Consider the following 65,714-nt stretch of genomic DNA (forward strand, 5'->3'; position numbering starts at 1 on the left):
AGAAGGCATAACACAGCAAGTTTAGTTGGGCCCAGCAGGAGGGGAGGCCAGGCCTCACAACAGTAACACAATGGAGGGACAGTGTGCCAGCGGCCTGACTGATGTGGTTTCACCTCAGAGGGAGGGAGTTTTCCAGAACTCTCATTCCCGGATTCCTAATCAGTCACAGGAGGGCCCAAAGCAGCTTCCCAGAATGAGTAGAGGGATTGTGGGAGTGCTGGTGGTGTGTGTAGAGGATTCTTTCCTTCTGTAGATAATTTCCTGGCATTGGTCACTGCTGTCTGATTGGTGGAAGTTGGAAGGGGAGGAACTTTCCAGCTGTGGGCTCCTGGGTTCCTGGAGGCCATCTGGCTCTGGGATTGATTTATTGAAAAGTCTGGGATTTAGGGTCTAAAAGACTTGAGCCAGCTACTTGAGCCTAGGCTAGGCAAGAATCACAGTTCAAAGCCACCCCGGGCAGGAAAGTCCGTGAGACTCTTTTTTTTTTGGCCAGTCCTGGGGCTTGGACTCAGGGGGCCTGAGCACTGTCCCTGGCTTCTTTTTTGCTCAAGGCTAGCACTCTGCCACTTGAGCCACAGCGCCACTTCTGGCCATTTTCTGTATTTGTGGTGCTGGGGAATCGAACCCAGAGCCTCATGTATATGAGGCAGGCACTGTTGCCACTAGGCCATATCCCCAGCCCCTTCCGTGAGACTCTTATCTCCAATTAACCACCAGAAAACCAGAAGTGATGCTGTGGCTCAAGTGGTAGAGCCCTACCCTTGAGCTGAAGAGCTCAGGGACAGTACCCAGGCCCAGAGTTCCAGCCCCACGCACCGACAAAATATAAAATAAAGTAAAAGACTTGAGCCTGTGGGGCTGGTACTAAATGGTGGCTTGTTCCCCCTCCCCAAGGGATGTGGAGAACTTGGGTACACACTCATTAAAGCTGAAGGTTGAAGGTGAGGAGGCTGTCGCAGCTTCACAAGTCAGCTTTGGCTTGGAGGTAGTAGGCCCTGAGAGAAGGCAGAATCGGAAGGAGGCTGAGAGTCGAGCAGTGGGGAGCTGAGGGGCTGGGGCTGGGGTGAGAGGCCGCCCTCCAACTCACTCCACCAGAAGGCTCAGCCCACCCAGAAGCAGGGCAGCTCCGAAGATCGAGGAGAGCACAATCCTGGCTTCCCACAGATCATGACTTCCTGTAGGGTACAGGGGAGGCCGTGGCTGATCCCGGGAGCCACACCCGTGGCTGCTCAGGAACCGTGAGGACTCGGGGATCCGGGCAGGGCCGGCCGAGGTGGGGGTAAGGACCTGGCAGGCAGCGCTTTCGGGGCCAGCAGGACGCCTGGAAGCTCTCGCAGGTGGAGCAGTTGTACACGATGGTGCTGCCGCCTGCCGGAGACAGCAAGAAGTGCGCGGGCTTCCCCTCCTGCTCCCTGACTCCCTCCCCCAGCTCGCCAGTCCAGGCTGCCCTGGAAGCCTCTTGCCCGTCCAGGCCACCCCTTCCGATTTCTACTCACGGCAGGCAGGGGCGCAGAGAGCTGAAATAAGAGACAGAAGCAGCCAGGGGTAGATGAGCCGCTCGGCCACCCACCACTTTGCCACATGCCCCTAGGCCTCCTCAACTCCATGCCCTGCCCCAACAGTACCTTCCCTGGTGTACTGGGGGATCTTGGTCTTTCGAAGCCATTGCCAATAGGGAGGAAGTGAGGAGATGGATGCTTTGATTTCTGGGGGGGTTGAAAGGGCAACTATAGTGCCTTGTGCCCCAGCAGTGACAGCTCACACACTTCTATACCCAGTCCTGTTCCTGAGCAGCCCTCCTCCTTGCTCCCCTTGCCCTCCACCTTGCCCCCCTTGCCTTCCACCTTTCCCTGCTGCCCATTCCCCTCCTTGGTGTCCTCCCAAGCTCCAGGCTTTCCCTTTGCCCTCACCTATGACTCTCAGGACTCTGTGAGTCTTCTCTGTGATTTTGTTCATAGTTATCTCATCTGTGGAGATGATAAAGGACCAGTGATTCTCTATCACTGATGATTTTGAGGGCTCTCCTGCTTTTGTAAGATCCAGAGTTTCCCAGAGGGAGAAGCCAGAGAGGGCTATGAACTAAGGCTATGACTTGGGGGACACAACTTGGAAGTCACATACTATTCTATCCCCTGGCATGGGGGTGACAGTTTCAGGGTTACCTAAAGCAAAGGCTGAGAAATCTGGGGGAACCCAATCCTTCCACTGGGCATCCAATGGGCTGGTTAGCCGAGCCAGGCGGCCTCGCAAGTCATGGGTTGGCAGGCGACAAAAGATACAGGCCTTGGCAACTGCCAGGAAAATCCCACCCAAAGCCAGCACCCACATGAAGCCTGCTGGGGGGGATGGGGTGGGAGCTTGGCCCCTCTGAGCTATAAAGGCCTCAGAATACACTGTGATCCTGGTTCTAGCCTCTGGCCTGGGAAGTTCTAGAATGTTCTGAAACAATGCCACTGGAACAGGGCTTCTGTTGTAAGAGGAACAATAACTTACACAAGACTGTGGTTCCAAAAGAAATTTTATTTTTCTTGTAAGTCATCAGTGATAAATAATAAGCAATTCTTCAAAGTGAAGAAGTCATACATGTTTACCCCTTCCACTCAGGGTCCCAGAAATCCCATCCCTTTCCATATCCTCCCCCATTTTCCTAAACTCTTCATCTCTACTCTCAGCCTAGGGCAGCCTTGGGCCTTCCCTGACTATCTCCTAGCAACAGGCCAATGGTTGCCTCAGCAACCAAGAGTTCCCTGCAGGTCTCAGAGGCCCAGCTAAGCCCAGTTACTTCTATTACCTCTCACAGGAAGATCCTAGTGACTCAAACCCAGACAGGCCCCTCCTGCCTACATGGTCATGTGGGCACATAAATTCATACACACACACACACACATACACACACACACCCTGTGATTAAACTAAATCACCATCTAGTCACATCCATACCGCAGATATGCCTATGCCAGAACAGTTGCTGGGCAACCCCACACAGGCCTGGACTTGTAGAAACCACAGAAGGACCATCACGTAGACACAGGAGTCAGCAACACAGATGGGATCCAGGATGCCAGGGACCCACGCATCAGTCACACACATTGGCTGACAGGATAACATACATACAAAGGAAATGAGACTAGGACACAGAAAGATACTGTCTTCCTTCTTGTGGCCAGCCCTACCTACAAGAGAGGATCCTTTGGGTCCCTTGGAATTTTTCTCCTAATTCCTGATGTCTATCTAGGGTGGAGTGTGGTCTGTCCATAAGTAGCCTGGAACAGCAAGGAACTCCACCTTCTTAGGTTCCAGCGTGTTCTGATCTCTCTTTGGCCAACCCACCCAGCTCTGGAAAGGAAGCCATAGTCAAGGAGACCAAATAGGACAATGCAGTTTCTCCTCTCCCTCAGACCTCAGTACCTCTCCAAGATTCTGCTGGGTTTAGCTTGGGGAAAGAGGTGTACCTCACTTTTCCAGATCCTCTGAATACTGATCTTCAACCAAGGAGGTTACCAGAGGTCCCAGCTTTGGCCATGAACAAGCCAGAGAAGCTTTGCTACCCTCTCCCCCCAAGAAAAGCACCAGTCTAGACCACTGGACCACCACCGTGAGCTTTCATAGGCTTAGGCTTGGGAATCCTCGCCGCATATGCGCTTCTGTCAGGTGCAGAGGACCTCCTGACTTTCATAGCTCCCACACCAGAGCTAGAAAGAGGCTGCATTCCTTCTCCCATCCCCTCCCTTCCCCACCATCAAACGGAGGGCCACTCCCTCAGTGGCGAACAAAGCGTAAAGATCTAGAGTTGAGGAGATCTTCAGGGTCTGGAAAGACCGAGTCCAGTCGGAAGCCATGCTCCAAAGCCACCCGCAGCACCTCCTCCAGGAAGCCCGGCGTGCCTATCACTTCCCGACGATCGCCCGGTCCCCCAGTCCACAGGGGCTGCAGCCCCAGTCTCCCGTACTCTCCTTCTGGGAGTTGTGCTGGACGGGGGGCCCACTCTAGATGAAAATGTGGGCCTCCTTCTGCCCTGTCTCCATTGGCCACACCAAATCGGGTCCGCAGGGCGCTCAGACACTCGGGGTCAGTGCAGAAGAGGTTGGCACGGAAGATGTCCAGCTGGACCGAGCTCAGCTCGTAGTGGTGCGGGCCCTGGCGAGCGGAGAAGTGCACCTGGCGTGGGCTGACGTCCACATCCGCGTGGAGCAGGGCGGCCGTGGGCGCGGGCGATCCTTGCGAGGCCTCCAGCTCCCGGAGGGCATCCAGGAGGGGCTGGATCTGGTAGAAGTCAGCCTCCGCCCTGAGAAGCGCGGTCTCTCCATACCCACGGGGCAGGTCTAGTCGGCCCAACCGCAGGAAATTGAGGATGTGCCGGAAGGCCTTGCCATCCCGGTCGATGAAGTAGTGGCCACCTCCTTGGGGGTTGACATTGGGAGGCACGGGGGTGTCAGCCCTAAACATTGCCCCCAGCATGGAGTCTGGGAAGCGGGTCAGGGTCTCCAGAGTGGTGGAATATAGCGTGCCCCCCACATTCAGGGTCACGGGGCCCCCAAAGGAAGGGGGCGAAGAGGACACAGGAGGGGGGGAAATTTTGGGAGGTACAGAAGACAGGGCAGAAGGAAAGGCAGAGTGTCCTGGGTGTGTGTCGAATTGAGTGATCACAGTTCAGACTCGAGTCGGAGGCACAGTAACAAGTACAGGTAACAGGTTGGTAGCTTCACCTCCAGCTACCTGGGTGGTAATTGGGGTGTTCTGGGCACAGAAATCCCCGCAAAAATAAGAGAACAAGTGGAAAGAGCGCAGGACAGGTAGAGAAAAGGGAGTTTTGATTCAGACGTATCTGGTTCTGCGAAGTCAGCGATTCCTTCCGTGGTCTTTCAACAGTGGGTTTCCGGAATCCAACCAGCAGGTGACGGTGGCGAGCACTGAACAGACCCGGGAGGGCTCAACGACAGTTTCTGGGCAGTTTCGTCTTCGCCGTGGGCGAGGCCACACTGGGCTCCCGAGACCAAGGCCAAGCCAGGCTCCGGGCACGGGTTCCAGGAGATGCAAGAGGTGTTGACCGGAGCGGATGGCCAAACGCCCCGTATCGGCTGGGCGCCTAGGATGCACGCTCAGTCCGGGCAGCGAGGGTCCGAGGGCTCTGGTGGAAGCAGCTGAGAGTCTCTGCAACTCGGGTGCCTCCGCCTTTCCTAGTTATGGCCTGCTGCCTAGGTCCTCTCCGCCCCCAGGAAGTGGCCTAAGGGCAGTGGCCACTGGCCCTTTAAGAGAGCCCCGCCCCTTCCCTCCCCGGCCCCGCCCCTTCCCTCCCCGGCCCCGCCCCTTCCCTCCCTACGCCTTGGGGCTCCGGGCCTGGCGGTGGTGGGAGCTGAGCTGGGAGCCGCGAGCTGCCGACGGGAGGGACGTCGCAGACGGGGCGGGCGGGCTGGACCCGCGCGGGGGTGGGGTGACTCACGCGCGTCGCCCCGGATGTGGCTGCGACGGCCCGCGGCTCGCCAGGTGCCTCCACCCACGTCTTCACCCGGGCAGTGTCGGGAGCGCCGGGTGCCCACAGCCCCAGTGGGAGGGCCAAACCCCGGCGGCGGCTCTCGGGCTTCCCCGAGGGGGCGAGTGCTGAGCCACCGCATTCCGGGGATGCCTCCGGGCCGACAGGGATGACCGCGGGGAGATCCTCGGTCCTGGGCACAATGCCCTGAGGGAGGGCAGCTCATTTGGAGGGGGGGGGGGCAGGCCTGTCCTGGCCGGGAGCCTTGCCCTCGGGCCGCTGGGGTCCAGGCCATTTCGTATCCTCCCTCCCAGTTGTCTTCCCCCCCCCCTCCCAACTGCTCCCCGACCCCGGGGCGGGGAGTCACAGTGTACATGCCCTGCCCAAGGTGGTGCCCAATAAATGAGTTACAAAGAGAAAAGCAAAGCATAGAGGCTTTAATGGCCAAAAAGGCAGGGATGGGGGGGGGGGGTGACCCGCTTGGGATCAAAGCGTGTGGAGGTCGTGACTCCTACGGCTCAGCTTTTCTGGGTCGTCTGATGCCATGAGGGAGAAGTCTCGGAAGATATCAAGATAAGTTTCATCTCCTAAAACGAAGGAAGTTTGGGAAGCTGGGCCCCAGTCAGGAAAGGCAGTGGGCAGCCCAGCGTGGGTGCAGCGCAACTCTGGCGTCCATTCTGTGTTCTGAGGGCTTAGTTGTGTCTGATGGGGCCAATACATATTTTTGTTGTTCTCTGAGGGGCTTGAACTCAGGGCCTGGGTACTGTTTCTGAGCTCTTTCAAGCAGGGCTACATTCTACCACTTTGAGCTACAGCTCCACTTCCGGCTTTTTGGTGGTTAATTAGAGATAAGTCTCAGGGACTTTCCTGACCCCATTGGCTTTGAATTGTGATCCTTACATCTCAGCCTCCTGAGTGGCTAGGATTACAGGTATGAGCCACCAGTGCCCGGCCCAATACACATTTGTTGAATAAACAATGGCATTAATTAAGGTGGACACGAGGGGGACAGGTAGACAAGCGCCAAAATACCAGAATTCCTGTTGGGCCTGGGCTGTGGGTGTAGGTGAATACTTTACCTCCCTGGCCCTGGTCAGCTTCAGCCTCCCTCATCTTTGCCAATCGTAGCCTAAAAGGATGGGGGTTACAAAATAAATGTTAGTTTCACTCCTTCCCAACTCCCCATCCTTTCACCGGAATTGTGTTTCATTCATCTGTCTCATCAGTGTCTTAAGATTCCAATCAGCAAAGTCAGTGCCCGAGCAAACCTCCCGGCCCCACGCCCCCTACCCACACAGGAGGGGTTGGGGGAGAGAAGGGGCTCCTTTCTTTTGCCCAGCCATGCCCCTCCCTGGATCTTAAAGCTAAGCTGTAGCCCCAGCCTTCAGGCTTTCTCACAGGGTAACAATGTCAGCGTTGGCTGTTTCCATGGCGATGGTCAGAGGGTCCCTGCCCTCAGAGTCCCGAGCCCCCAAATCGGCACCCCGTTTCAGGAATAGGCAGGCAAGCCTGGAGAAAACAGCCAAATTCAGCAGTCCGGCACCCACTCCAACTACTCTCCCCACAGCTGTCAACCGGCTAGCTGCTCCTACCCAGTGTGGCCCATAATAGTTGCGTGATGGAGTGGTCCCCGGCCCGCACTGTCTACTTGGTTCACGTTTGCTCCATTCTGGAGGAGGAACTCACAGGCCAGAAGAGAATTCTGTGTGGAGGAGTCAACAGAGCATCTTTACAAGTGGATTTCCAGATGTTTTAGGGGTATGGTAACTAGGCTTGGCTCTGGCTTTTTTGGGGGTGGGGATGGGGGTGCTGGCCTTGGGACTTGAACTCAGGACCTGGATACGATCCCTGAGCTCTTTTGCTCAAGACTAGTGCTCTACATCTTGAGCCACTCCATTTCCACTTTTTTTTTTTTTCCAGGTAGTACCTGGGTTGAACTCAGCTTTTTTCCCTCAAGGATGGCACTCTACCACTTGAGCCATAGCTCCACGTCCAGCATTTTGCTGGTTAACTGGAGATAAGAATTTCATAGGCCTTCCTGCCCAGGGTGGCTTCAAACTGTGATCCTCAGATCTCAGCCTCCTGAGTAGTGAGGATTACAAGCAGTACCTGGCAGGCCCTGGCTCTTATATATTAAATACATATATTTATAGTACATAGCCATAGGCTCATATATTGAACTCATAGCACAATGCTATCAGTCTAGACTTCTTACCAGTTACACTATCTGTAGTTTACAGATTTGGAGACTGAAGCAAAAAGAGATTAACTTGTTCAAAGTTGGCTATAAGTGGCCTAAATTCAAACTTAGGTTCTCTGCCTCTAAACCAACTCTTAGCAATCAGTCTGCATTGTTTCTCTCTTCCTATGGGTAGGGATCCCAGGAGCCTTCAGGAAGGGTGGGGTAGAGAGGCCCACTGGGCTCACAGCAGCTGTGGCTCGGATCAGTGGTGTGGCATTCTCCTGACCCCCATGGACCCAGTTGACATCAGCTCCATGGGCAAGGGCATCAGCCATGGTGGGAAGGGATGGAGGGTGCCCAGCAGATCGGAACAGCAAGGCCCCAGGGTGCAGGCTTCCCAGGTCATCAGAGGGAGTCTCTGTGAGGGGAGGGAGTTTTGTTAGGGGGAACCAGTGCTGAGTCTGCAGAGAGAAACTTCAGCAGTCCCCGATACTGCAACTAGACAGGTCACTTCTAAATTGTGGGAAGCCTTTGTGACTCAAGATGGTGGTGATGAGGGTGTGATTACATGTGTGTGTCGGTATATGGGGCGGGAGGAGTGGGGGTTAGCCAGCATCACTAACCTCATCCTGTCCAACCACCCCAACGGGCTAGATGTCATAAGTGAGCTGACTGACAGACTCAGCTCACACCCTTCTTCCCAACATCTTTGGAGATCCCAAAGTCTCCTGCCTCTTCTCATGCTGTATATGTCTCTTATGTAGCCTTCCCTGCCCCATATTCCTCCCTGTATTTAGTGCTACACCCCATTCTTAGTCTCTAGTGGCTCCCTATAGGGTCTGGCACAATGCTGGCATATAGATGATGTTCAGCAAATGTCCAACTAACTCTATACCTGGCTTAGATACATTCCCTGGCCGGGGCCTGATGCAAGGCTTTGGGGGCACAAGAGGATGCCCTCTTAGGGGTCCCCTGCCACCCCTTCGCCCTCGGATCTCAGGAAGTTTGGTCAGGAACTTCTTCTCTACATATTTAGCATGAATCCAGGCCTCCTTCTCCTGCCTGTTGGGGAAGAAAAAGGGGGCATTCTTTCTTCCCATCCCCCTCCACATGGAGAGGAGCCCTTGTCCCTGCACCCCAGCCTCACCGGGAGCAGGTGGGTCCTGGCTTCTTCACTGCCATGGCCTCCACCCGGGCCTCGTAGATCTGGTTGATGACAACATTTCCCAGCTCACACATTAGCTTCAGGAGGCCCAGGCAGAGAGAAGGGCGAGGAGACAGACACAGAGGGAGGAAGATGCTACGTGGTTAGATGTCTGGGCCTATAAGGGCTCCTCAATCCTTGTTCACAGTCTTTATAGTACCCGGGTTACCCTCACTAGCTCTGGCTCCCAGGAGTCAAGGGTCAGAGAGCGGACTTTGGAGAAGTGAACACCGAGGCTCCTAGAGGGCCAGAGAGGAAAGCATGGCCATTGTGGCGTGGGAGACTGCTGCCACTAGGGAATGACTTGAGGCAGAGCTCCGCTAGTTCCTTCTGCTTATCTGTGTTTCATCCTCTCCAGCTGCCTCTCTTCTCCCATAGCACTTTGGCCTGAATAATTCTTCCCATGCCATTCTCCTCCCTGCTTGCCTCAGACCAGCTGGGAGTGAGAGCCTTATATCCATGCTAAGACCTCACCACCCCTTCTTCTGAGACAACTCCACCCTCAGCAAGCCAATACATCCCTCTGGGAGGCCCCCCAAACCTGGCCAGACAAGGTCACTATAATGGGCTATGCCTGCCTGGTTGCATCTTGTGCCCCTGCAGGCATGGCCAAGCACTGGGCATAGGTGACAGAACCATGGAGTAGGAGGAAGACAGGGCAGAGCAGAGGACAAGAGCCTGTGGGATGGGCAGGGGCCACACAGGAGTGAGGAGAAGCAGAACTGTAGGGAAATGACCTGTGGATTCCAGAGCACTCAATGCAGAGGGTGACCCCAAGATTGATGCTGGCCCACTCTGGGGCTGGCTCCCTGCAGTCACAGCACTGGGCGTTGCCATCCACACTCTGCACCTGGGCTGCCACGTGCCCAGCTCCCCCAGATTCCCTTCCCCTGGCTGTCCCGCCACAGCCCAGGGTGGCAGCATAGCCAAGGGCCAGGTGTCCTGCGCTCTGAGGAAAATCAGAGAAGAAACCATGACCAGGGGGCTCCCCCATCTCTCAGGGCTTCCTGGCTTTGCACCCACAGATCAAGGTACCTGGCCTGGCCCTCTGGGGCTGTCATCAGGGCGAGCCTGGCTGAAGGCCAAGGCGATGCTGCTCTGCACAGCACTGGTCCACAGCTGCAGGAGGCGCTCAGAGTCAGCTTGGAGTAGGCAGCACCTAGTGTTGGGAGTGAGGGGAACAGGGTGCCATCTGAGGTCTGGAACACCAAGTGGTAGGATGGACAGGCCAAGAATCAGCTGATATTCAATTATGTCCAGTTGTACTGGTTTAACATGCTATTTATCATAATGAATTCCAGAAAATGAAAACATGGGTTATTCATATTGTTATGCGTGGTGGTGGTGTTTGTGTGCTTTTTCTTCTTTTTTATGCCTTTTAGGGGGAGCAAAAGGGAGGTGCAGAAAGGGAGGCAGGAAGAATGAACAAATGCAATCATGGTATTCAATATAAAGAAGGTGGAAAATGGACTACGCAGCTTGTGGGAAAGGATCCGAGGGAAAAACTGGGGGAAACTGAAGGAAGGGTTGACATCATCCAAAAAAGAAATGTACACATCACCTGAATTATGAAATGGTAACTCCTCTGTACAACACCTTAATAATAACAATAAAATTGTATCTTGAAAAACTGTATATGTGGGGCTGAGAATGTGGCTTAGTAGTAGAGTGCTTGCCTAGCATGCATGAAGCCCTGGGTTTGATTCCTCAGTACTACATAAACAGAAAAGCCAGAAGTGGTGCTGTGGCTCAAGTGGTAGGTTGCTAGCCTTGAGCAAAAGGTTGCTCAGGGACAGGGCCTAAGCACTGGCGCTCTACCATGTGAGCCACAGCTCCACTTCTAGCCTTTTGGTGAATAACTGAGGTAACAGTGTCATGGACTTTCCTGCCTGGTTTGACTTCTGAATCATGATCCTCAGATCTCAGCTTCCTGAGTAGCTAGGATTATAGGAGTGAGCCACCAGCTCCTAGCTAGTGCTTCTGTATCAATAATAATACTCTGTCACTTCCCCCAAATGCCCCTCAATCCAGACTCAAGGCCTGGTACTACATTGGGGATGAAGGTTCTGTTTTGATTGCCACATCTTTCTGGTTGCTAAACAGACATTAGAGTGTCACTCTTGGGAACTGTACTCACTTGCTGGTAGAAACCACCTCAAAGCAGAAGCGCCTTTCTGAGTCTGGGCAGTGTTTCACTGTACAGAGTCGAAGGTCATCCACCACCACAGTCACAGGGTCCTGGTAGAAGAAGGTGATAGAGAGGCTGATGTCCAGCCACAGGGAAAGGCTGAGTTTCCCTGGAACCCAGGCATCCAGGACCTACCCACCTTATACTTCTTCTGGTAAACCAGTTGGTTGTTCTGAATGGTGAACCAGCGTCTACAGGAGGTAGGAGGTGAACATAGTTATGGATAAGGACAGCCTTGGATGAGGCTCAGGAAGGGATGGAAGACCAGCTGTGACCTTTCCCCCATAAGGACTTTGCTGAGAGGAGACTTGCGCTGACCACCCCATGAGACATTCCACAGAAGGGTGGACAGTTGTACAGACAGAGACACCTAAAGAATCGTCTTCACATATTGGGTAACTCACATTGAATATATTTATAAGATAGCATTCCAGAAGATGGCAGTAAAATTCTTTAAAAAAAATAAGTTTAGGGGGCTGGGAATATGGCCTAGTGGTAGACTGCTTGCCTCGCATACATGAAGCCCTGGGTTTGATTCCTCAGCACCACATAAACAGAAAAAGCCAGAAATGGCGCTGTGGCTCAAGTGGTAGAGTGCTAGCCTTGAGCAAAAAGAAGCCAGGGACAGTGCTCAGGCCCTGAGTTCAAGCCCCAGGACTGGCAAAAAATAAAAATAAAAATAAATAAGTTTAGGGGGCTGGGAATGTGGCCTAGTGGTAAAGTGCTACCCTTGAGCAAAAGAACTCAGGGACAGTGCCCAAGCCCTGAGTTCAAGCCCCTCAACTGACAAAAAAAGTCTCATGGACTTTTACCGCCCTGGCTAGCTTGGAAACTGGATCCTCAGATCTCAGCCTCCTGAGTAGCTAGAATTAAGGATAACAAGCATGAGCCACCAATGCTCAGCACTACCATTTTTGCCTTGGTGGTCAGTGCTATTAGAAGCTTTTATATTTCTGGCAGGGGAAATAATGGTCTCCCACTTGCTAGTCTGGTCTTCTACTACTTGAGCAACACATCTCCAGCTCTGTTTCCTGGTAGTAAATTTTTTTGCCAGTTCTGGGGCTTGAACTCAGGGCCTGGGCACTGTCCCTGGCTTCTTTTTGCTCAAGGCTAGTGCTCTACTTGAGCCACAGCACCACTTCTGGCTTTTTCTGTATATGTGGTGCTGAAGAATCGAACCCAGAGCTTCATGCATGCTAGGCAAGCACTCTACCACTAGGCCACATTCCTGGCCCCTTCCTGCTGGTAATTTTTTTTTTTGCCAGTCCTGGGCCTTGAACTCAGGGCCTGAGCACTGTCCCTGGCTTCTTTTTGCTCAAGGCTACCACTCTGCCACTTGAGCCACAGCACCACTTCTGGCCGTTTTCTATATATGTGGTGCTGAGGAATCGAACCCAGGGCTTCATGTATATAAGGCAAGCTTTCTTGCCACTAGGCCATATTCCCAGCCCCCTGCTGGTAATTTTTGAGGTAGGGTCTTACTTCCTATCCAGCTGTGTGCCAAAGCCCTAATATGCCTCCTCTAGGTTTGCTATCTTTGCTAGGAGCACAGTTTTGTCATTGCCTCCAGCTGCCCTTGCTGGCCTGGGGGTGGAATCAAAGTAGCCCTCATACCTCCACTTCTAGTTCTGCTGTTTAACTGAAGATAAGAGTCTCAGGGACTTTTCTCCTGGGGCTGGCTTCAAATTGTGATCCTCAGATGTCAGCTTCTTGATTATATAAGCATGAACCATTAGCACCTGGCTCAGAATACTTGAGACAGGGCCCATGTAGCTCAAGCTGGCCTTAAACTTACTATATAGCCCAAGGTGGCACTGAATTCATGACCCTCCTACCTCCATCTCCTGAGTGCCGAATTACAAGCATGTACAAGTGTACCCAGCAACTGCTACAATTTTGACAAATGATTGTATCTTAGGGAAAGGTCTCCCCTTTCTTCTTTGCTCCCGGGCACAGCATGGGCTGGTAGTGCCCTCTGGGAGAGGAAGAAGCCTTGTCAGGACACATCACTATCTTGCTCCAAACCCTGAACCTACGCCCCTAGGGTCTCTAGACTCCAAAGCTTGGCAAAAAGTCAAGAAGGCTCTAGAATAATTCATACCTACATTTGCCTCTACTTCCTCCTCCTTCAACTCTGTCCAGACCCAGGGCTTGCCTCCTCACTGTTCTTCAAATACCAAGGTCTCAAGGCCTTGGCTCTGGCTTCCTTCTACCTAGAACATTCTTCCCACAGATAGCCTTAACAACTTGACTCAAAAGTCATCTTGTGGGAATGGGAATATGGCCTAGTGGCAAGAGAGCTTGCCTCGTATACATGAAGCCCTGGGTTCAATTCCCCAGTACCACATATATGGAAAACGGCCAGAAGTGGCGCTGTGGCTCAAGTGGTAGAGTGCTAGCCTTGAGCAAAAGGAAGCCAGGGACAGTGCTCAGGCCCTGAGTCCAAGGCCCAGGACTGGCAAAAAACAAACAAACAAACAAAAAAGTCATCTTGTGGGCTGGGAATGTGGCTTAGTGGTAGAGTGCTTGCCTAGCATACATAAAGCCCTGGGTCCGATTCCTCAGTACCACATAAACAGAAAAAGCCAGGATCAAGTGGTAGAATACTAGCTTTGAGCAAATGAAGCTCAGGGGCAATGTCCAGGCCCTGAATTCAAGCCTCAGGACTGCCCCCCCCCAAGTCATTTTGCTAGGGATTGGTGGTTCACAACTATAATTCTAACTACTCAGGGGGCTGAGATATCAGGATCATAGTTCCAAGCCAGATCAAACAAGAAAGTCCATGAGACTCATCTCAAACTAACCCACAAAAAAGCCAAACGATGGGCTGGGAATATGGCCTAGTGGTAAAGTGCTTGTCTCGTATACGTGAAATCCTGGGTTCGGTTCCTCAGCACCACATATATAGAAAAAGCCATAAGTAGAGCTGTGGCTCAAGTGGCAGAGTGCTAGCCTTGAGCAAAAGGAAGCCAGGGACAGTGCTCAGGCCCTGAGTTCAAGCCCTAGGACTGGCCAAAAAAACCAAAACCAAAACCAAACAAAAAGCCAAACGAGGAGCAATGGCTCAAGAGGTAGAGCAGCAGCCTTGAGTGAAAAAGCTAAGGAACAGGACCTAGGCTCTGAGTTCCTAATACAAGCACAAAAAATATCACCTCACAAGTCCTACTGTGACCATAGGTAGAGAAATGGCCCAGTGGTAGAGCTTTTGTTAGCAATGCTTGAGACCCTAGGTTTGATCCTTAGCACTGAAAAAAAAAAGAAAGAAAAGACAAGCCAGGCGCCAGTGGCTCACACCTGTAATCTTAGCTACTTAGAAGGCTGAGATCTAAGGATTGTGGTTCAAAGCCAGCCCAAGCAGGAAAGTCTGTGAGACTCTTATCTCCAATTAACTGTCAGAAAACTAGAAGTGGTCCTGTAGCTCAAGTGGTAGAACAAGTGCTAGCCTTGAGCTGATGGAGCTCAGGGACAGTGTGGAGGCCCAGAGTTCAAGCCCCACAACCAACCAAAAAAAAAAGACAATGCACTGCCTGCCCAGTTTGCCATGTTCTTTACTGTATTCTTTTTTTTTTTTTTTTTGGCCAGTCCTGGGCCTTGGACTCAGGGCCTGAGCACTGTCCCTGGCTTCTCTTTGCTCAAGGCTAGCACTCTGCCACTTGAGCCACAGCGCTACTTCTGTATATGTGGTGCAGGGGAATTGAACCCAGGGCCTCATGTATACGAGGCAAGCTCTCTTGCCACTAGGCTATATCCCCAGCCCTCTTTACTGTATTCTTTTCCTTCTATGGCAGTTTTTTTTTTTTTTTTTAACTAGTCCTGGGCCTGGCCTTGGTGCTGTCCCTAAGCATCTTTTGTTCAAGGCTACCACTTGAGATACAGCAAACTTAAAGCTTCTTCTGTGATTAATTTGAGATAACAGTCTCATGGAGGGCTGGGAATATGGCCTAGTGGCAAGAGTGCTTGCCTCCTATACATGAAGCCCTGGGTTCGATTCCTCAGCACCACATATATAGAAAATGGCCAGAAGTAGAGCTGTGGCTCAAGTGGCAGAGTGCTAGCCTTGAGCAAAAAGAAGCCAGGGACAGTGCTCAGGCCCTGAGTCCAAGGCCCAAGACTGGGGAAAAAAAAAAAAAGTCTCATGGGCTTTCCTGCCCAGGTTGGCTTCAAACTATGATCTTCAATCTCAACTTCCTGAGTACCTAGGATTACAGGTGTAAGCCACCAGCGCTCAGATAGAATTAGAAATATTAGAAATATAACAAATAACCTACTTACTTCTTATGCTTATTGTCTGTTTTTTGCTGATGGAATGCATGTTCTATGAAAAGGGTTTTTGTCTATTTTTTTCTCCTTCTGTACTTAGCATACCAAAACCACTACTCAGAAAATTAATGCCAGACATGGTGGGACATGCCTATAGCCCCACCTACTAAGGAGTCAGAGGATCTTGAGTTCAAGACCAGCCTGGAACATTTAAGAGGCTTAAGGAGATCTGAGAATCATGGTTTGGAGCCAGCCTGTACAAATTCTAAATTAACCAGCATAAACCAGAACTGCAGGTGTGGCTCAAGTGGTAGAGCACCAGCATGAGCAAAAGGTACAAGCAAAAGCATAAGGTCTTAAAAGTCCCTGAGTTCAAGCCCTAGTACTAGCAAAGGGGGAGAGGGGGCAGCTAGCCAGCCAGCCAGCCAAGTACCAATGGTTCACATTTGTAATCCTAGCTACTCAGGAGGCTGAGATCTGAGGATCCCATTCTCAAGTCAGCCCAGGCAGGAAAATCCATGAGACTCTTATCTCCAACTGGCCACCAAAAAGCCAGCAAAAGGAGTCATGGTTCAAGTGGTAGAGCACCAGCCTTGTGGGAACAAGCTGAGAGACAGTAGTTGGGCTCTGATTTCAAGCCCCAGTACATATCACACTCACACACACACACACACACACACACACACACACACACACACACACACGCACAGCTTACAAACAAAGGTATGGCCCAAGTAGAGAACATGCTAGGCGAGCATGATGCCATGGGTTCAATCCTTTAGAACCAGAAAACAAAATTAATTTGGTGGGTTTACTTGAGTGTCCTCTCCTTACCTGCTCCAGGTCTTAAATGCATTGCTGGCCCGTTTGAAGAGATGTCCTTCCATAACTAGGCCATTAGGCCCCTCCTTTAGACTTGGCTCTGGCTCTTCCCCACCTAGCTTCTGGGGGCACAAGAGGGTCAAAGGGCAACTGAGATGGGCAAACGGCAAGGCCATAGGCCTGTTACAGTCCCAGACCTTACCTTCTGTTTCAGCAACACATGTCTTTGTTCCATATCTCTTTTCTCTCGTGCTGAGTTCAAGACCAGCTGGTGCAACTGGGCATAGAAGAGACATCTGAGAAGTTCAAGCCTCCCTCATTCGAGCCTAACGATCTGCTTATTCCATGGGGTCCTACCTGGGCACCTAACTCCTTGCGATACTGGGCCAGCTGGTTCAGCTCCTCATGGCCTTGCTGGAAATAGGTAGCCTGAGCTTCCACCAAACGCAGCACCTGGAGGACAAGGTGGGCAGGCACAGAGCAGAGGAAGGACTGCTTTCTGTTTCCCCTCCTGCTCATCAGCAGGCTCCCTTCCACCTTACCTCCCACCCCCCATCACCAGAACTTACAAACTCCATGATGTCAAACTTCCTCTTGTCCTCAATCACATTGATCTGAAGGCCCCAAAAGACCTCAAATGAGTCTTGAAATCATAGCACTCCCTACCACGGCATACCAGGGGACTCACCAGCCTCGAGCTGGAGACACCTGAGGCCCCCCTGAGAGGACAGGCTGGGGCAAGCACCTGAAGGGCATAATCCAATGCCCGTCCCTGGTACCCAGCTCGAGCAGTCCTCAAGGCAGCTCCAGCTTCTTCTGCCTCCTGGGCACGGCGCCTGGGGACCTCTGCATGATGGGCCAGGGCAGCCTCCAGGCTTTCAGCCCCCCGCCAGAAATCCCGACGAGCCTCTCGGAAACCCCGGAGGCCTCTGGGAAGGGGAAGACAACAGAGAATCACAGATGGACCCGCCTGCTCCCAGCAAAGCATTCCCACAGCATGCATCAGCATGCATAGCCAGAAACCCAAGGGAGTCCTTGGAATGGAGGGACAGAAATCAAGCCACTAGAAACCCCCAACCTCACAGCTCCTTCCATCAGGAGGGCCCCTGTGATAAAGGGGATAGAGGGCTGGTTTCTGGGAGACAAGGCCCCATTCCCTCCCATCTCACTCCTTGACCAGGGTCTGGATTTGCTGCTGCAGTGTGTGTTGAGTAGCATCAAGAAGTTCCTAAAGGAAGCAGAAGTTGGCAGGTGGGGCTCAGGACCACAGACATCCCATCTCTGCCCCCCACCCCCAACCTTTCCCCACTCACTGAGTGGCTGTCTAGCTTGTGGTTCAGGCTCACAGTGAATTTGTTGAGACACTCCTGGGGGAAGAAGAGGCACAGAGAGAGCACTAGGTGTGGGACAACAGGGCCTCCCAATTCTAGATTCCTCCTGCTATGGGATGAGTCCTCTTCTGCTACAGCATCTCCTTATCCATCTCTCCCCAGCTCCCTCAGGTTCACACCCCACATACCGCCATCATGGGCTCTGGGGGACCCAAGTGAGCTAGATCACAAATGCCAACAATGAAAGCACGGCTTGCAGCAAGGTAATGACGCCCACTTTCCAGGAGGCCTGTGCCCAGCTTGAGCAGCTGAGAAAGAATGGGGGCAACAGAGAAATGTGCCATCAGCCCCCAGAACAGCTGACACTCTCCATCCATGCCCCAGTTCTTCTCCCCTTGCCCAAGGGTAGGTTTCCCCTTTCCAGCTTCACCTACTTTCCCTCTAGCCAGGCTTAGCTTTCTTTCAGCCCTAATACACCTGTGAGCTCTGCTCGTGGGCTGCTGTTGCTCTGATACAAAATTCCTGCCCATTCCTCTCAGCTAGCCAGTCTCCAAAGCCACTGGCAGCCTTATGAGAGAAAGAAGGAAAGACAGGAAGGAAGAAAGGAAGGAAGGAAGGAGAGAAAGAGAGAGGGAAGGAGAAGGGGAAGGAGAGAGGGAGGAAGGGAGAGTAGAAGGATCAAGTCCAAAACTTCAAGTAATAAAGTCTATGGACTTTATTATTAAGTGTATTCTGCCAATGTGAATTTCCTGATTTCGGCAATGCAGCAAAGTTGTGTAAGATCCGCCATTGAGGGGAGCTGGGGTGATAAGTAAATGGGCTGGCTCCCTCTTGGCTATTCCTGTAGTTTATGATTAACCCAAAATAAAAGTTTTGTTTTGTTTCTTTAGTTTCTATGTGCTGGTCCTGCAGCTTGAACTTAGGGCCTGGATGCTGTCTCTAAACTTTTTTTGCTCAAGGCTAGCACTTTACCATTTGAGCCACAGCGCCACTTCTGGCTTTTCTCTGGCAAATTGGGAGATAAAAGTCTCATGGACTTTCGTGCCAGGATTGGCTTTGAAACGCTATCCTCAGATCTCAGCCTCTTGAGCTAGAATGACAGGTGTGAGCCACCAGTGTCCAGCTGTTTGTTTTTATGCTTATTTGACAATACTGACTGGGGCTTGAACTCAGGCCTCAAGCTATCACTTGGCGCTTTCTGCTCATAGCTGGCACTCTACCACTTGAGCCATGCCTCCAGTTCTGGCTTTTTACTGATTAACTGGAAATAAGAGTCTCACAGATTTGTCTGGTTAGGCTGGCTCTAAACTGATAATCTGAGATCGTAGCCTCTTGAGTAGCTATGATTATGATTGTGATCCACCTGTGCCCGGTGAAAATAAAAGGCTTAATTAAAAAAAATTTGAGGGGCCGGGAATGTGGCCTAGTGGTAGAGTGCTTGCCTAGCATACATGAAGCTCTGGGTTCGATTCCTCAGCACCACATAAACAGAAAAAGCTGGAAGTGGTGCTGTGGCTCAAGTGGTAGAGTGCTATAGCCTTGAGCAAAAGAAGCTCAGGGACAGTGCCCAGGCCCTGAGTTCAAGCCCCAGGACTGGCAAAAAAAAAACAAAACAACCCTCAAAGCCAAACAAACAAAACCTAATAGAAAAGCCAGTCCCAGGTGGCTCATACCTGTAATCCTAGCTACTCAGGAAGCTGATATCTGAGGATTGTGATTCAAAGCCAGCCTGGGCAGGAAAGTCTATGAGACTCTTTTTTTTGTTGTTGTTTTGGTTTGGTTTTTTGCCAGTTGTGGAGCTTGAACTCAAGGCCTGAGCACTCTTCCTGAGTGTCTTTTGCTGAAGGCTAGCACTCTATCACTTGAGCCACAGCGTCACTTCCAGCTTTTTCTGTTCTGTTTACTTCTGGCTTTTTCCATATATGTGGTACTAAGGAATTGAACCTAGGGCAAGCACTCTACCACTAGGCCATATTCCCAGCCCCTCTATAAGACTCTTATCTCTAATTAACCACCAGAAATCTGGAAGCATCTACAACTGACCAGCAAAATGCTGAACTAGAGGTGTGGCTCAAGTGGTAGAGCCATCTGTGAGTGAAAAAGTTGAATGAAAATTAGAGGCCCTGGGTTCAAGCCTCAGAACTTGAAAAGAAAGGAGAAAGAAGCCGGGTGCCAGTCTGTAATCCTAGCTACTCAGGAGGCCGAGATCTGTCCACTGCGGTTTGAAGCCAGCCTGGGAAGGAAAAATCTGTAAAATTCATATCTCCAATTACCCATCTAAAAGCTGTAAGTGGAGCTGTCGCTCAAGTGGTAGAGCACTAGCCTTGAGAAAAAAAAGTTAAGGGATAGTGCCCAGGCCCTGAGTTTAAGGCCTAGGACCAGCACAAAAAAAAAAAAAAAAAAAAAAGGAAAAGCAAGCAAGCGAGAAAGAGAGAGAGAAAAAAAAACCTAGTAGAGAAAATAAAGGTATATCCTTTAGAGAAAAATAATGCAGAGTAAGGAGAACAAGAGTGTGTATACACACTCATGTGTGCTGTATACTGTTTTATCAAGAGTGGTCATGTTTAAATGTTTCAATCCACAGTAGAGAAGAAATGGTCATGTTCATCCCAAACATTCAGGGCCTGGCACAACTAAGAGGCTCAAACGCTGAATATATGTCAACAAATGAGTCTTGATTTTAAGCTTTGAACACCTCAAGGACATAGAACTACTGCTTTTGTTTTTCTGTAGTCTTCCATGTACCTACTTTACAGTTAGCACCCAGTAATCCTAGAACTCATTCCCAATCTCCTTGGCCTTCCCCTCTTATCCTAATCTGGTCTGGGTAAATCCTCTGTCAGGATCACCTTTTCTAGACGAGTCTCCAGTTCTGACACTTCAGCTTCCACCAGCTCTATAGAGGCTCTGGAAAAGAAGGGATGGGGTTATGGGAAAGAGAATGGGTGCACTGGGTGGTCTGTCTTATCAGGGCATATACTGGGGTCTTTGGGTGGTGGGTACAGATAAAAGCTTCTAGGTTAAGAAGGGCTTCCCACCCGCCTGCTCTTACACACTGCACAGTTTAAGCTACTAGAACCCAGGCCACAGCCGGAAGTGTGAGAAGGAGGGTGGATGTGGCTAGGACAGGAAGTTGCTAACCACCCTGCAGCAGGTGCTGGGGGAGGGGCAGGATCCCAGTGAGGAGGAGGAGGAGGAAAGAATGCCAGCATGGGGTGGGGAGAGGACAGAGAAAGGCCAGAGACAGGGGCAGAGGGTGGGGAGGATTGGAGAAGTCTGGTTTAACAGCAAAGGTACCACTTTGAGCTGCTATCTCCCTCCTGCCTCTGAGGCCTTCTGCCACAAGGGCAGTCTGGCCTGGAGAAAGCTGTGCGTGTGTTGGACCTTCCTCAGATCCCCAGACCCGCACACACTTACCGGAAGCGGGGTGAGTCCTTGAGACACTCTTCAAAATCCAGCTTCACTGTCATCTTAGCTTGGCTGCTGTGGGCTGAGGGCCCTAGAGATTCGGGCAGGGGAGGATGCAGACGGAGGCACTCCCTGCCCCAGGAGTAGTGATGAGGAAGGAGAGGATCCTCTGCTGGCCCAGACCTGGGGTGCAATTCTCTCCTCCAAGGGCAAGGGGTATCCTAGAAGGAGCTCTCACCCCACACTTTCAGACAGTGCTGGAAGCTGGTGGGGGTAAGGGTGGAGCCTGGGCGGAGGAGGGGGCCTGAGATCAGACAAGCCATAGCCCCGCCCCCAGACACTATCCTGCTGTCACCTTCCTCTTGGGGGCCCTGGTCTCTCTAGTTCTCCTTTAGTGATGTGAGTTTGGGCCCCATCTAGGTTCAAATCCTGGCTTTGTCACTTAGCGGCTGTATGATCCTTGGGCAAGTTCTCCAGTTACTCAGTTTCCTCATCTGGAAGATGGAAAGTAAAATCCCTCCCTCCAGGGTTATCATAAAAATTAAAATATTTTATTGGCAAATTTGTGGCAAAGTAAACATTAACTATATTAGTCATTCATTGTTGTCTTGCTGTAGCTTGGACCCGTTAGGAATCCTAGATTCTTTTCTTTTGTTGTTTTGGGTTTGTGTTTTTGAGACAGGGTCTCACTATGTAGCCCAGGCAGCCTCACTTGAGATCCTTCAGCAGTCTCCTGATCCTGTTTCTTGTTGAGTCCAGTCTCTGGACTATTCCCAGCTTTCTTCTCTCTCTGATCTGCTTTTTTTATTTCCTGTGTGTGAACACCCTTGAAAAAGCTCCACTCCTTAACCAAGCAGGTTCAGCCTGGGTATTCAATTCACAACACCCAGATTCCTGATCTTCTTCTCTTTATTGTCTATCCCTAGGGTGTGTGGACAGGGGATGATTACCCTTTCCCTTACCCCCACCCCAATCAAGCTACATCTTCCATGGTCTGGTTTCCTTTTCCAGAGTCCATTGGGGCCGCAGGGTTTCATCTGGAGAGAAGAGGTTGGATTAGGTAGGGGCTTTCTTGCAGCAGGCATGAGATCTTACCCATGTGACCCCTACACTTCTTAGGTCCTACTCACTTAGCCCCTTTGCCTCCCTGGCCAGTGAAAGCACCCCTTATTTCTGCCCGAGCTCACGTGTGCGCCCATTCCGACTTGGAGGATTCTGGCTACTTTCACATTTACTTTCTGAGCTCCCTGGGCTTCGGCAGTTTAGTCCTTTGGCCCTCAGCCACTGACACCAGTTGGATGACACCTGAGACCTATGGTTTTTGTAGGACATGGTAGTACCTAGAGTGGGGTGGGATGGCAAAGAAGAGTCAAGAAGCCAAAGAGCTAGTGGTAGTGCCAGGCTTGATGGGAGTTTAAGCAGAAACAAGGGAGGCTCAGAACCCCTTCTGTCTACAATGTCAGCTTCAGACTCTGGGATGTTAGGGTCTCTCTTAATCACTACCTGCTACTGATGTACTAGCTTAACAGGACTGGGAGGCTAGGAGGTGGGAGCTTGCTAAGAGCCTAGGCCCAGGGACATGGGGACCTGGTGCCCTCACCTGGCTGCACTGCTGTCACTGCCATACCCAGGGAGTCTTTGGTGGCCTTATGCTCTCTACAGGTGCCTCCTGTATGGTCCAATAGACGTACCTCAGTGCTTATGGGCAAGCCTGTGGAGTCTGGAATGAGGATGAGAAGAGCACGCAAGCTGGCTGTTAGTTCTCAGCCATTCCCCCACCACACCCCCAGGCTGTCTGCCCTGGCTCTCACTGTCCTGCTCATCTTCTGTGTCCTCTTTAATCTCCGGGTGAGAGCCGGACCTCAGGTATCTTCCTTTGCTGTAATATTCCTTACGCTGCTGATTGATATTCTGCTCTATAAGGATGGGGGCTGAAGCTGTGGGGAAGTAACTTCCATAGGCAGAGGAATCTGGGGAAATCACCAAAACAATTGGGAGTCTATGGCTACCAGCTGTGTCCACTCATCTCATGTTCTCATCTCAGTTACTTCTCTTGCTTCATCCTCCATTTTAGAAAACCTTCAGTGACCTTTCCATTCTCAGTGATCCTCTTGGATATGTGTATGTGTGTGTGTGTGCTGGTACTGGTGTTTGAACTTGGGGCCTCACTCTCTCACTTTGCTCCCCCTACCCCCTAAAGCTGGTGCTTTACCACTTGAGTCACACCTTCACTTACAGCTTTTTATTTTTATTTTTTGGCCAGTCCTGGGGCTTGGACTCAGGGCCTGAGCACTGTCCCTGGCTTCTTTTTGCTCAAGGCTAGCACTCTGCCACTTGAGCCACAGCGCCACTTCTGGCCATTTTCTGTGTATGTGGTGCTGGGAAATTGAACCCAGGGCCTCATGTATACGAAGCAAGCACTCTTTCCACTAGGCCATATCCCCAGCCCCACTTACAGCTTTTTGTTGGTTCCTTCGAAAAATAAGTCTTGGCTAGTTTCCATCTGTGATCCTCAGATCTCAGCCTTCCAAGCAGCTAGGATTACAGGCATGAGCTACCAACTCCTGGCCCTCTTGGGTTTTCTATTCTTCACCTGCTAGTCATTTCTGATGGCCACCCTGAGTGGGGACTCCACTCCAGCTGTCCTCTTTCTTTCCTGGGTGACTTTTCCACCACTGCCTGTGCCAGGCAGGACTGTAGGCCCGCTACAGAGGACAGACTATGGTGCTCGACTGAGGAACATAGAGTCTAAGCGGAACATGGGCTCTGAAACTGGCACTACAGTACAACTCCTTTGAGATCCCAGAGCTTCCCATTGCTAACCGTTGGCATTTCCGATGTGACTTGAAGTCCCTGGGCCAGTCTTATCTCTGACATCTCTGGTCAGTCTTCCGGTCCAATCTCTCTCTACCGGCTTGGACTTTGGATTTATCATCACACCCTGAGTACCACTACCAATGCCAGAACCACTCTCACTGCCGTCCATGTCGCTGTCCAAAGGCAGGTTTTTCTGAGCCTTGAGAAACTTCCCTTCGTTGTAGTGTATTTTGCGATGCTTGTCAAAATCGCTGGAGTCTGTGGGCCAATGTGAGAGGTTGGCTTTCTTGCCAGACTCTCACTAAAACCTACCCTTTCTCCTTTCTTCCTTTCCTTCTCTTCTTTCCTTTCTTTCTTTTTCTTCCCTTCTTGCCTCCCTTCCTCTTTTTTTTTTTTTTTGTGCAAGTACTAGGGCTTAAAATCAGGGCCTATGCACTCAAACTTTTTTGCTTGAGCTATACCTCCACTTATGGCTTTCTGGTGGTTAACTGGAGGTTTAGTAAACGTCTCATGGACTTTACTGCCTGGACTAGTGAGTAGCTAGAACAGCTACCAGTAAGCCACCAGTCCCTGGCTGAAGCCTCCCCTTTCTACTTATTGTCCACCTCCTCCCCCCCATCTGTATCTCACGTGTCTTGGAAAAATCATCTGTGGTCCTTGAGCTTCTGTTATCACCATACTGGAGGACCTTGGGGAGGAAATTGTCCATTGTTGCAAACCTGAAGTGGAGGGAGACTAGTTGGGGGATGCAGAAGGGATTGAAAAACACAACGGGAACAGGTGGGTTGGACCAAACTAGCTGATCCCATTTCCCACGGGTCCTGGTCAGATTTGATGATAGGGATTTTACATCCCATTTTAGTAGGGTAGTGGTTCACTCTTATAAACCTAGGTATTCAGGAGGCTGAGATCTGATGATTATAGCTCAAAGCCAGCCCAAGTAGTTAAATCCTTGCAACTTTTATCTTCAATTAACCAGCAAAAAGTTGGAAGAGGAGGTGTGGCTCAGGTGGTAGAGCACCACCAGCCTTGAGCAAGAAAAAACAGTGAGTGCCCAGGCCCTGAGTTCAAGTCCCAGTCCAAAACTTGTACCCTCCCCACTCCCCATCTTAGGGGGCAAAAAGAACTGCATCAACACATTTCAAGGCACATCTCAACTCTGTCATAACACTCACTTCTCTGATAGTGCTTCCGGAGTCACCTTGAAGGAGGGCCCTGCAGATAGGTCCTCATCACTGTCCTGCATCCTGCAAAGAGGGAGCAGTGCCAGGCGTGGGGCGACATACGGTCCCCAAGCCTTCTCTACCTCCTCCCAGGTCCCAGGTCCCAGGTCCATTTGTTAGAACAAAGAGTCTAGATGGAAAAGCTGACTGAGGCTTGGCACCTGTGGTAGGGGGTGCTAGGCTCATCCACCTTCATAAAGCCATAATCTTTGTCAGAAGGGTGGTAGGTAGCCAGGATGTTCATCTCATCCCAGCGCTGAGACTTCCTAAGGGGAGGGGGAGAGACCATTCAGTGACCCCTTCTTCACGGCTTCTCAGTCATTAAACACTTTTCTATTCTCATTTACGGATGGGGTCAGACCCCATAACCTTGGTACTGTGTCGCTAGGATTTGTTGGGCGAGTCCCGAGACCTGACATGCCACCCCGTGGTCCCCGTGTGCTCTCCCGACTCCGCCCCTCGGGCGTTCGGGGCTCCCCTCCGGGCTCGGGTGCCGGAGGGCCGTCTCTTACTTCTCCACGGCGGGGGATTTCTGCACGAGAGTGGAGCTGCTGTTTTTTAGGATGCCCCGAGGCCGGTCTTCATAGCTGTTCGAACAGGTCGATCCCGAGTGCCCACTGCATCCAGGGCTAAGCCCCCCGCGCTCAGGACTGGACGCCCCGCTTATACCGGGGGTGTTGGCTCTTCCAGGGGCGATGCTGGCCCCTAGGCTATGGCCAACAACCTCCCCAGGGTGCTGACTGGGCCAGGAGCCGAGGGTCGCTCTTCCATCGGAGGGCCGGCAGGGATTAGGACAGGGAATGACGAGGCCCCCGGCGTGCAGCGGGGGCCCGGAGCCTGGAAACAGAGCAACCCTGGGGGCCAGCTTGGCGTCGGTCTCCACGCCCCGGCCCCCTGAGGGCCTTTCCCTTGCGGCTCTGCCGGGGATCTCCCCTTTGAGGCCGCCAGCAGCTCCCAGAGACCCCGGCTTGTCCATGGCCCCGCCGGGGCACTTGCTTTCCGTCAGCCCTCCCCGCCGCTCCGCTTCGCATAGCCCCGCGCCGGCCGCCCTCCCCGCCGGGGCTCGGGTCTGAGTCCGCCCTGCCACGGCTCCGGGAGCGGCGGTGGGCGGACGCCGGACTCTCGGGATCTCAGGCCGAGCGCCCCGCCCGAGGGCTCGCCCGGCCCCGCGGTCCCACCCAGATATCTTCTTTCTTTGTCTCCGCGCCTCGTTCCCGCCCTTCCCCTGCCATCACCGCCCAGCTCCGAGCCGGCCGTGATCGGGATTGTGACGTCCCCAGCCCCCCGCCTCACGGAGCTCGGGAGCCCGGGGGCGGCATGGGGCGTGGCATCTAACAAGGCCTCAGGGGACGGGGCGGGGGTCTTTCGGGACCGTGAGCGCTGGGGTTCGAGACTGCCGGTGAGGATTCGTCTGGATTATCGGGGGGCTTTAAAGCCTGAGAGTGGGAAGCCGGGCGCTGGCGGCTCACGCCGGTGTTGTAGCTGCTCGGGAGGCTGAGATCTGAGGATCGCGGTTCGAAGCCAGCCCAGGCAGGAAAGTCCGTGAGACTCATCTCCGACTAACCACCGGAAAACCGGAAGTGGAGCTGTGGCTCCAATGATATAGCACTAGCTGTGAAACCGGACAGCGCCCAGGCCCCGCATTCAAGCCCCAGGGCCGACAACAATTAAAAATTAGAAAAAAAAGGTTTGGTTGAAGTGGGGCTTAACATATCCGCAAGCTCCTCCCACCGCCACCTAAGGAGAGGAGTGATGTAATGCGAGGGGATTGCGACACTTCCGGTGTGGAGGACGGGGACTTTACTTGGGGAGCTACCGTTTTTCTGTGCCGCCGACACCGATTTTACTGCTTCAAAGCAAGCCAAGATCTCCCCTCCCTGCCGTCAAGCGAACGCTTCGGCGGGGTCTTCGAGGCCGCCGTCGCAAAGCGCGGCTGGGCGCCGGCAGGCTTCCGTCGCAAAGACGTCTGCGGCAGGCGTGTCTTCCACTCAACGTCGCAAAAGCTCCTCATCTCGCCGCGCCGTAAAGCAAGCCTCCCGACCCCGTCGTCCTTCTGTTCCTACCGCGGTATCAGCTCCCTAGCTCACTGCCCGACACTGCCGTAAAGCACATCTGGCCCCAGTCCCTCCCCGCCCCCGTCGTATTCCCTCAGGGTGTCCGCCGCGGTTGCCACGGTGCCGCCAAGCGCGGCTGTCGCGCGGCCCCCGTGTCAGCGGCGATGGCGGCGGGGTCGGGTGGGAGTGGGGGGTCTGGGGGAGGCCCCGGGCCAGGGCCGGGCGGGGGTGGGGGCCCCGGCGGCAGCGGGCCGGGGCCAGGGTCCAGCGGGGGTCTCGGCAGCGGCGGCGAGCTGCACCCGCGTACCGGGCGCCTGGTAAGCCTGTCGGCCTGTGGGCGGACGGCGCGGCGGCAGCAGCCGGGCCAAGAGTTCAACCACGGGCTGGTGTTGAGCCGCGAACCTTTGCGCGACGGACGCGTCTTCACCGTCCGCATCGATCGCAAGGTGCAGAGCTGCGACGCAAAGGGTGGTGGGAGGGGACCCGTGGGGGACGAGGCAAGGCCACCGGGACACCCCCAGCACTGGGCGTCGAGGGGGACGGGGCAGGGCCGCTGGGACACCCTCAGCACTGGGCGTCGAGGGGAACCGATAGGTTGTAGGGCACGGGAGACAGGCAGGACCGCCAGGACGCCCACAGCACTGGGCATCAAGGAGAACCGACAGACCATAGGGCACTGGAGAAGAAAAGCATCAAGAGAACACGAAGCAGACGCATTCAGTCCCAAGGAAAGGTTGAATATTCTCAAGACCCCCGAAGTTGGAAGGGACACGGGGGCCCACCCACTAGAATGGCTGGGGAACAGACTCCTGGCAGGTTTTTGAAGGCATGGAGGATAGAGACATGACAGAGTTGTATTGGGGAGAGGAGAGATATAACTGAGGGAAGAACAAACCATTGAAGGGCAGACTTTCAGATAGGGCTAGGAAAATGGGTGAAGTGATCCAATCGGGGAGAGGGAGGTGTGTTTCATTTACTTGACCCAGAGACAGAATTTAGGAGGGTGGATCTGGGTGAGAATTAGGAGTAAGAGAGGGGTGTACAAAAAGCAAGCGTTTGAATTTGGGTATTTGAAGAGCCACTGAAACGGGCAAATTAAGAGGAGGCTAGAGGATGGAATTTAACCTGATTGGTGGGTGGGGAAAGTAGTAGTGTAAACATTGAGCACCTTAGTATGAGGCAGAGTTGGTAGGAGAGAGCAGTTCAAAAACCTGTTATTCCCTCAAATGCTGAGGAAATTACCTGTGGGCCTGTATTTCTGGGTTAGTGCCTGAGAGGTGTGCCATGGTGCCTGGTGGATGTAGTTTCTTAGTAGTGGGAGACTCATTGACTGCCCATTCTGAATCTCTGTGCACAACTCTCATCCTAGGTTAACTCCTGGAGTGGTTCCATTGAGATTGGGGTGACAGCGCTGGACCCCAGTGTGCTGGACTTCCCAAGCAGTGCCACGGGACTGAAAGGGGGCTCATGGGTAGTGTCAGGCTGCTCAGTGCTGAAGGATGGGCGTTCTGTGCTGGAAGAATATGGCCAGGACCTGGATCAGCTTGGAGAAGGGGACCGTGTGGGTGTGGAGCGCACAGTTTCTGGGGAGCTCCGGCTCTGGGTGAATGGGCGGGATTGTGGTGTGGCTGCCACAGGCCTCCCTGCCCGTGTCTGGGCTGTTGTGGACCTTTATGGCAAGTGTACCCAGATCACCGTGCTTCCCCCTGAGCCAGGCTTCAGCCCCCCTACTCCCATTCCTACACCTCCCCTAGAGCCCTCAGCCCCCCCAGAGGATTCTGCCTTGGCTCCACAGGGGACCTCTGGGGATGAAGGTAAGAAAACAGGGTGGTGTTGGAGGTGTGGGGCAGAGGGTAAATGCAGTGACCAGCTAGCCTGGGTGTGGGCAGGGCCATTGAGACTCCACAGTCTGTGGTTGTGGAGAGCAGGGTCTAGAGGAGAGGGTCTCCTGGCTGTAGGCTCTGAACCCTTATTCCCCTCCCGCCCCACCTGGTCCCCAGCCTTCGTAGTGTCCCAAGCACAGGCCCGGCCGGAGAAGTTTCCTAACAGCCTTGAGTCACATAATGGTGAGGGCTTCGGGGAAGCCTAGGGAAGGGGAGTGGGCAGTGAGGTGGATATGGGTGGGACCTTAAGAGAGGGTTAGGGAGAGAGTGCTCCAAGCAGAGGGTATAGGATTTCACCTTAGATTTTTCTCTTGGTCCTGCTACTATAGACTTTGCCAGCATGGAGCTCTCTGAAGTGGTGAGCAACGCCATCCTATCTGCCTACAATGGGGGACTCCTGAATGTGAACCTGAGCTCTCCCCCAGCTAGGGATGGAGTGGGATCTAGCGGTACTGCTACCTCACCTGTCCTCACCTCCAACGACGCCCTACTCTTCCATGAGAAGTGTGGCACCCTCATCAAACTCAGTAACAATAATAAGACAGCTGAGCGCCGGAGGCCCCTTGATGAATTCAACAATGGGGTTGTCATGACAAACCGCCCGCTTCGGGACAATGAAATGTTTGAGGTGTGTAAGATCCTGAAATCTGACAGGGCTTCCTGCTCTGGCAGCTAAAAGTGGGGCTTAATCATTGATGCCTGGAGGGTAGGAACTGGGGGGAACCATGGGCTGAGAATCCCTTCTCTACATTCCTTGTCCTTCCCATCTGCTATCATTCAACCCCAGATCCGTATCGACAAGCTTGTGGATAAATGGTCAGGTTCCATTGAAATTGGTGTCACCACTCACAACCCCAACAGCCTGGAATATCCAGCCACCATGACCAACCTCCAATCAGGTACCCAGGACTAGGGTGGGAGATACAGCCTTGGGTTGCTGAGGAGAAGGCAGCCTGTAGCTTAACCAGGTATCTTATCTTCACCCAGGCACCATCATGATGAGTGGCTGTGGGATTCTGACCAATGGCAAAGGCACCCGCCGGGAGTACTGTGAATTCAGTCTGGATGAGCTGCAGGTAAGGGTGGGGCACAGCCATTCCAGGGGACCCCTGGGTATTCTGTTCTGTGTGGGCAGCATACGGTGTTTTCTTCTATTATCTAGAGGAAGTTCTCAACAAACTAAATCCTATATGTTAGGCATGGTGGCACAAGCCTGTAGTCCCAGCTACCTGGAAGGTAGGAGCAGGGTTTTGAGTTAGAGGACCAGCCTGAGCAAAGGTGGCTGTGAGTCCATCTTTAAAAACAGTCAGGTACTGGCAGCTCATAGTTTTAACACGAGCTACTTGGGAGGCTAAGAATAGAAGGATTCAAATTTGATGCCAACAAGGTAGAAAAGATCTTGGGACCTCTTTTTTTTTTTTATTGTCAGGATGATATACAGAGGGGTTACAGTTACAAGGTAGTGCATACATATACATTTCTTGTCATACCTGTTATCCCCTTCCTCATTTTTCTCCCTCCTTCCCTCCCCCCAGCCCTTTACCCCACCCCTTGCTTTCTTAATTATTTTTTCAAAAACCCAAATATAAAATAAACAGATCTTATCCTTAATGCCCATTGTCATTCTAGTCTACAATGCTTATGTCCTCTATGATTAGTAACTGTAAAACAATTCCATCCACATCAGGTGATATATACATATACATCTCTTTTTTTTTTGCTTCATGTCAGAATCTGTTTCCTCTTTTTCTCTAATTCCACCCCCCTCCCCTGCTGCCCTTGAGTTACTTAGTTTGTTTTCCTCAGTGCCCATTGGGGACCTCATTTATTTATTTATTTATTTATTTTTGTCATAGGGTTTGAACTTAGGCTCTCGGTGCTATCCCTGAGCTCTCTTTTTCCTATCTACCACTTTGAGCCACGGTGCCACTTCCAGTTTTCTGGTGGTTAATTGGAGATAAAAGTCTCATGGATGGGGCTGAGAATGTGGCTTAAGTGGTAGAGTGCTTGCCTAGCATGCCTGAAGCCCTGGTTTCAATTCCTTAGTACCACATACACAGAATAACTAGAAGTGGTGCTGTGGCTCAAGTGGCAGAGTGCTAGCCTTGAGCAAAAGAAGTTAGGGACAGTGCCCAGGCTCTGAGTTCAGGCCCTAGGACTGGCAAAAAAAAAAGTCTTGTCTGGCTTTGAACCCCAGTCCTCAGATCTCAGCTTCCTGAGTAACTAGGATTACAAGCATGAGCCATTGGCACCTGGCTTTTGAGACCCCTTCTTAAGGCGTAGTTGTGTATATTGACATGTGCCTGCCATACCAAGCTATGTGGGAGGCTGAGATTTGATTGGAAGGATTGCATTGTTAGACTAGTCTGAGCTAGAACAGTGGAGGAGACTCCATGTCCACAGGGAGAAGCTGGATACAGTGGTATGTACCAGTAATGATGGGAAGTCAGATCAAAGGCCATACACACTCTCAGGCAGGAGGCAAGACCCTGTCTTGAACATAACCAGTGGAAAAACAGCTAGAAGCATGGCTCAGTGGTAGGCTGTCAGCCGCCTAGCCTGCATGAGGCCCTGAGTTCAAATCCTAGTGCCACTTTTACACAACTCAAAAACAGAAGGGCTCTCGGGGACATAGCTCAAGTGGCAGAGTACATGCCTACCATGTGCAAGGTCTTGGGTTCAATACCCAATGCTACCAAAAAAAAAAAAAACCCAAACCTTTTTATTTTTGGTGGTAGTTATCATGGGGCTTGATCTCAGAGCCTGGGCACTATCTCTAAGCTCTTTCACTCAAAGCTAGCACTCTCCCACTTTGAGCTACAGCTCCACTCTTTTTTTTTTTTTTTTTTTTCCAGTCCTGGGCTTGAACTCAGGGCCTGGGCACCGTCCCTAAGCTTCTTTTGCTCATAGCTAGCACTGTGCCACTTGAGCCACAGCATCACTTCCAGCCTTTTCTGTTTATGTGGTACTGAGGAATCGAACCTAGAGTTTCATGCATGCTAGGCAAGCACTCTACCACTAAGCCACTTTCCCAGCTGCATACAGCTCCACTTCTGGTTTTCTGGTGATTAATTGGAGATAAGAGTCTCACAGACTTTCCTAGCTTTAAACCAAGATCCTCAGATCTCAGCCTCCTGAGTAGTTAGGATTACAAATATGAGTACCAGTACCCAGCTTAAAAATAAGCCTATTGGAAAGCCTTTTCTTACTATTGTTTTTTGCAGTACTAGAGTGGAACAATGACCTTACATGCTAGGCACTTTGGTCTCCCTCTGAGCTATGCCACCAGCCCCTGGAACAATTATCGTGTCTGCTGAGATTTGAAGAAGTTATTGTTTCTAAAATGGTTTGAGGGGCTGGGAATATGGCCTAGTGGCAAGAGCGCTTGTCTCGTATACATGAAGCCCTGGGTTCTATTCCTCAGCACCACATACATAGAAAAGGCCAGAAGTGGCGCTGTGGTTCAAGTGGCAGAGTGCTAGCCTTGAGCAGAAAGAAGCCAGGGACAGTGCTAAGGCCCTGAGTCCAAGCCCTAGGACTAGCAAAATAAAAAATAAAAAATAAATAAAATGGTTTGACTTAGTGTTTGACTTCCACTGAGCATTCGGGGTATGTGTCTCCATGTGTGGAGATTGCACACCTAGGACCTGCCCTGTCTGTTTGTTACTGTGCTTTGACATTCATGAAAATACCTGTGGAATGGGATAGCGGAAAGGCCCAGGACTACTCTGGAGCCTGCCTGTGACTAGATTCCAGACTGAGCTGTTTTTCTGCTTTGAATAGGAAGGTGACCATATTGGCCTGACAAGAAAGTCCAACTCTGCTCTGCACTTTTTCATTAATGGCATTGACCAGGGTAAGAAGACACTGAGGGAGGGCCACTGTCCTGGCCTGTCATTGGGTCTGGTCCCTGTTTTCCTGTCATCACTTCCTCTGTGGTTCTTGCTTTCCCTAGACTCTCCTCTTCTCCACAGGTGTGGCTACCCCATTGACACCCCCGGTAGTCTATGGTGTTGTAGACTTGTATGGGATGGCTGTGAAGGTCACCATCGTTCACAATAATAACCACAGTGACCGTCTTCGTCGGAACAATGCCATCCTGCGGGCACTGTCCCCTGAGGGTGCTCTGCGTCGTGCTGCTCCTGCTGCCCAGGCAGAACCTGAGCGCTTGCTGTTCCACCCCAACTGTGGGCAGAAGGCAGCCATTACCCACGAGGGACGCACTGCCCTGAGGCCCCAGTATGGCCCATGGGGTGGGGAGAAGCCTACAGAAGGGGCTCTACTGGCATTGGGGCAGGGTGGGAATGCAGGAGGCAGTGGGAGTCTGGTTTGGGGAGTCCTGGACAGAAAGATGGGGAGCTTCCAAAGCATGAGGTCTGGCTGGTGGCTTAGGGCAGTGGGTGTCCGGCAGGTGTTGCTGGGCTAAGCCTTGATGCACTCTCTGTGTGTTGGAATCTGAATTCCTACTTGCTGTGTTCTCAGTGCCACTGATGACTTCAATCATGGCGTGGTACTGAGCAGCAGAGCCCTTCGGGATGGAGAGGTGTTTCAGGTGCGCATTGACAAGATGGTGGACAAATGGGCTGGCTCCATTGAAATTGGTGTCACCACCCACAACCCTGCCTACCTCCAGTTGCCCTCTACTATGACCAACCTGCGCTCTGGTGAGCTCCTAAGAAGGACAAAACTGGGATTGGGTCCTAAAGAGAAAGTGATCCCTACATTCCTGGCCTTTGTTCTCTTCTCTCTTTTTCTTTCTCTGCTGTCCCTTTTCTCCAGTCTCTCTCTGTCTCTCTTGTGTATATGCTCTCATTTTTTTTTTTTTTTTTTGCCAGTCCTGGGGCTTTAACTTAGGGAGCCTGAGCCTTTGTGCTTAGGACTAACTCTTTGAGTCACAGTCTTCTCCCAGCTTTTTGGCAGTTGTTTGGAGTTAAGAGTCTTGGACTTTCTTTCCTGCCAGGGCTATCTTCGAACTGCCTCCTGAGTAGCTAGGCTCACAGGCATGAGTCATTGATACCTGGCTCTCTCTTTTTGTGCTGGCACTGAAGCTTGAACTCAGGGCCTGGGCATTTTCCCTTTGCTTTTTCATTCAAGGTTAGTATTGCTTTACCACTGAAGCCACAGCCCAACTTTTTGGTGGTTAATTGGAGATAAGACTCTCACAGACTTTTTTTCCCGGGCTAGCTGTGAACCATGATTATCAGATCCCAGCCTCCTGAGTAGCTAGGACTATGGGTATGAGCCACCAGCTCTCAGCTTCTAGCCCCTTTCTGATCATACTTGTGACAACTCATCCTGCGGGCTGTCTAGGGAAACAAATTATTTCATCCCACTAAGGAGAAAGTCAAACCTCACAGGAAATACAGGGTGGGCTATTGGCTTGCACAGAGTAATACTTGAGTGCTATGTTACTGCTTTCCTCCTTACACCCTCTCCCACTCCTGCCCACATAGGGACCTGGATGATGACTGGGAATGGGGTGATGCACAATGGGACAACCATCCTGGATGAATATGGACACAACTTGGATCGCCTCAAGGTGGGAGAGTGAGCACACTGCCTGGGCAAAGTAGTGGGGCAGCCAGAGAGGCGGGGTGGATACAGGACCATCCCAGGTAGGAACTCTGCCTGACTCCTCACTCCAGCCCCGCTTCTTCCAAGGCAGGGGACACGGTAGGCGTGGTGCGGCGGGAGGACGGGACTCTCCACTTCTTTGTCAATGGAATGACACAGGGTCCTGCTGCCTGGAATGTACCCCCGGGTGTCTATGCTGTCGTTGATCTCTATGGCCAAGCAGCCCAGGCCACCATTGTGGACGACTTGGGTGAGGGCCGGGCAGGGCTGGGGGGCGGGGGGGGGGGGGGGGGAAATGGGTTAGGGTGGCTTTGGGAAGCCTTACAGACACCTGAAAACTTAATAGGTGATGTCCACTTTTGCAGAGGTGCCTCCAGTCCCTGAGCCACTCTCTGAAGGGAATAATCAGGTGTCTCCAAGCTCCCCATCCTCAGGGGCAGGTGCCTCTGACCTGCGCTTCCACCAGTTGCATGGTAGTAATGCAGTCATCACTAATGGGGGCCGCACTGCACTCCGCCACAACTGCCGTAGCGAGTTCAATGATGCTATTGTCATTTCCAACCGGTCAGTCTCTGGATTTGCTGTCTCTACTGTCCTATCCACCTCATAAGCAGAGCCTTAGTGATCCCTAATCTCCTCGACAGGGCCCTGAGGGATGGAGAGCTGTTTGAAATTGTCATTCAAAAGATGGTGGACCGCTGGTCTGGCTCCATTGAGGCTGGTAAGTGGCTATATGTGTGTGGAGGCTCAGGAGTGCTGGATGCCTATGGCCCGCAGGGTCGGCTCTGACTTCCGCTCCCTTTTTCCAGGAGTAACTGCAATTCGGCCTGAAGACCTGGAATTTCCCAACACCATGACCGACATCGACTATGACACATGGATGCTGAGGTTAGGCTGCCTGCTCCTATCAGCTTGGTGGGCTGGGTTGAGCTGACTGGGATTAGGGAAGCAGCGTCTATACCCAAGGCAGAAGTGAGTCTAGGGGATCTGGCTGCCTTTTCTGTTCAGTTCTGGGAAGCTAGGGATTCTTGCTTTTCCAACTAGGGGAAATCCCAGGGGCAAAAGAGGCATGATTAGACTTCAGACCAAGATCAAGAAATATACACACATACATCCATGTTCAGTGGGCACTGAGGATTCTGACAGGCATACTGAGCAGGGCAGTGTCGGGATGAATGTGTGAAGCTGACTCACCCTTTCTGCCATCCCCACAGTGGCACAGCCATCATGCAAGATGGTAACACCATGCGCAATAACTATGGGTGTGACCTGGATGCCCTGGGCACAGGTGCCCGCATTGGCATGATGAGAACTGCCAAAGGGGATTTGCACTACTTCATCAATGGCCAGGACCAAGGCGCTGCCTGCTCAGGCTTGCCTCCGGGTAAAGGTGACTACTCTGACTTCCAGCCTGCCCCTCTTAGTTCAAACTGCCTGGACCCTCAGGCTTCTGATGCCTTTCTTTTCTACACAGAGGTGTATGCAGTAGTGGATCTCTATGGCCAGTGTGTTCAAGTGTCCATCACCAATGCTACTGGCCCCATGGACAACAGCTTGGCGACCAGCAACACGGCCACTGAGAAGTCATTTCCCCTGCACTCTCCCGGTACCTACTGTGGGAGGGAGGGAAAGAAAAGGAGGGAGGAAGGCAGGGAGGGAGGGAGGTAATAGCCCTTCATGGCAGGCAGTTCAGAAATAGAGGACTGACCTGGAACACAGAGCCTGGTTGCTTCCTACCACTCAGATGCCGGACTACTTTGTGCATATATTCTGTTATGATGAATGGTGTTAGGTTTTTCTTTTAGTGATACAGGATTTGAATGCAGGGCCCCTTCAGCTTACTAGGCTGGTACTCTGCCACTTGAGCTACATCCTGAGCCCTTTTTTGCTTTAGATAGAGTCTTGTGCTTTTATTGCCTGGAACTGGGGCTGGCCTGGGACAGTGATCCTCTTACCTTTGCCTTCCGTGTAGCTGAGATCACAGCTGTGTGCCCCCATACCTGCCTTTTTTGGTTGATCTTGTTAACTTTTTGCCCAGGCTGGCCTGGAACTGAAATCCTGATTTCTACCTTCCAAGACACTGCATTTACAGGCCACTCTGGCTAGGCCATTTTTGCCTAGCACTTGTCAGCAGGTCTTGATGAGTAATAGCACCTGAGGTGTCTTAGTGTTGACTTCTGGTTTTATCTAAAAGCTTTGCTTGGCATCTTTTTTTTTTTATTTTTTTTTTTTGCCAGTCCTGGGCCTTGGACTCAGGGCCTGAGCACCATCCCTGGCTTCTTCCCGCTCAAGGCTCGCGCTCTGCCACCTGAGCCACAGCGCCCCTTCTGGCCGTTTTCCATATATGTGGTGCTGGGGAATCAAACCAAGAGCTTCATGTGTAGGAGGCAAGCACTCTTGCCACTAGGCCATATTCCCAGCCCCTTTGCTTGGCATCTTATCTGAAGCTAGCTGCTCTAATCCTCCTCCTTTCCCTGGCCATCTGTCTACCCCTAGTGGCTGGTGTGGCTCACCGATTCCACAGTACATGTGGCAAGAATGTCACTCTAGAAGAGGATGGCACAAGGGCAGTGCGTGTGGCTGGCTATGCACATGGCCTCGTCTTTAGCACCAAGGAGCTCAGAGCTGATGAAGTCTTTGAGGTGGGCAGCAGAAATGTGACCAGGGGAAGGGGGCCTAATGGTCATTCAAAGAGAGTCAGCTACTGTTTTCTGTCCCACAGGTGAAAGTGGAAGAGCTGGATGAAAAGTGGGCAGGGTCCCTCCGGCTGGGGCTAACCACACTAGCACCAGGGGAGATGGGGCCTGGAGCAGGTGGAGGCCCAGGGCTGCCTCCTTCCCTGCCAGAGCTCCGGACTAAGACCACCTGGATGGTATCCAGCTGTGAAGTGAGGCGTGATGGACAGCTCCAGAGGATGAACTATGGCCGGAACCTAGAGAGGCTGGGGGTAAAGCAGCTGACACCAAGGCAGAGGGGTAGAGGGGTAGAAGGTTGGGAATGAGAGTGTCAGAGAATAGACTAAGCATCTGTCCTTGTCCTTCCTTCGACCTAGGTGGGGAGCCGGGTGGGCATTCGTCGGGGAACAGATGACACGATGCACATCCTGGTAGATGGAGAGGATATGGGACCTGCAGCTACTGGCATCGCCAAGGTAGACCTCAGTTTCCTTGGGTTCCAAGAATGGATGGGAATCTTGTGTTGATCCCTGACTTCCTGGATCTTATGTCTGTTCCCAGAATGTATGGGCTGTGTTGGATCTATATGGGCCAGTACGTAGTGTGTCCATTGTCAGTTCCTCGAGGATGGAGGAGCCAGAAAGTACTCAGCCCCCCTCCCCCAGCTCGGACACCGGCAGTGAAGGCGAGGATGATGATGAGGGCGAGGAGCATGGCCTAGGAGTAAGAGACTGGGGCAGGGACTGTTGGATCTGGGGATAGGCAGTTGGTGGTACACTGGTGAGCTAGGCTCTCCTAGGTTCTCCAGTGGCTCAGCAGAAGCTCATGCTTGAGCTCTCTGTACATTCTAGTGGGGAGGGTGGGCCAGGCCTGCCATTGGTCCCTGGGGCAGTTCAATCTCTTCCTCCTCACCAGGACCAGAACCAAGTGGGTATTATACCCACAGCCTTCGAGTTCCTGGAGAACCATGGAAAGAATATCCTTTTGTCCAATGGGAACTGTACAGCCACACGGGTGGCCAGCTACAATCAGGGCATCGTTGTCATCAGCCAGCCCCTGGTGCCCCAGCTCCTGGTGCAGGTGTGTACTTTGCCTCCTTCTGCCTGGCTCCTCTTGTTCCAGTGTGACCCAGGGCAAATCTCCCGTAGGGAGGGATATGTAAAGTTAGCCCAGTGACAGAAGCTTCTAGGAACAAGGTGATAGTAACATATATGATAGTAAGATAAAAAAGGGGCTACATGGCGAGTGTGGCTCAGTGGTAGAGTATTTACTTGGCATCTCCCAAGTCCTGGGTTCAATTTCCAGCAGGAAAGAAGGGGAAAATGAGGGCCAGGTACCATTGATTCATGCCTGTAGTAATAGATTCTTAGGAGTCTGAGATCTGAGGATTGTGATTAGGAGCCAGCCTGAGCAGCAAAGTTCCAGGTACTCTTATCGCCAATTAACTAGCAAAAAGCTGGAACTTGGAGGCATGGTTCAAGTGGTAGGGCACTAGCCATGAGTACAAATGACTGAGAGTGCTGAGGCTCTAAACTCAAGCCCCAGTACTGGCACACGTGCATGTGTGCACATGAAAGAAATGCTTGAGTTTATGCTTTCTGGTTTTTTGTTTTGTTTTGTTTTTTGTTGCCAGTCTTGGGGCTTGAACTCAGGGCCTGAGCACTGTCCCTGGCTTCTTTTTGCTCAAGGTTAGCACTCTACCACTTGAGCCGCAGCGCCACTTCAGACTTTTTTTTTTTTGGCCAGTCCTGGGGCTTGGACTCAGGGCCTGAGCATTGTCCCTGGCTTGTTTTTGCTCAAGGCTAGCACTCTGCCACTTGAGCCACAGCGCCCCTTCTGGCCATTTTCTGTATATGTGGTGCTGGGGAATTGAACCCAGGGCCTCATGTATACGAGGCAAGCACTCTTGCCACTAGGCCATATCCCCAGCCCTCGGACTTTTTTTTTTTTGGCCAGTCCTGGGCCTTGAACTCAGGGCCTGAGCACTGTCCCTGGCTTCCTTTTGCTCAAGGCTAGCACTCTGCCACTTGAGCCACAGCGCCACTTCTGGCCATTTTCTGTATATGTGGTGCTGGGGAATTGAACCCAGGGCCTCATGTATATGAGATGAGCACTTTACCACTAGGCCATATTCCCAGCCCCGAGTTTGTGCTTTCTGGTTCACAAAATATCATAAAATATGGTGTCCCAGGCCCTGCCTTAGGCTGGGGAGAAAGGCTAGGTGAGTGGCCTCTGCCTAGGAGGCCGTGGTTGTAGATTGGTTTCTTTTCTTGTAGGTGCGGATAGACTTCCTGAACCGACAGTGGACATCTTCCCTTGTCCTAGGAGTCATCACCTGCCCACCAGAGAGGCTCAATTTCCCTGCCTCTGCTTGTGCCCTCAAACGGGCAGCCTGGCTGTTGCGTGGCCGAGGTGTTTTCCACAATGGTCTCAAGGTGAGGAAGGAGCCAGAGAGAATGGAGGGAGCCATTCCTCCAGTAGCAAAGGAAACCCATAGCCCTGGGGGTAGGATCTCACATCTGAAGGGGGCAGCTGTGTGTATGGCAGCTGTGTGGCTAAGCATGTGTTATTTACATGATCACTTTTAGGCCTGCCCCTTACTCTTTTTTTTTTATATCATTACTATATTTAATTTTATTGTCAAGGTGATGTACCCAGGGGTTACAGTTACATATGTAAGGTAGTGAGTGCATTTCTTGTCAAACTTATTACCCCCTCTCCTGCTGTTGAGAATGTTATAGTTGTAACTAAGAGAGAGGACTTTTTTTTTTTTTTTTTTTTTGCCAGTCCTGGGGCTTGGACTCAGGAACTGAGCACTGTCCCTGGCTTCTTTTTGCTCAAGGCTAGCACTCTACCTCTTGAGCCACAGTGCCACTTCCAGCTTTTTCGGCTTATGTCATGCTGAGGAATTGAACCCAGGGCTTCATGCATGCTAAGCAAATACTCTACCACTAAGCCATATTCCCAGCCCCAAGAGAGGGGACTCTTAAGTAATTAAATTGCAGGTAGCACTCAGGCAATGGGTAAGGGTGAAGGCAAAGACAGAGATTGGCATCAGAAGTAGAGTGAGGAACGGGATGGGATGGCTGCTGGTGGAGTGAGTCTGATGTCTGGAAGACAGTCGTTCTCTCCTCTCAGATCTGTGAGAAGTTTGGGCCAAATCTGGATACGTGTCCTGAAGGCACCATCCTGGGACTGCGACTAGACAGCTCTAGGGGGCTGCATCTCCATGTCAATGGAGTAGACCAGGGGGTAGCTGTACCCGACGTGCCCCAGCCCTGCCATGCGCTTGTGGACCTCTATGGGCAGTGTGAGCAGGTTCGTAGCAATGGAGTTGGGGAAACTGGGAGGTTCGTAGTCCACAGAGGAAATCAGCAGGCCCTAGGGAGCCGAACAAGCACAGGCTGACCTCCCCTGTGCCTTGCAGGTGACAATTGTCAGTCCTGAGCCAGGAGCTGCCAGTGGGAAAAGTGCTGGAACCCAGGGGGACATGGAGAAAGCTGACATGGTTGATGGTATATATGCTTGCCTAAAAAGACCAGGATCCTACCCTTCTTCCCTTCTTCCTCCTCAACTCTGGTTCTTCTAGCCCCACCTACTGAGCTCTGTTTCCTCAGGCATCAAGGAGAGTGTGTGCTGGGGTCCACCACCCACTGCTAGCCCTCTAAAGAGCTGCGAGTACCATGCTCTTTGCTCCCGCTTCCAAGAACTGCTGCTGCTTCCTGGTGAGTTCTGGTCTCCTAGAAACCAGCTCATTCCCATTGCCTGACTGGGGCCATAGCCAGTCCTGGGGGTTGGCTGGAGGGCAGCAGTAGGGGTTGAAACAGCTTGTTATTGTCCTACAGAGGATTATTTCATGCCTCCACCAAAGCGTAGCCTGTGCTACTGTGAATCTTGCCGAAAGCTTCGAGGAGATGAGGCCCACAGACGCAGAGGGGAGCCCCCACGGGAATATGCCCTGCCCTTTGGTTGGTGCAGGTTCAACCTCAGGTACATTTGGATCAGATTCATGCATTTTTCCTACTGCTTTTTGCCCTCTGGTGGAAGAGTCCCAAGATGGGGTGCATGCAAAAGAAACAATAGAACTTTGTAGGGGATGACCTTGGGGACCCACTGACCTTTGTCCTATCTGTCCTATCCTCCTAGAGTGAATCCCCGCCTGGAAGCTGGGACGCTAACCAAAAAGTGGCACATGGCATATCATGGGAGCAATGTGGCAGCTGTAAGGAGGGTGCTGGACCGAGGGGAGCTGGGAGCAGGTACCATGGAACAGGCAGGGGTGGAGCAGGCTGGGCCTGGGAGTCCCAGGAGAACTGTGCTGACACAGCTATCCTCACAGGAACTGCCTCCATCCTGAGCTGCCGGCCCTTGAAGGGAGAGCCCGGAGTGGGGTTTGAGGAGTCTGGCGAGAACTGTGCGCCTCCCCGGGAGGAGCAGCCCCCCCCAGTGCTGCTCTCTCCCTCTCTCCAATATGCTGGGGCCGAGCCCCTGGCCTCCAAAGTGCAGTGAGTACACTTGACGGGGGACTCATCCCCCCTTGGGTCCTTAGGATTTGCCACCCCCTCTCTTCCCACCCTAGTTTACTGGTTGCTACTTCTCCAGCAGAGCCCTCTGCTCACTTACTCATTGAAGTCACCAATTCTTAGTGAAAGAAAGCAAGAACCTTGCTCTTGTGAAATTTATGCCTTCTCTTTAGTTTTGTTTGTTTGGGTCTTTATGTGCATGTGTCATTACTAGGGACTGAACTCAAGGCTGGAGCTCTACCACAGCTCCATTTCTGGCTTTTTGCTGGTTAGCTGGAGATGTGTCTCAGACTTTTCTGCCTAGACTGGCTCCAAACCTCAATCCTTAGATCTCAGCTTCCTGAGTAGCTAGGATTACAGGTATGAGCCCCATGAGCCACTAGTATCTGGCTCCTCAAGAATGTATATGACATAATGAAATCTTTAGGGCTTTTTTGTTTGATCTCAGGGCCTGGGCCCTGTCCCTGAGCTGCTTTTGCCCAAGGCTAGCACTCTACCACTTGAGCCACAGCACCACTTCTGGCTTTTTCTGTTTATGTGCTACTGAGGAATTGAACCCAGGGCTTCACGCGTGCTAGACAAGCACTCTATGACTAAGCCACATTCCTAGCCCTCTTTAGTATTTTTTAAAAATGATAAGTCAATGCTACGGAAACAAAGATAGTGAGGTGAAGTAGATGAGAAATGCACTTGGGGTGGTTAAACAGGGTGTCAGGGTGGGCATGGTAAGGTGAGGTCTGAGTGAAGGCATGAAGTGGGTGGTGGAGTTTGCTAAGCAGGCTTCGGGAAAGAAAAGCAGTCCCAATAAAATACAGCTGGAGCTGAGTCTTTTAAGTGGGAGTATTTCTCAGGAACAACCAACTCTGGTGAGAGGGATTAGCTAGTAGAGCTGCAAGGGGACTTAAGGAGACCTCAATCCCCTACTTCGTTTAGTGTGTGTGTCCATGTGTCCCTTCTCATTTTTGGTAGCGCTTGCGTTTGAATTCTTTCTGCTTCATTTCTGACAGATTCCGGGACCCCAAATCCCAGCGGACGCACCAGGCCCAGGTGGCATTCCAGGTGTGTGTGCGCCCTGGCTCCTACACCCCCGGCCCTCCTTCTGCTGCACTCAGAGAACCTCCCGACCCACACTTCAGCCCAGCCGAACTTGAGTGGGTCACAAAGGAGAAGGGGGCCACACTCCTCTATGCCCTGCTGGTACGGGTGGAATGAGGGGTGAAACACTACTACTACAAGCACAGCTGGGCCTCGGCCCTCGACTCCTGAGTGAAGACTGCCTCCACCTCATTCCAGTGACTCATGGCATGCACAGGTGCTGTCCTGGCTGACATGGGAGTACTAGGCAGGCTCTCAGATTCACATGGGAAGTGGAGCACATTTCCATGGCCAGGGCCCAGCACACTTCCTCTGCTGAAGAGTGAGCTCATGGGGAGCCCAGCGCCAGGCCCTGGGTCCCCTTCATGCACTGACTTGGGGAACATGACTATTACTCCCCTCCCCATATCACTTAATTTATTTCCGTTTTTTGTTTCTGGTTACTGTGAATTCCAGAGGGATCTCTCCCTGTGCCCACACGAAGCTGCTTTTTCCGGGGCGATGGGGTGGGAGTGGGGAAGGAAGGGCGGGCCCCAGGACGACGCGGGCTCTGTACAGTTGATACTGACTCTGATTTCTACGGAGCCAATAAACGCTCTCTGAGTAGCTGCCTCTGCCTCTGTCTCGCGCGCCGCTCAGTGCCCGCCATCTCGAGGTGGTGAGCTCCGAGGTCGACTGCCTCTAGGCCCGAGCGGGCCTCGGTGCCCACCGTGGGGTTCGGACACTGTGTGGCAGCCATCCGCCTCGCTTCCGGGTTTCCCCCTCGCCCAACCAGCGAGGCTGCTCCCTGCGGTGACTCCGGAAGGATTCGGCCCGGCCGCCGGAAATGACGCAGGAGTCAGGCGCGCCTGAGGCCGTGAAGAGAGCTGCAAAGGCGGGTAGGGTGGAGCTGGTGCACGGGCTGCGCGGGAGGGGTGTGGGCGCCAGTCAGGGACCCCCGCGCGGTCAGCGCGCGCTGGGGCGGGAGCTGGGGCCCAGCCGCGCGGGCGCCCGGCACACGTGACCCGGGTGGCCAGTGGGCCGCGCCGGCGGGCTTCCGCCTGCGGCGGGTGCGTTCTTCCTGAGTATCTGCTTCCCAGCAGGCCCAGCTAAGTTCTAGCCGTCAGTGACAGAGCCGGGCGCCGGCGGCCCGAGCCCTCCCGGCAGCACCATGCCCGCGCTCCTGGAGCGCCCCAAGCTTTCCAACGCCATGGCCAGGGCCCTGCACCGGCACATCATGATGGAGCGGGAGCGCAAGCGGCAGGGTGAGCCAGGGCCGGAGTGGGAGGTGGAGCACACTGACCACGGTGGCTCCACTGTCCCAGTGCTGGCCTCCACGCACCAACCTCGCTCTGCGCCTGCTGGGCGAGGACAGAGGGGTCAGGGAAGGGCACCGTCCGGGTGAGGTGAAGACGCCTGGGCAGGGAAGGACCTTGGAGGGCACCTTAAAAAGCCTCCCATTTCCCTACTGCATGGTTGGGACAGAGCCATGGCCTAGCTAGGGCTCACGGCGATGAAACTAACTTTTGAGGACTGTCAGCCTAATATTATTTTCACCACTCTGCCACTTCCCCCATCACACTCATTCTCCAGAAGAGGAAGAGGTGGACAAAATGATGGAACAGAAGATGAAGGAAGAACAGGAGAGAAGAAAGAAAAAAGAGATGGAAGAGAGAATGTCACTAGAGGAGACCAAGGAACAAGTAAGCAGGCCTGATGTCACCAAGCCTCTGGCTTTTTTACTTGCCCCTTCCTACTTTTATCTTCTCTCTCCTCCTTTCCCAGATTCTGAAGTTGCAGGAGAAGCTTTTGGCCCTCCAGGAAGAGAAGCACCAGCTTTTCCTTCAGCTCAAGAAAGTTTTGCATGAGGAAGAAAAACGGAGGCGGAAGGAGCAAAGGTGGTATTCAGTGAAATGTAAATGTGAAGGCAAAGTAGGATCAAGAATTAGTGTCTGTCTACCCAGGTGCTGGCGGCTCATGCCTGTAGATGTAGCTACTCAGGAGACAGAGATCTGAGGATTATGGTTTGAAGCCAACCCAGGCAGGAAAGCCCATGAGACTCTTATGGACAGCTTCAGGTGGCAGAACACCAGTCTTGAGTGAAAAAGCTCAGGGATATTGCCCATGTCTCGTTCAAGTTAAAGGACTGGCACCAAAAAAAGAGAAAAAAAGTGTCTAATAGCAAAAGGGGCCTCCTGTCAACTTTGACCTGCTTTCCTTTCACTGTAGTGACCTGACCACTCTGACATCAGCTGCTTATCAGCAGAGCCTGACAGTTCACACAGGAACTCACCTCCTCAGCATGCAGGGTGAGGAACTAAAGAAGCCTCTGCCACAAGAAGCCTTCCTGGAGGGTGCAGCCTTCCATTTCAGTATCAAGTCCCTCTCTTTCTAGGAAGCCCTGGAGGACACAATCGCCCAGGCACCCTCATGGCAGCTGACAGAGCTAAACAGATGTTTGGACCTCAAGTGCTTACGGTGAGTGTGTAGTCCTAGTTGCTTTTCTCTACTTTTCTCCCTGGCACAGTGATCACTATCATTCAAATATACCAAGCATGCACTGGGTATGAGGAAAGTGGAGCAGAGATAGAACACAATTTCAAGGTTCCATTTCTAAGGATTCTGCAGGCACTGCTGAGTTTTCATCCTTCTTTCTAGACCCGGCACTACGTGGGCTCAGCCGCTGCCTTCACAGGGACCCCAGAGCATGGGCAATTCCAGGGCAGCCCAGGTGGTGCCTATGGGACAGCTCAGCCCCCTCCTCACTATGGACCCACACAGCCAACCTACAGTCCTAGTCAGCAGCTCAGAGGTGAGTGTTAGGAAGATGGAGTGGGTCTTTCCTCAGAACCCACAGGAAGTTCTAATGGCTGTGCTTCCTGCCTTCCTCAGCACCTTCAGCATTTCCTGCAGTGCAGTACCTATCTCAGCCACAGCCACAGCCCTATGCCGTGCACAGTCACTTTCAGCCCACCCAGACAGGTGATAACACCCTGGGCAGGAGCCCTGGCTCCCTGGGTACACCCTCACTGTCTACTCACTTCATAATTCCTTTCTACATAGGGTTCCTCCAGCCGGGTGGTGCCCTGTCCTTGCAAAAGCAGATTGAACATGCTAACCAGCAGACTGGCTTCTCTGATTCAGTGAGTATTGAAGCCTTAGGAGTGGTGATGGGGAGGTGCAGGCCATGAACCCAGCATGCTTCAGGTTACCACTGTCTTCTGCAGTCTTCCCTGCGCCCCATGCATCCCCAGGCTCTGCATCCAGCCCCTGGACTCCTTGCCTCCCCTCAGCTCCCTGTGCAGATGCAACCAGCAGGAAAGGTAAGGATAATTCTCACTCTACCAGGGAAATGGGAACTAGTTGCTACTGTGGGTTGTCCCTTCTTAGTGTGTGAAGTGGAAGGCCAGCCTACCCATTGACAAAGCCCTTTTGTCATTCAGTCAGGCTTTGCCACTACCAGCCAAGCTGGTCCTCGGCTGCCTTTCATCCAACACAGCCAGAATCCTCGGTTTTACCACAAGTAAAGTGTGCCTTCAGCATACCCTTCCCTTTCTCCATGGGTGAGAGTCTCCTCCAGACCAATAAAATGTATCTACCACTGTCCCCTGGCTGTTTGTTTTGCTTCCCAAAGCTCAGTCAGTACACACTCAATTCAAATAAGCAACTGAGTTGGGGCTTCATATTAAACTTGTAGTTTTATTCAGGTTCGATTTTAACAAATGTGTCGGGGAGAGAGCCCACAGGAAAGGGTGAAGCCCATGGGGGCAAGGTCCCCTCCCTCCCTTCTCTTTCCCTCCCCCCATACAAAGGGGTTTGGGAGACACAGACAGGGGAGGGGACTGGTCCCCAATCTGCGGTGCTTGGGGTAATGGGCTGTGGAGATGGGACCAGACCAGGGACAGGGTGGGGGGGGGGGGGCAAAAGAATCATTTGCCAGAATCCTCAGCATTCTGATTCCAATTGAATTAAAAAAAAAAACAAAACAACTCCCCCCCCCCCAAACTAAACCACAAGCAGCACCCACCCCTTTCCCCCACCAGGGCTGTAGTGCGAGGGGAGAAGAGGAAGGCAGCTTCTCCAAAGCCATGGCTCCCTCGCTCCTGGCCAAGGGAGCTAGGTGAAGGGCAGGGGTTCCCCGACAGTTTGAGGGGGTAGGTAAAACCAAAATAAAACATCAAATAAATTGTATAGGAGTCTGGCCAAGAGCCTGGCCAGAGCGGGGCCAGGCTGGGGGAGGGGCCTCTGCAGGCTCAAGGATCACTGCTGCCACCACCACCATCCTGAGTAAAAGAGAAAAAAACATATTAAAAAACAGGTAACTTAAACAGGAAGGTAGGGAGAATAGGATTGGGAGTTACAAAGCCAACCCAGTAACATTTAAAGAAACAGGATAATGGTGATAATGGTGAGTGTTGGTACTAACCTGGGAGCCAGTTATTTTGCCATGGCCTTGATTGCAACAGCTGCCTCCTCTGTCATGGCAGACAGCACCGTGATCTGGGAGAGAGAAATAAGTCTAGAGATGGCAGAACTCATCATTTGAAGTCTATAAAGCACACAATGTGGGGTGAAGGGGGCAGCATACCAGGATCTCTTCTCCACAGTCATACTTCTGCTCAATCTCCTTGCCAAGGTCTCCCTCGGGCAGACGAAGGTCCTCTCGCACCTCCCCACTGTCCTGGAGCAGTGATAGATACCCATCCTGGATGCCAATCAGCTGAAGACAGATAGAAAAGGAAGTTGAAAGCTTATATAGGCTGAGAATGAAAAATGTGGTAAATTGGACTGGCAACCAGCTGCTACTATTTTCTGCCATTTCTTCCCTCTCAGTTTCTCAGCAATCCACATAAACCCCTCCTCTCAACCATTACCCACCCCATCTTAAATACTACATACCTGGAAGTCATTCCTTTTGATGTTGGGGACATCCATATTATGAGTCGACGGGCAGATATCTTCATATTTCTTCCCAGTGAAGATGTCAATACCAACCAGATGGACCTGTGTGTATGCATAGAGAAATTCAACCAAACTCTAGGACAGAGGAGATCAAAGTTCATGTTGTTGGCTGATAAGCGAAGTAAACCTGCCACCTTATTAGAACAAAGATTAGGGGAGTTGGAAGTAAATAGACCACTCAACTCAGCAAAGTAACATTAAAGCAAACCAAAAACAAAACTCTGAGATTAAAAGCCATTAATGAGCTTTGGGTTGGTTGACAGCACAGGAGAACATGGGAGAGTGAGAGCAGACTTGGGGGAATATCTGACAAAAGAAAATGCCAGTAGTCTAGGAATTAGGTTTTTCTGGACACTCACACAAAGGGCTAAAGGGCTACAGATTTAGAAAACAAGGAAAGTAGAGGGAAAAGAAAAGGCCCAAGAATGTCAAAGATCGTGGGGAAAAAATATTAGAATAAAATCTGCAGTTAGAGGAAAATAAGGAAATCAAAGAGGAACCTAAGCACTAGAAGATAACCTAGGAACAACTGCCAGTCAGCAGAAGGTAGAAAGTTAGGGAACAAAACTACAAATTCGAGGGCTGGGGATATGGCCTAGTGGCAAGAGTGCTTGCCTCATATATATGAAGCTCTGGGTTCAATTCCCCAGCATCACATATACAGATAATGGCCAGAAGTGGTGCTGTGGCTCAAGTGGCAGAGTGCTGGCCTTGAGCAAAAAGAAGTCAGGGACGGTGTTCAGGCCCTGAGTCAAAGCTCCAGGACTGGCCAAAAAAATCCAAAACTACAAATTAAACAAGAGCCCGGCTAAACTTAAGAGGAAATGGGAAGCCTGAGGTGACAATCTCAAGCAAGAATGCCAAACTGCCAGAAAGCAGGGAAGCTCAATGAACTCCAGACTAGGCAGTGGCAGGCAGAGTTTGAGACTAGAGTTCTAAAGAAGTAGTCAAGTAATTTAAAAACTCAGGTAGCTGGGGCTGGTGGCTCATAATTGTAATCCTAGTTTGGAGGCTGAGATCTGAGTACTGCAGTTCAAAACCAGCCATCTAAGACTCATCTCCAATTAAGCACCAAAAAGTCAGAAGTGAGAATTGTGGCTCAAGTGGTAGAGCACCAGATGAGAGCAAAAAAAGGACAGGGACAGTGCCCAGGCCTGAGTTCACTCCCAGGAAACATGAAAACACACACAACCTCACCATGGAGGCCTCCAGGCAAATGCTATCTTCCATGTTAAGATCCAAGAAGCTGGAAAAAGTGATAGAAACAAAACCCACAAAGGTTCAGAGAAGAAAACAGGAGTGCTAAAGGCCAAGAATAAAAGGAACCACCAGAACATAAAAGGTCATAAAGAGAACCTAAGCAACTGGCACAAAGATGACAAGGTAGTACCACAAAAAGGTGGGGGCAGAAATACTTCAATGGAAGAGGCTGAAAACTGGGAAGTAGGTGTAGTTCAAATGGGTATAAGGGCTATGTGTTGAACAAAAGAACTAAAACAGAAAAAGTTCAGGGCCAAGACTGAGTAGCTTGTTGCCAGCCCTATGAATGACAGGGAAGAAAAGAATTGCAGTTGTAAAATTCTAACCTTGGCATGGCCATGCTTGCCAGTCTTCGAAGTAGACATCTCCACTATCTTACATGGCCGGCCCTTGAGCACCACAAAGCCATTCTTACGTAATGCTGAACACTGCATTGGGAAGGTGGCTGAGGCCCCTGCATCTCCTGTCTCGAAGTCCAAATCATCTGCCATTTTAAGAGGCTTCGATTCCAACTAAAACCAAGAAGAGAATGTGGGTTAGTGAGGATGAAGGGTAATCTAGGGTAATCTCTCATTCTAATTTATCCTATTCTCTTGGAAACAGTGCACTATTTCCTCCAACCCTCTATTCCATCACCCACCTAAAATAAATGTAGTTTTTGGACTAATAACGACTGGGGTTATATACATTGAAGACCTGGTGTGTTTGTGGGAGGAGTCTTTGGCTTCTCCCTCCAAAAGAAAGCTTAAAGTGGTGCCTTGGGAAAGGAAGGCTCCAGGGAGTTGAGATGGCAAATCATATGGATGAGGACAGGCCTACTTCCTAAGGGAAGGGAGGACTCAGGTGTTACTTGCCACTGAAACCAGCCACCCCTCTTCCCCACACATGGCCAGGGCTATAATTAGGTGAGCAGCTATGAGCCAGCAGAAGGGAAGGGCTAACCGGGAGGGTGGAGACTGGAGGACAAGGCTCCACCCGATTGTTACACCCCCCCCCACCCCTATCCACACACAATCATAGGTACAGGAAAACCACAAGGCCTCTTTGGGGGATTCCGCCTCACGCAGTAGTAGATGCAGCCAAGGAGAAAAAGTAAAAGTTGCTCTGCCCATTCCCCTCCACACCACGTATCTCGATCTCAGTTCCTGAAGGGAACCCGGGAACAGCCTTTCCTCGAAGGCCCTCCCCCTTTTCCCAGGATGCACCGGTCTAGTCGGCTTTTCAGGCCCGGCCTGTACAGTCAGTAGAAAGTGGGAGAGTGAGGGGTGGTGAATGACAATAAAATGAAGCCAAAAGGTTCGTAGTAGTGAGTAGTAAAACACCACACTAGGCTGTGAGAGTTAGGGACTCTTAAAACTGCGGATCTTTTTGCCAATCACAGACAACAGGAAGACAGTGACAAGGTGAACAGTGCAGATCCTGAGAACTCCTCTGCACCACTTTGACGACGCTACGGATAGGGACGGGGAAGAGTGGGGCTCTCCGCTCGTCCTCGGTTTCACCATTTCTTCCGACCTCCCCAGCTCCCAAGTGCCACTTACACCTGGCTAGTTGCCTCACTTCACGCGGAGACTGAGGGGGATGCGCCAGGGGCCCATGAGGTCTGGGCAGGCTAACATATGCCTCCAGCGGGCCCTGCGGAGTAATGGTAACCCGGGTCTCGGGCTTCTCCGGCAACTCAAAATCCCAGGCTCTCAGACGTCCGCGAGGACCGGCCCTCCTCGCGCTGAGGGTTGCCGGCTCCCGCCCACCATGTGGCCGCCCGGGGCTTCCGGTGGCCGGGACGGGGGGAGGGGTCTCCGCGCCTCCATGCGGTCCCGGTCCACGTTGAGCCATGCGGCCTCCGACCCCGAGCCCAGCCGCCCGTGGGGGCCACTTCCGGTGCCTCGGCCGCCCCCTCCCCAAAGGCTGCGCCAGGCCGGAGTCACGCCGCCTCCCCTCCCCCGCGGCGGGCAGCACCCCCCACACGCCCTCTCCCCGCGCAGCCCCCTCCCCCACCTCACGTGGCCGCGCGGCGCCGGGCCCTCAACGGCCCAGGGACCCGTGCCCCAGCGGGGCCGACCTGGCCCCCGGTCCTCTCCCCGGGGTGGCCGCCTGGCGGCCTCTCCCGCGTGGCGGCCTCGCGGCTCGCCGTCCCCCCTCCCTGCGTCGTTCCAACGTCACCCGGCCGGCCCCAACCGTCACCCCGCGTGCCAACCGGGCCGCGCGCCCGCGCCTCTCCGCACCTCGCGCCGCTCCCAGGCCGAAGCTGTGTGGCAGTGGCTGCCGCTCCCCTCTGCCCCCTCCCCGACCCCCGCGCAGTTCCATTTCTCCTTCCTAGCCCAAATCGAGGCTCCGCGCAGGCGCACCCTGCTCGCTCTCACCTCGCGGGAACGCACTGACTCGACCCCGTCCACTCGCCGCGAGCCCAACCGCTGCCTCCGAGCCCGCTGCCGCCGCCGCCGCCGCCTCTACCGCCGCCGCCGCTGCTGCACACGGGTCTTAGTACGCAGGCGCCGACTTCCCACTGACCAACCAAGCAGCCCTATGACAGCCGCGCAAGCGTGCTAGCTAGGTCCTCCGCCCTCCACCCCCGCACTGCGCAAGCGCACAGCCCCTCCCCGGTCTCCACCCTCTCTCCCACTACCCATCTAGTGACGCGCATACGTGGCCCCGCCCCTCGCAAACCCAGAGCGTTTCCAACTAGTCAGCAACGCGCAGGCGCACCCGGTTTTTTAATCCCTTCTATCTCCTCCTCCCCAGCCTGGGTAGACCACTTGCCCTACGGGACAGTCTTTGCGTCTGCGCAATAAAAACCCCTGCACTCCACACCCTCTTAAGGAAACGCCTCGGTCGCAGAACGCATGCGTATTGAGAATCCTAACCGCCGCTTCCACTTCAGACGTCGCCTGTACGCCCGGCGTTGAAAAGACCACGCCACTCTAGCGCTGGCCGTGTCTACAGCGCATGCGCCTGAGACGCTCCACCTCGGCTTCTTGGACTTAAACGACCCACAGGGCCAGAAAACTTGCCCTGTCGGGTGGGTCTCCACACATGCGCGGGAGGCCGCTTCTCGCCCGGCTTCGGCGGCGCTGCGGGCCCGAGTGGCCGGGTCGCCGCACCCCGCAGCTCACGTTCCCAGGCTCGGAGCTTCTGTCGGGCTTTAGAGGCCGCTCGAGAAGGCAGAGCGGCCCTCCTCCCGCCACCATCTTGTTCCGGCTCTGGCGGCCGATGGTCCCTGGCGTCCCTGGGGTCGGTTCCACCCTGAGCCCCGTGTCCCCCAACTATGCCGAGGTTTCTCGAGTGGATTTCCCAAGCCCTCTCGGGACTGTGGTGGCAGTGGAGTTCACTCCCGTGACCCTCGGGTTAGGGTGGACCTTGCCTCCTCTGCCTCCGTGGCCGTGGGGTAGAACAGCTGGAGGACAGGATTGAACCTGGTGGCCAGTGCCTCGAGGCAGGAATCATTTCCGAATCGTGTAATAAAGGCTCTGGGTTCAAGCCCTATCATTGAAAAAACAATGAGGGTAGGTAAATGCATAGTTAGTTCTGGCCTAACACAATGAAGGAAGGCTTTAGGAAAATAGGAAGTGAGTACTAACAGTACGGAAGAAGAGTGAAAGGCGGGGAATCTTCCTAAGGTAATGAAAATGCCCTAAAATTGGAGTAAGGGTTGCACAACTCAGTAAAAAAATATTAACTTGCATTTTAAGTAAATTGTATGTGCAGTGTACGTTCTTGAGGCATTGACATAGTAGTGTCTTGTCTAAGGATCGAAGGCACAAGTGACCACAGCCCCCACCTGCGTCCATTCAAAGTAAAAGAGGCACGGACTGGGATCGTGGCTCCAATAGCAGAGCTTGTCCAGCAAGGGCAAGGCCCTGAGTTCAATCCTCAATACCAAAAAGGAAAAGGAAAGGAAAAAAAATCCTACCACCAAAGTAGGAGAGGCACAGATAATCTTGACAGAAGACTTAGGTATACACAGAGAAAGACAGAGCAAAATTCATGATTGTATTTCAGAGTGAGGAGATGGGAGGCCTGGGTCCTCCCTGCCAGCCTGGTAGCATTGGATCTGTTGGATTGCCACAGTCCCAGGTAAAGTCAGCCTAGAAGCCCCAACACTGCCAGTTACCCTACTTGAGGCAATTCTTCACAGATGTCTTCCTTGACCAAGCAGACTAAGCTTCTCCTGTCACATGAAAATAACATTTGGCACATTCATAGATTATAATAGGCATTCGTTTATAGTATTAATTGCTTTATTAATGTCTGGTCTTCATTTGAATGAACTTCTGGAATGATGTCTGATACCACCCAAGGGTACCAGTGGTGATAGTAAATACTCAGTTCACCATGAATGTCAATTTAATACTGAACAAAGATATACCTGACTTAAGATTACCAGACCCACAACAGATTGACAAAACAGAGGCGATATTCATTTATTTAAATGAAGTGAAATGGCTAAAGCATCAGAACTTCTTTTGTGGTCAATCATGGGGTTTGAACTCTGGGTCTGGGCCTTGATGCTGGCCCTGAGCTCTTCAGCTCAAGGCTAGTGCTCTACCACTTGAGCCACAGTACCACTTCCAGTTTTCTGGTGGTTCATTGGAGATAAGGGTCTCACAGTCTTTCCTGCCTGGGCTGGCTTTGAACTGTGATCTCAGTCTCCTGAGTATCTAGGACTACAGGCATGAGCCACTGGCGTCCAGCTAAGCAGCAGAACTTCTATGTTGACTGGTTCATTTTTTCTATAAGAAAATATAAATGTCGCTGGGCACAGCAGCTCATGCCTAATCCTAGCTACTCAAGAGACTTGAGGCTAGGCAGGGCAAAAAGTTTGTGCAACTCTCTCAAACTGTAGTAGTTCCTGTTTTTCCCAGTTATGTGGGAAATGCCATAGGAAGATCATAATCCAGTTCTGCCCGAGGAGGCAAGGAGTGAGATCCTATTTGAAAAGTAACAAAAGCAACAACATTTGGTCATTTGACTCAAGTGTTAGTTCAAACCCTAGTTCGAGAGACACAGAGAAAGACAGAAAATACTGCAAAGGAGTCTTGAAATCAAAACAAAAGAACGAGGAGTTCCTATTCCATGGTGAGTACCATAGTTATAGGGAACATTCTGTCTGCATTTACCCTGTCTTTTCCAAAAGACTCCTGTACTATTAATAATCCTGGACCAGGACTCTCCTGAAATCTATTGGAGAATCTTTCATGGCTCTTCTTTTGTAATTTACATGTTGAGTGCACCTCTTCTATTCACATATAAATATCTCTCTTGAGTATTGAGTCAAATATTATTGATTGTACTGTAGCGTATTTAAGTGACATTTATGCTCCTTTCTTTTCTTCTTGTGGTGGCATCTATTCACCAAGCTTAGAATTCAGATTTTCTTGAAAACTCTCTAGCTACTCTTCTAAAGACTTTTCAGACCAAGATAAGGGGTGGGTTGGAATGGGTGGGTGAGAAGGGTGAAAGGGGTGACACTGATCAAGATGCATTGTGTTCATAAACTACTTAAAATAATAAAACTTAAAATAATAAACTTTTAAAACTTTAAGTGACTATCCCTATATAAAGAAAGAATTTTAGAAAAAGAGTTTCAATGGCTTTGAGTGACGTATTTTACTGACAATCGTAGTCATTACTTCATGTTTTTCTGAGAAGGTAACGTTACAGAATACCTGTAATGTTTTCTTTTCTTCTGAGAAAGAGGTTTGCTCACAAGTCTGAGATTGGAGGTTCATGGTTCAAAGCCAGCCTGGGGCAGGAAAGTCACTGAGACTCTTGCCTTTAAGTAACCACCAAAAAGCTGGAAGTTAAGCTGTGGCTCAAATGGTAGAGCACCAGCCTTAAGAGAAAAAGCTAAGGAACAGCACTTACACCATGAATTCAAGCCCTAATATCAGCAAGCATGCACGTGCACACACACAAACACACACAAGAGCTTTGTCAACTGAGTAATTCTGTTCTGGTATAGTTTTAGAACTTTTTTCCCCCTAGTCCTGAGCTGGAATTCAGGGCCAATAGAGCCATTCCTCCACTTCTGGGTTTTGATGATTAATTGGAGATAAGAGTCTCACACTTTCCTGCCCAGGCTGGCTTTGAGCCATAATCTTCAGATGTCAGCCTCCTGAGTAGTTAGGATTACAAGATTGAGTCACTGGCACCTAGCAGTTTCAGAATTTTTTTCTTCCAGTCCTAGGGCTTGAACTCAGGGCCTGGACACCATTCCTGAGTTCTTTGTTTTTTTTTTTTTCCCTTAATGCTAGAGCTCTATCACTTGAGCCACAGCTCCATTTCTAGCTTTTTGGTAGTTTATTGGAGATAAGAGTCTCACAGAGTTTCCTGCCCAGGCTGGCTTCATACCATGATCCTCAGATCTCAGACTCTCAAGGATCTAGTATTATAGACACAGCTCCAGTGCCCATCTTAGAAATATTTTATTAGAAAAAAACCTGTTTTTGGCTGATCGTTGATGGCTCACGTGTGAAATCCTAGATACTCAGGAGGCTGGGATCTGAGGAGCAGGTCTCAGCCTGTTGAGTAGCTAGGATTACAAGCATGAGCCACTGGCACTGTTTCTACAGATAACAGAAACCAGTGCGGGTCTGCTTTAGAAGCCCCCACCAGCCATAATGGAGCATAATAGAAGAAGCAGGAGACCAACAAAGAGCTTCTGCCCACATAGACCAGCAGAAAGGCCTATACCAGGCTTTCTGAATAAGGCTGAAAGGACAGATAACATGAATATCAGAGACATTTTGGAGCTCTAATTAATAGAATTATATGGCTAAATGAGAAATGGAGGGAAAGGGTAGATCAAAAGTTTGTTTAGACCCAGATACTGGTGATGTATGCATGTAATTCTGGCTACTCAGGAGTCTGAGATCTGAGGATTTTGGTTAAAAACTAGGCTGGGCAAAAAGTCCACTAGCCTCTTATCTCCAATTAATCACTAAAAAGCCAGAAGCGGAGCTGTGGCTCAAGTTGTAGAGTGCCAGCCTTCAGTGAAAAAGCTAAGGCATAGCCTGAGCCCTAAGTTCAAGTCCCAGTGAAGTGCCAGACTTTGAAGTCAGGCCCCATTTTACCACGTGAACCCCATTTTAGAATTGAACCCTGAGCCAATCAGATTTGTACCTGTGTTCTAATCTTGCTTGCTTGAACACCTGATTGTTGTTACTTTGTTCTTTGCCTTTATAAGCCCTGTGTAATCACAGCTCGGGGCTCCCTCCTAACCTCCGCTGTGTCGGTGGGTAGGACGAGGCCAGAGTTGCAGCTCGCTTAAATAAAGCCTTGCCTTGCTTTTGCATTTCGGAATGTCTGGGTCTCAGTGGTCTTCTTGGTGGTGGTTTCGCGACTTGGCACAACACCAGTAACCCCACACACACAGTTCAGAGCCAGGAACTGGAGGCTCATGTCTGTAATCCTAGCTATTCAAGAGGCTGACATCTGAGGATTCTGTTTCAAAGCCAGCCAGGACAGACAAATCCAAGAGATTTATCTTCAGTTAACCAGCAAAAAAAAGCCAGAAATGGAGTTGTGGTTTAAATGGTAGAGTACCAGCTGGGGTGGGATTTGGGGTGGGGGGGAGTCCATTCCAATTGTATGACTAGACTACATAATGGATTAAGACGGTCCTGAAAAATAAATGCAGTTGTGCTGGAATTCTCTTAAGGTTCTGCGATTTTGAGACTCCTGGGAAGACTGCTTAGAATTGGATAAAGATGCATCATTAGTCCCAAAGGAGGATAGGTTTGGGAAGGAGGGGGAGATGAAACCAGTTTTTTATTTGCTGTCTCCTGCCTGGAAGGAATAAGTTGGGCTCTAGTTGTATAAAACGGAATGCTTTCTTGTGGGAACCTGTAAATACTGAGCCGTGATGTCTGGAAAAGAGAACTGGAATGCCATTCTCTGACTCTCAGAAGTCTGGGAGTGGCCTGAGAAAGATCCATCGCTCCTAGGGTTAGAGACCCAAGATTCTACTCGAAATGTGAGTTAATCAGAATCCAAACTTCCTTGGACCTAGGAGTTAGGTAAAGGCTTATACAAATTGTGGTTATTTGCTGCTTGCCTCCACTTGCTAAGATAAGGACGCCATTCATCCTATGATTGTTTCCTATGCTTGTGTCTAACTTCAAAGAGATTGCTACTTTAATTTCCACACATACTCCCAAGTCTGATAGTCAATAAAGACTCCATTAGTAGGACCTTGGGCATCTGTTGCTGGCAAAAGGCACAGGCCCCCTGGTATCGAGAAACCAGTTTCACGGTCCGGTTTCCATCACTGTCTTGCTCTGGGTCATAGCAGGATAGGGTGCTCACGGCCCTTTGCTTGCAACACTTTCTCATTATTAAATGTCTGTGGCTGATTTTATCAACCTGTTGCATTCACCTCTAGTCCCAACATTTGGGAGGCTGAGGCTGGAGTATTGTTAGCTCCTGGCCAGCAAGGGCTACATCCTGATACTGTACCTGAAAAAAAAAAATCAGGAGCTGGGGGGCTCGGTACTGGTGGTTCACACTGGTCATCCTAGCTACTCAGGAGGCTGAGAATCAAGGATTGCGGTTTGATGCCAGCCCAGGCAGGAAAGTTGTATCACTCTGATCTCCAGTTAACAAAAAGCTGGAAGTGGAGCTGTGGCTTAAGTGGTAGAGCACTAGCCTTGAGCAGAAAAAGTCCCAGGACTGGAAAAAAAGAGAGATGGGTGCCGTGGCTCATGCCCGGAATCCTGGCTACTCAGGAGGCTGAGATCTACTGATCCCTGCTTGAAGCCTGCTTGCTCAGGAAAGCTCCTAAGACTCTCATCTCCAACTAATCACAGAAAAGGCAGGAAGTGGCACTGTGGCTCAAGTGGTAGAGTGCTAGCTTTGAGTAAAAAGAGCTCAGGGTCAGCGCCAAGGCCCAGAGCTCATACCCAAGGACTGGCAAAAAAGAAAAAAGATAGCTGGAAATGTAGATCAGTGGTAGGGTCCTTGCCTGTCATGAACAAAGCCTGTGTTTGATCCCTAGTACCACGAGAAAAAGAAAAAAAGACTAGAAGGACTAGAAGTTTTTACTATAAAAATGAGCGAACTACACAAAAATTTTGGATAATAAGCCAAGTGCCTGTGGATCACTCTTATAATCCTAGCTACTCAGGAGGCCGAGATGTAAGGACTACTATTTAAAACTAGCCATGGCAGGAAAGTCTAGTAGAAGTGCAGACCCAGGACCTAGGCTCTGCCTTATCTAGGGCAGGGGTGGAGAGGTGTGGCCAGGTGGATTGGATGTGCCCTTAGAGAAGAGGGAGGTAGCCAGTATCTCCTATTAAGCACTAGAAAAGCTGGAAGTGCCTTTGTGGCTCAAGTGGTAGAGCACTAGCCTTGAGCAAAAGGAGCTCATGGACAGAACCCCTGCCAAGAGTTCAAGCCCCAAGACAGGCAAAAATAAATAAAAATCTGAAATAAAAAATTGAATAATATAGAAAAAAATAAGAAAAGTACTAACCATAAACCCATCAACAATAGGCTATTCCCCCATTAGAATTTTATATTTTCCTCTACATTTTCCCCTTATGCTTTAAAAAAGAATAGTTTTGTTGTGTGGTAAAAATATACCTTAAATCGTTAAAGGTAAAATACACCTTAAAACCATTTCTGAGAAAATAGAGAAGACACATTTTGAGAGGTTGAATTTGTAATGGGGACCCCCCCAAGGGAGGGGACCACAATGTAACGGGGTCCAGGGGTGGAGGGAATCACCCATCCCTCCAAGAGTCCACCACTTAGAGACAGTCTCAAGTAAAAAGATGGATTTATTGGGGAAGTAAAAAGTATACTGACCGGCCAGGGTCACGGCCCAGACTCGGGAGCTGGGACCACGTGCCCCGGGCCACACTCAGGGTCGGGTTATAAAGGCAAACACCACATGGTCAAGCCTGCCACACGCAGGTGGCCAATGAGGTTACAACACTTACAGAGTATGCCAGGTCACACGCAGGTGGCCAATGGAGTTACAGTCTGTCTCATAGTATCTGAACCAACCTATCATTCTAGTTAGAATTAGAGCATGGATTTGGCGGGGCTCACCTGATGCAGGTGGATACGCCTACTCATGGGAGGGCACAGGTTTAACCTTGAATGTTCCTTGAAACTTCCATACTTCTGGTGGTCAAGCAGTTTACACAATCTTATCACAGTGAAGGGGAACTTCCCTGGATAGGGCGGGGGAGATCTTAGTGAAGATGGAGTTGGCTTCTGCTCTAATCTGACCTGGAGTCAATCTGATGCCCCTCCACAGTTAATGATGGCACTGTCCAGATCTGACCTCCCTATTACAGAATTTAGCAGTTTTTATTGGGATGCTAGTGGACTGCAAGCCCACCAATTACAAAAACCTGCAGCTCTGAACAGAGCTTGCACCAAGCTTTTAAAGACAAAGGTGGCATGTTGGGTGGAGACCAAGCCTCAGCAACGCATTATAAAGCATTATAAACTCATCACCAGGAGTAGAGCTTACCTGGGGCTGAACAACACAAAGCATCCACAAAGTCCGAAAGGCTGGGCCCTCCCAGTTCTACCCCTGGAGCTAGGCATCTGCAATTCAAAGGATGGCAGGTCTCAGCTCCAGGCCTTGGGGCTGGGTGGACAGCCCCTCATCTCTGGGCCAGGCTTCAGGATTTCTGCAAAACCAACAGCCCCCAGCACCTGGCCAGGTATTTGGATGGCTATCCCAGTTTCCTGACTAGTTTGTAATTCAAACAAGGTTTGGAGTAGAGGGTAAGGTTCTCTATCCTCCAAATATCTCACAGTAAGAATTTATCATTGCTGACCACTGGTAGCTCATGCCAGTAATCCTAGCTACTCAAGAAGCTAAGATCTGAGGATTGACGTTTGAGCCCGGGCAGAAAAGGCCTACTCACCACCAGAAATAGTGCACAGGCTCAAGTGGTAGAGCATTAGCCTTGAGTAAAAGAGCTCTAGGACAACGCCCCAGGAGTGACAAAAAAGAAAAAGAAAAAAAAGAATTTATCCTTACTAGATGGCCTGGGTAGGGACTTTTCTTGTTCAAGGGGTTTTGTAAAAGTCAGACATGTCAAATGACTCTTGGGGATTGGAAGGAAGGCAATCTTTTTCATGGGTGTGGTCACAGACCCTGCTCTCTGCACAAGCTTCTGGGACTATCCCAAAAGCTTTGATGGCATTCACTCATTCATTCAGCTAATATTCATTGGATCTTAGGAGTAATAGTGAGTTAAGAAAGCCCATCCTGGGGCTGGGAATGTAGCTTAGTGATAGAGTGCCTAGCATGCATGAAGGCCTGGGTTCAATTCCTCAGTGCCACATAAACAGAAAAGGGTAGATGTGGTGCTGTGGTTCAAGTGGTAGAGTGCTATCCTTGAGCAAAAGAAACTCAGGGACAGAGCCCAGGCCTTGAGTTCAAGCCCCAGGACTGAAAAAAGAAAAAAAAGCCTTTACCTTGTTCATAGTTAGAAGGTACAGATAGGGAGATAATAAATACATAATCTTGGTCTGCATACTCGGGCCAGTCCCTAGGCATCAGCCATCCAGGAATGATAAGGCTTTTCAATTTTATTTTAGGTATGTGTGTGTGTGTGTGTATGTGTGTGTGTGTGTGTGTGTGTGTGTGTGTGTGTGTGTGTGTGCTAGGACTTAGACTCAAGGCTTTGAGTCATTTCTTGGCTTTTTTGCTCACCCAAGGCTTCATGCATGCTAAACAAGCACACTACCACTAAGCCACATTCCTAGCCCTCACATTGAGAACCCTATTGCTTGCCGGGGGAGCCTGAATCCCCACTAATGGTTTCAGCCCTTTGGGATGGTTCAAATCAACCAAAACAGAATAAAGAGCTTTAGAAAAACATTCAAGGGGGGCTGGGAATATGGCCTAGTGGTAAAGTGCTTGCCTCACATCTATGAAGCCCTGGGTTCAATTCCTCAGCACCACATATATATAAAAAGTCAGAAGTGGACCCATGGCTCAAGAGGTAGAGTGCTAGCCTTGAGCAAAAAGAACCTAGGGACTCAGTGCTCAGGCCCTGAGTTCAAGCCCCAGGACTGGCAAAAAAAAAAAAAAAGAAAAAAAGAAAAAGAAAAACATTCAGGGACCACTCAACTCACGATCAGTTTCCACTTAAACTCAAGTCTTACCTGAATTCTTCTCCAACCTACCTATTCCAGCTGCTCTCTGACAGGCCACCTGAACTTCACTCACACTTTCCTCCTCCCAGGCCTCTCTCCATTGCAGAACCTTGGTCTAGTCACTTTGCTTTGCTAGAACTCAGGCTCCAGTCTATGGACCCAGGGAGATTCACACTTGCTATAAAAGGTCTCACCCAATCCTAGATCTGTTTGTTTTTTCTTTGTGCTAGTACTGGGGCTTGAACGTGGGGCCTTACACTTTCCTTTAGCTCTTTTGCTCAAGGCTGGCACTCTACCACTTGAGCCACTCCTCCACTTCTAGCTTTTCCTTGGTCAATTGGAGACAAGAGTCTCACAGATTATTCTGTTCATGTTGGATTTGAACTATGATCCTCAGATCCCAGTCTCCTCTTGAGTAGCTAGGATTACAGCCTTGAGCCACTGACACCTGGTTTAAGTCTGTGCCCTATTACTCTTAATAATTTTTATTTTACTTTTTTTTTTTTGTGCTAGTACTGAGGCATGCACTCAGGGCCTAGGCACTTTCCCTAGCGTTTTTGCTTAAGGCTGGCACTCTATTACTTGGGCCACAGCTCCATTTCTTGCTGTGCTTATTAATTGGAAATAAGAGTCTCAGTCTTGGGGCTGGGTATATGGCCTAGTGGTAAAGTGCTTACCTTGCATATATGAAGGCTTGGGTTCAATTCCTCAGCACCACATATACAGAAAATGCCAGAAATATATATAGAAAAAGCCAGAAATGGTGCTGTGGTGCAAGTGGTAGAATGTTAGCCTTGAGCAAAAAGAAGCCAGGGACAGTGCTCAGACCCTGAGTCCAAGACCTAGGACTAGAAAAAAAAAAAAGACTCAGTCTTTTCTGCCCCAATGAGACAGGATTACAATTGGTACCAGTTGGTTCTTTCCTTCTTTAAGTTGTTTATATTAGGTATTCTGTCTTAGCAACAACAAACTGACTTACAAAGTATTCATTCTGTAGCAATAATGTCAACATCATAGCCTACTTAGGTTTAAGCATGCATTAAGCCCTAGGTTCAATTCCTCAGTGTCTGGGGGGTTTTAGCCGGGAGAGATGGGAAAACAGGCCCCCAACCGAGCGAGCCAAGAAGAGGAAAGGGCAGATGGATTGCCCACACAGCCCCCCTTTTACCGGAGGACAAACAGACAGTCCGGGAGCCAGTCAGTGCTAAGTCTCACTTTATTGGGAGGAGGGCGCCACTCTTAAAGGGGTCAGAGAGCGGCGGATAGGGAGGGGCATGTGCACCTACGTAGGGGCTGTGAAGGGACACCCGAGCTGTCCGTCAAGGGCGGAGGGCCAAGGGACCAATCCTAAGAGGTGGCCTAATTCTAAGTCACAGCCCACAGGAATGCCTCCGGGTTCACCTCCAGGCGCCATCTTGGGCACACGTGGTCTCAAGGCTGGGAGGCGGGTCCAGCTAGAACCGCCTTTCCAGGTTCCGCTTGACAGCCACGTGGCCGCAGGGCTGGGAAAACAGAGGGGGCCAACTAATTGCTTCTTAATGCAAGGCATCCCGGCGGGCTTGCCCCACACCTCAGCACCACATATACAGAAAATGCCAGAAGTAGCGCTGTGGCTCAAGTGGTAGAGTGCTAGCCTTGAGCAAAAAGAAGCCAGGGACAGTTCTTAGGCCCTGAGTTCAAGCCCCAGGACTGGCAAGAAAAACAAAACAAACAAACAGCAAACCAATGAATGTCACTGAGGTAAAATAGCTGTCAGGAAGATGTTAGAAATGCCCTTTCTCAAACTTAAACAAAGGAATTGCTTCAACAAAATCTGTTTGATGCTGGGTACCAGTGGTCCATGCCTATAATCCTGGCTACTCCAGAAGCTAAGATTGCTGGGTGCTGGTGGATCACGCCTCTAATCCTAGCTACTCAGGAGGCTGAGATTTGTGGATCACGGTTTGAAGCCAGCCTGGGCACAAAAGCCCATAACACTCCTATCTCTAATAATCTACTCAGAAAAAGCAGGAAGTGGAGCTGTGGCTCTCAAGTGGTAGAGCACTAACCTTGAGCATACTGAGGCTTAAGGATAGTGCCCAGGCCAAGTTCAAGCCTCAGGACTGGCAAAAATCAAAACAACAACAAAAAACAATGAGGCTGAGATCTGAGGAGCCATGTTTGCAGCCAGCCCAGGCAAGGAAGTTGTTGCGACTCTTAACTCCAACTAACCACTAAAAAAATCCAGATGTGCAGCTGAGGCTTAAGTGGTAGAGCACTAGCCTTGAGCAAAAAGCTCAAGGACAGCACCCAGGCCCTGAGTTCAAGCCCGAATACTGGCAAACATAAAAATTCTATTTGGGGGCTGGGAATATGGCCTAGTGGTGCTCACCTCGTATACGTGAAGCCCTGGGTTCAGTTCCTCAGCACCACATAAATAGAAAAAGCCAGAAGTGGCGCTGTGGCTCAAGAGGTAGAGTGCTAGCCTTGAGCAAAAAGAAGCCAGGGAGAGTGCTCAGGCCCTGAGTCCACGCCCCCAGGACTGGCAACAAAAACAAAACAAATAAACAAATAAATTCTATTTGGGTCACATATTCAGAAGATTAATTGCCAGGTCACAGGGAATACATATATTTAAGGTTTTAAAGTAATATGGGGAGGGTGGAGTTATGATTTACAAAGCTCTTTCTGACTGCCTTAATTCATTCACTGATGACTTGTAAGGTACCAGTGTGTTTTTAGTGCTGAGAGTATAGTAGTGAGCAACAAACAAGGGCCTAAGGTTAGAGATTCTAAACAAACAAAAAATTAATGTAAGGGTTGGGTGTCTCACTCTAGCAGTAGAATATCTGCTTAGCAAGGCCCTGGGTTTATAACCCTGGTACCTCAAAAACAAACAAACAAACATGAGAATACCAAGTGCTTAGAAACACAATTATAAATATAAAGCATAAGCCTACTGGCTTATGCCTATAATCCTAGCTATTCGGGAGGCTGAGATGTAAGGTAGCCAGGCAGAAAAGTCCATGCGATTTTTATCTCCAATTAACCAGTGAAAAGCTACAGTGGATGTATAGCTCTAGTGGGTAACTGAGTGCTTCTCTTGAATGAAAAATACAAACAAGGCTGGGAATGTGGCTTCATGGTAGAGTGCTTGTCTATCATGCATAAAGCCCTGGATTTGATTCCTCAGTACCAAATAAATTTAAAAAGCCAGAAGTGGTGCTGTGACTCAAGTGGTAGAGTGCAAGTCTTGAGCACAGAGAGGCTCAGGGACAGTGCCCAGGCCCTGAGTTCAAGCCCCAGTTCAAAAGGAGGGCAGGGAGGAAGGCAGGTGGGCAGGCAGAATGAAGCAGCTGGGGTTACTTTGCTCAAAAGGTACTTCATAGAACATAGACCTGGGGGACCTTTTGGGGACACGATTGGAAATTAGACAGCGGCTTCTGCAGTAATGCATTTGAGAACCAGGTAGGTGTGGTGTGGATGGGAGTTGACAACACAGTAGTGACAGTACCTAGGGACTGTGAGATCTAGATGTACAAGAAGGGGCTGGAGTCAAGGTAGATTTTCAAGTCTCTCATCCAAATGTGATGCCCTTAACCAAGGCGGGGACCCTGGAGATTTACATCTGGCAATTAGATGGTGTGGCCCAAAGGTCAGGCTGATGTCAGGGCGGGAGGCACAGTGGACAGTCACCTGTATTTTGGATATGTAGTGGTTTCCTATGGTGTCCCTAACACAATACCACAAACTTGATACTTTTTTTTTGGTTTGTTTTTGTTTTTTTTTTTTTGGCCAGTCCTGGGCCTTGGACTCAGGGCCTGAGCACTGTCCCTGGCTTCCTTTTTGCTCAAGGCTAGCACTCTGCCCCTTGAGCCACAGCGCCACTTCTGGCCGTTTTCTGTATATGTGGTGCTGGGGAATCGAACCCACGGCCTCATGTATACGAGGCAAGCTCTCTCGCCACTAGGCCATATCCCCAGCCCACAAACTTGATACTTAATAGAATAAAAACTTACTCCTAGATCTTGATACCAGAAGCCTGAAATTAAGATGTAGGTAGGAGGGTGAATGTGGTTTAGTGGTATAGTGCTTGCCTAGCATGCACGAAGCCCTGGATTTGATTCCTCAGCACCACATAAACAGAAAAAGCCAGAAGTGGTGCTGTGGATCAAGTGGTACAGTGCTAGCCTTGAGAAAAAGAAGCTCAGAGACAGTACCCAGGCCCTGAGTTCAAGCCTCAGGACTAGCAAAATAAAACCAGGTTGAACCTGGTAATGGTGGCTTATGCTTCTAATCCTAGCTAAGGCTACGATTAAGCAGGCTAAGATTGGAGTATTAAGTTTCAAAGACAGCTCCTAGCAGGAAAGTCTGCGAGACTCCTATCTCTAATTAACCAGAAAAAGCCCAAAGTGGAGCTATGGCTCAAGTGGTGGAGCATAGCCTTGGGCAAAAAAACCTAAGGGACAGCTCCCAGGTCCTGTGTTCAAGCCTCAGTACTGGTATGCACGCTTATATGCACACATGCACAATCACACACACAATTAAAATTAAAATTGAAATTGAAAAAAATGTAGGTTGGTGTTTAACAACAATGAATACCAGGGAGCTGAAATGTATTAAGAAGGAGAGGGCATGGGGCTGGGGATATGGCCTAGTGGCAAGAGTGTTTGCCTCGTATACATGAGGTTCTAGCTCA

The 65,714-nt window shown here is 51.1% G+C and overlaps 7 protein-coding genes across 17 annotated transcripts; 2 read left to right on the forward strand and 5 right to left on the reverse strand.

Moving 5' to 3' along the window:
• Nucleotides 1-961: 961 nt before the first annotated feature.
• Tmem95 (transmembrane protein 95) lies at nt 962-2,328 on the reverse strand. Of its 2 annotated transcripts, none has more exons than XM_048366910.1 (7): nt 2,163-2,328; nt 1,911-1,967; nt 1,626-1,706; nt 1,497-1,517; nt 1,288-1,368; nt 1,088-1,175; nt 962-995 (listed from the first exon to the last, which is right to left on the reverse strand). In XM_048366910.1, the coding sequence occupies exons 1-7, from the start codon at nt 2,326-2,328 to the stop codon at nt 962-964; spliced, it is 528 nt and encodes a 175-aa protein (XP_048222867.1). The 2 variants fall into 2 exon arrangements, with proteins under 2 accessions (XP_048222867.1, XP_048222866.1); XM_048366909.1 differs by having other exon boundaries at nt 1,288-1,392.
• A 180-nt stretch (nt 2,329-2,508) lies between these two features.
• On the reverse strand, nt 2,509-5,233 carry Kctd11 (potassium channel tetramerization domain containing 11). Its single transcript, XM_048366461.1, has one exon. It carries the CDS (start codon nt 4,456-4,458, stop codon nt 3,760-3,762), a length of 699 nt encoding a protein of 232 aa, XP_048222418.1. The 5' UTR covers nt 4,459-5,233; the 3' UTR covers nt 2,509-3,759.
• Nucleotides 5,234-5,886: 653 nt separating this feature from the next.
• Acap1 (ArfGAP with coiled-coil, ankyrin repeat and PH domains 1) lies at nt 5,887-21,134 on the reverse strand. 2 transcript variants are annotated; one of them, XM_048367173.1, is made up of 22 exons: nt 20,875-21,134; nt 20,307-20,364; nt 17,646-17,765; nt 17,440-17,493; nt 17,296-17,354; nt 16,872-17,055; nt 16,696-16,740; nt 16,484-16,579; nt 16,329-16,403; nt 16,139-16,245; nt 11,184-11,235; nt 10,994-11,094; nt 9,892-10,015; nt 9,594-9,805; nt 9,026-9,095; nt 8,800-8,894; nt 8,548-8,714; nt 7,898-8,070; nt 7,063-7,172; nt 6,869-6,979; nt 6,550-6,599; nt 5,887-6,057 (listed from the first exon to the last, which is right to left on the reverse strand). In XM_048367173.1, the coding sequence occupies exons 1-22, from the start codon at nt 20,925-20,927 to the stop codon at nt 5,957-5,959; spliced, it is 2,217 nt and encodes a 738-aa protein (XP_048223130.1). In that variant the 5' UTR covers nt 20,928-21,134; the 3' UTR covers nt 5,887-5,956. The 2 variants fall into 2 exon arrangements, with proteins under 2 accessions (XP_048223130.1, XP_048223129.1); XM_048367172.1 differs by having other exon boundaries at nt 16,139-16,248; nt 20,875-21,132.
• Nucleotides 21,022-26,153, reverse strand: LOC125366460. 5 transcript variants are annotated; one of them, XM_048367175.1, is made up of 9 exons: nt 25,418-26,153; nt 25,067-25,171; nt 24,858-24,929; nt 24,313-24,401; nt 23,689-23,940; nt 22,677-22,835; nt 22,466-22,585; nt 21,828-21,902; nt 21,022-21,151 (listed from the first exon to the last, which is right to left on the reverse strand). In XM_048367175.1, the coding sequence occupies exons 1-8, from the start codon at nt 25,879-25,881 to the stop codon at nt 21,844-21,846; spliced, it is 1,320 nt and encodes a 439-aa protein (XP_048223132.1). In that variant the 5' UTR covers nt 25,882-26,153; the 3' UTR covers nt 21,022-21,151; nt 21,828-21,843. The 5 variants fall into 5 exon arrangements, with proteins under 5 accessions (XP_048223132.1, XP_048223135.1, XP_048223134.1 ...); XM_048367176.1 differs by lacking the exon at nt 21,022-21,151 and having other exon boundaries at nt 21,618-21,902; nt 22,466-22,576; XM_048367174.1 differs by lacking the exon at nt 21,022-21,151 and having other exon boundaries at nt 21,618-21,902.
• Nucleotides 26,154-27,045: 892 nt separating this feature from the next.
• Neurl4 (neuralized E3 ubiquitin protein ligase 4) lies at nt 27,046-43,310 on the forward strand. Of its 3 annotated transcripts, none has more exons than XM_048367168.1 (29): nt 27,046-27,405; nt 28,329-28,773; nt 28,960-29,025; nt 29,172-29,470; nt 29,630-29,741; nt 29,830-29,918; nt 32,626-32,698; nt 32,817-33,081; nt 33,325-33,506; nt 34,296-34,381; nt 34,504-34,666; nt 34,782-34,980; nt 35,061-35,137; nt 35,226-35,304; nt 35,631-35,806; nt 35,891-36,022; nt 36,913-37,058; nt 37,139-37,363; nt 37,469-37,567; nt 37,653-37,814; nt 38,007-38,171; nt 39,368-39,526; nt 40,230-40,409; nt 40,519-40,606; nt 40,709-40,816; nt 40,937-41,081; nt 41,238-41,350; nt 41,431-41,596; nt 42,622-43,310. In XM_048367168.1, exons 1-29 carry the CDS (start codon nt 27,124-27,126, stop codon nt 42,824-42,826), a joined length of 4,686 nt encoding a protein of 1,561 aa, XP_048223125.1. In that variant the 5' UTR covers nt 27,046-27,123; the 3' UTR covers nt 42,827-43,310. The 3 variants fall into 3 exon arrangements, with proteins under 3 accessions (XP_048223125.1, XP_048223126.1, XP_048223127.1); XM_048367169.1 differs by having other exon boundaries at nt 35,631-35,800; XM_048367170.1 differs by lacking the exon at nt 28,960-29,025 and having other exon boundaries at nt 35,631-35,800.
• Nucleotides 43,311-43,454: 144 nt separating this feature from the next.
• Gps2 (G protein pathway suppressor 2) lies at nt 43,455-46,685 on the forward strand. 3 transcript variants are annotated; one of them, XM_048367180.1, is made up of 11 exons: nt 43,455-43,587; nt 43,792-43,953; nt 44,282-44,391; nt 44,474-44,586; nt 44,918-44,997; nt 45,084-45,166; nt 45,347-45,500; nt 45,581-45,670; nt 45,752-45,831; nt 45,916-46,011; nt 46,132-46,685. In XM_048367180.1, the coding sequence occupies exons 2-11, from the start codon at nt 43,860-43,862 to the stop codon at nt 46,213-46,215; spliced, it is 984 nt and encodes a 327-aa protein (XP_048223137.1). In that variant the 5' UTR covers nt 43,455-43,587; nt 43,792-43,859; the 3' UTR covers nt 46,216-46,685. The 3 variants fall into 3 exon arrangements, with proteins under 3 accessions (XP_048223137.1, XP_048223136.1, XP_048223138.1); XM_048367179.1 differs by having other exon boundaries at nt 43,545-43,587; nt 43,789-43,953; XM_048367181.1 differs by lacking the exon at nt 43,455-43,587 and having other exon boundaries at nt 43,598-43,953; nt 45,943-46,011.
• On the reverse strand, nt 46,368-51,405 carry Eif5a (eukaryotic translation initiation factor 5A). The gene is made up of 6 exons (XM_048367182.1): nt 51,274-51,405; nt 49,237-49,422; nt 47,588-47,692; nt 47,277-47,408; nt 47,115-47,188; nt 46,368-46,971 (listed from the first exon to the last, which is right to left on the reverse strand). The coding sequence occupies exons 2-5, from the start codon at nt 49,399-49,401 to the stop codon at nt 47,126-47,128; spliced, it is 465 nt and encodes a 154-aa protein (XP_048223139.1). The 5' UTR covers nt 49,402-49,422; nt 51,274-51,405; the 3' UTR covers nt 46,368-46,971; nt 47,115-47,125.
• Nucleotides 51,406-65,714: the final 14,309 nt, after the last annotated feature.

This window comes from Perognathus longimembris, chromosome 17 (assembly GCF_023159225.1).
Source record: "Perognathus longimembris pacificus isolate PPM17 chromosome 17, ASM2315922v1, whole genome shotgun sequence".
Classification (NCBI taxonomy): Eukaryota; Metazoa; Chordata; class Mammalia; order Rodentia; family Heteromyidae; genus Perognathus; species Perognathus longimembris.

Excerpts from the sequence above, each read along its gene's own strand:
- Acap1 (XM_048367172.1), bottom strand. The coding sequence starts at position 20,927 with ATGACAGTGAAGCTGGATTTTGAAGAGTGTCTCAAGGACTCACCCCGC. Across the intron at positions 17,355-17,439 it reads ACAAGCTAGACAGCCACTCA|GAACTTCTTGATGCTACTCA; the intron begins GTGAGTGGGGAA and ends TGCTTCCTTTAG. Across the intron at positions 11,095-11,183 it reads TTTACCAGAAGAAGTATAAG|GACCCTGTGACTGTGGTGGT; the intron begins GTGGGTAGGTCC and ends TTCTTCTACCAG.
- LOC125366460 (XM_048367175.1), bottom strand. The coding sequence starts at position 25,881 with ATGGACAAGCCGGGGTCTCTGGGAGCTGCTGGCGGCCTCAAAGGGGAG. Across the intron at positions 23,941-24,312 it reads AGATGATTTTTCCAAGACAC|ACTCCAGCGATTTTGACAAG; the intron begins GTGAGATACAGA and ends ATTGGCCCACAG. Across the intron at positions 21,903-22,465 it reads AGTGACAGCAGTGCAGCCAG|ATGAAACCCTGCGGCCCCAA; the intron begins GTGAGGGCACCA and ends TCTTCTCTCCAG.
- Kctd11 (XM_048366461.1), bottom strand. The coding sequence starts at position 4,458 with ATGCTGGGGGCAATGTTTAGGGCTGACACCCCCGTGCCTCCCAATGTC.
- Neurl4 (XM_048367168.1), top strand. The coding sequence starts at position 27,124 with ATGGCGGCGGGGTCGGGTGGGAGTGGGGGGTCTGGGGGAGGCCCCGGG. Across the intron at positions 35,138-35,225 it reads GTCTGGCTCCATTGAGGCTG|GAGTAACTGCAATTCGGCCT; the intron begins GTAAGTGGCTAT and ends CCCTTTTTCCAG. Across the intron at positions 41,082-41,237 it reads TGGTGCAGGTTCAACCTCAG|AGTGAATCCCCGCCTGGAAG; the intron begins GTACATTTGGAT and ends CTATCCTCCTAG.
- Eif5a (XM_048367182.1), bottom strand. The coding sequence starts at position 49,401 with ATGGCAGATGATTTGGACTTCGAGACAGGAGATGCAGGGGCCTCAGCC. Across the intron at positions 47,693-49,236 it reads GCAAGCATGGCCATGCCAAG|GTCCATCTGGTTGGTATTGA; the intron begins GTTAGAATTTTA and ends GCATACACACAG. Across the intron at positions 47,409-47,587 it reads TCAAAAGGAATGACTTCCAG|CTGATTGGCATCCAGGATGG; the intron begins GTATGTAGTATT and ends ATCTGTCTTCAG.
- Tmem95 (XM_048366909.1), bottom strand. The coding sequence starts at position 2,328 with ATGTGGGTGCTGGCTTTGGGTGGGATTTTCCTGGCAGTTGCCAAGGCC. Across the intron at positions 1,707-1,910 it reads CAGAGTCCTGAGAGTCATAG|AAATCAAAGCATCCATCTCC; the intron begins GTGAGGGCAAAG and ends CAACCCCCCCAG. Across the intron at positions 1,393-1,496 it reads TCTCTGCGCCCCTGCCTGCC|CGCACTTCTTGCTGTCTCCG; the intron begins GTGAGTAGAAAT and ends AGGGGAAGCCCG.
- Gps2 (XM_048367180.1), top strand. The coding sequence starts at position 43,860 with ATGCCCGCGCTCCTGGAGCGCCCCAAGCTTTCCAACGCCATGGCCAGG. Across the intron at positions 44,392-44,473 it reads TAGAGGAGACCAAGGAACAA|ATTCTGAAGTTGCAGGAGAA; the intron begins GTAAGCAGGCCT and ends CTCCTTTCCCAG. Across the intron at positions 44,587-44,917 it reads CGGAGGCGGAAGGAGCAAAG|TGACCTGACCACTCTGACAT; the intron begins GTGGTATTCAGT and ends CTTTCACTGTAG.